General features: G+C 35.7%; 2 protein-coding genes, 1 long non-coding RNA gene and 1 pseudogene across 6 annotated transcripts; 2 read left to right on the top strand and 2 right to left on the bottom strand.

Moving 5' to 3' along the window:
• Positions 1-12,321: 12,321 nt before the first annotated feature.
• Positions 12,322-23,829, top strand: LOC120079390. 4 transcript variants are annotated; one of them, XR_005482232.1, is made up of 9 exons: positions 18,309-19,218; positions 19,296-19,386; positions 19,468-20,202; positions 20,287-20,382; positions 20,455-20,702; positions 20,777-20,992; positions 21,074-21,265; positions 21,352-21,704; positions 23,587-23,829. It is a non-coding gene; the product is annotated as an uncharacterized LOC120079390 (long non-coding RNA). The 4 variants fall into 4 exon arrangements; XR_005482233.1 differs by adding an exon at positions 12,322-12,452 and having other exon boundaries at positions 18,582-20,202; XR_005482231.1 differs by having other exon boundaries at positions 18,309-20,202.
• A 2,409-nt stretch (positions 23,830-26,238) lies between these two features.
• LOC120080511 (cucumisin-like) lies at positions 26,239-32,827 on the top strand. Its single transcript, XM_039035193.1, has 10 exons — positions 26,239-26,397; positions 26,489-26,577; positions 26,692-26,786; positions 27,633-27,879; positions 27,972-28,485; positions 28,989-29,086; positions 29,157-29,372; positions 30,236-30,347; positions 30,866-31,076; positions 32,093-32,827. The coding sequence occupies exons 1-10, from the start codon at positions 26,305-26,307 to the stop codon at positions 32,611-32,613; spliced, it is 2,196 nt and encodes a 731-aa protein (XP_038891121.1). The 5' UTR covers positions 26,239-26,304; the 3' UTR covers positions 32,614-32,827.
• A 24,662-nt stretch (positions 32,828-57,489) lies between these two features.
• Positions 57,490-58,041, bottom strand: LOC120079183. The gene has a single exon (XM_039033351.1). The coding sequence runs from the start codon at positions 58,039-58,041 to the stop codon at positions 57,490-57,492; it is 552 nt and encodes a 183-aa protein (XP_038889279.1).
• Positions 58,042-70,454: 12,413 nt separating this feature from the next.
• Positions 70,455-72,089, bottom strand: part of LOC120079182 — a 6,653-nt pseudogene continuing 5,018 nt past the window's right edge.

Raw genomic sequence — 72,089 nt, 5'->3', positions numbered from 1 at the left:
ATTTTCGTGAAACCCAGATAGCGAACGGGTGGGTTTGCAACTTTCCCACTATGTCGGGGTTTCCTCAACTCTTGAGGTGGAACCGACCTACTGGATGAACTCCCATCAACAACTCTTGTTGAAGTTTCAGTAGTTTCATTGGAAAGCTCACACAACACGACTTTGCTTCATGAACTATGCTCCCTTATATGATCCTCCTCAAGGAAAGTAGCGTTTGTTGAAACAAACGCCCTATTTTCCATTGGATTAGAAAAATAACCCCCTCGTGTACCTTTGGGGTAGCCTATAAAGAGGCATAACCTCGACCCTGGTTCCAACTTCTTGGGATTAGCCCCAAGCACATGTGCAGGGCAACCCCAAATGCGAAAATGACGTAAACTAGCTTTACGCCCGTTCCACAACTCCAGAGGTGTTCTTGCAACACTCTTGGAAGGAACACAGTTGAGTATATACACTACAATCTCCACTGCGAAACCCCAAAACGAGTTCGATAAGGAAACATAACTCATCATCGAGCGAACCATGTCTAACAAGTTTCTATTTCTCTTCTACGCTACACCATTTTGCTGAGGTTTACCCGACACTGACAGTTGAGAAACGATTCCATGTTCTATCAAATAGTCCTAGAATGCGGAGTCCAAAAACTCTCCACCTCAATCTGATCGAAGTGTTTTAATCCATCTATCTAATGCGTTTTCAATTCAGCGTTGAACTCTTTGAACTTTTCAAAGGATTCAGACTTCCGTTGCAAAAAAATAAACATACCCATACTTGGAGTAATCATCGGTAAAATTGATAAAATACACATAGCCACCTCAGGCTCGCACATTCATAAGACCACAAAGGTCAGAATGTACTAACTCAAGAGGCTCCTTGGCTCTAGAACCTTTTTAGTAAAATCTCATTTAGTCATATTACCCTCAAGGCAAGATTCGCATACTGGCAAAGAATTTTCCTCTAACTCACTTAGAAGTCCATTCTTCACCAATCTCTCAATCCTATTGAGATTGATGTGCCCTAAATATAAATGCCAAAGTTGGCATTTTCTTTTGGAGAAATTCGTCGACGTTTTGATTGAGTTACGACAGTTCTGAACATTTTAGTATTATGGAGGGAATTAATGGCTAACGGCCTGAGCACATAAGATAAAATAAAATGAAATAGAAAAATCAATTAGATTATCATACATCTTTGAGTTCACAATATTCTTGGGCTAGATCCTAATTTTGGATGGAATACCTATTTGAATTTCATAGACTACGATACCATATAAAATAAATAGGAAATTTTATTTAAAAAAAATAGTTGACAATGAAAGGAGAATAACCCATGTATGTTAATTATGAGGTCTATTTATTTTTTGGATTTGGGATTCACCTTTCAAAGTCCTTTAATCTAGGCTTGCTTTGGGGTTCGGAAACTACTTTTCCTTTTTTCTAAAAAGAAGATAATTTAAATAGAATCAGTTTTTGAATATACTAATTCAATGTGAAGTTGTTTTTTAAAATAGAATCATTTTTTGAATATACTAATTCAATCGTATCAATGTGTTTTTTAAAATAGAATCATTTTGATGATCTTCTTAGACGCTTTGGGCTTGTTGATCTTCTTGGACGATTGGCCTTTGGGCTTGATGATCTTCTTGGAGGATTAAGGCTTCCAGAGAAAATTTTTTTGTGGAGTTGAACTTAAGTTGGTGTTGATGTTGATGATGTTAATTTGATTCGTTGTGGTTCGATGTCTAGGCTTGATCCTCTGTTTCTCTCTCGATTGAATGCATACGTTTAGCTTTTATGCTTGATGTATAGATGCGGGGCGTCAGCTTTGAGTCTTGAAAGAATTCTTGTATCTTCAAAGGACTTCAGTCTTCAAGCATGTTCAGAATGCTTGTATCTTCAAGGGATTTCAATCTTCAAGCGCTTGTATCTTCAAATGACTTCAGTCTTCAAGCATAGTCAGCTTTAGGAGTCAAAAAGTCTTCTGATGGTAGAGAATTTTCTCTAAGCTCTCTAGAATACAAAATTGCTGACCTTTGGAATGAGAAAAGCTCTTCTATTTATAGAGCTCTTTGATGGGCCTCAAGGGTTTGGGCCTAGTTTGCCCATAGGTTTGGGCTTGGTTGGTCCATGGGCCTGACCTTTGGGCCAAATTAATTGGATTTGGGTTTGATTTGACATTCAGGTCAAATTCAACCTATTTCTGGGCTTAATTGAATTTTAACCCAAATAATAATATCAAATTGGGTCAAATTAATCTTATCTAATTCAACGGTCACGATGAAACCACGTGACGTCATTGGACTTTGTCTTCAACTTAAATTCGAGACACATGTCCACTCCTAATTGGTCCCAAATTTGATGATTTGGAATTTGGTCATTAATTTAGTAAATGACGTAACAATTTGTGATTGCTCCAAAATTTCTCCTTCAACACTTATCTTATAAAATCTTACAATTATTAAAACACAACCTCATGCATAATTTTAATATGGTATGATTTGTGTTGATATAGAAAAATTGAGACAATTTAGAATTATTTTACCAAACATTTTAACCTATTTGTTTACATTTAAATCTAAATTTCATCATGAATACTAACTTCATCCGACGAAAATGTGCCTTTTCTTGATCTTTTGTGCTCTCCATTTATGTTGGCTATACTCTTGTGAAGGGATGTCCATGTGATCGAGTTTTCTAACGTGAAATGGTTCTCCGTTTAGTTCCTTCCGAAAAAATCTATGATATGATTTTCTTTGAAGAAATATAGTTATTTCTCCGATATGAATCTTCATTTAAATGGTTAAACTTCATACTTAATCCATATTTAAACGATTACATTTTTATGAAAGTTGTTTCTTAAATCTATTATATGAAATAAAATAAAAATTCACATTAATTAAGTTAGCGTAATTATTTTAACTAGTAAAACTATTGAAAATATTTTCAAATATAACAAAATGTCATTATTTATCAATAATAGATCCTGATAGACTACTATAACCTATCACGGATAGATAATGACATTTTGCTATAATTGTAAATATTTTGATCCACTTTGCTATATTTGAAAACAATCTATTAAATTATTTAATTGTTCATCAATAATATATTTAAAATGATAAATAATGACATTGAGCGGAAACGGATAATGGTGATGGAGATATATGTATATATATTTTAATTTGTAATAGAAATAGTTGGATTTCAAATCTATTTAATAAAAGTAAAGAACAAAACAAATTTTCAATAAAAATAAATGACAAAATATTATAATGTTACACATTTTATTACGAAACAAGGTGAAAATTAACAAAATAACAATAAATTGCCATAGAAAAGGCACACGACAAACAACTAAAGAACAATGAATTGCCATAAAATAGCAGACAAAAATAAGTGTGAAAACAACATATAGTTAACATTCATTCTTATCTTCCTTGTCAACATTAAAGGCATCGGCGTCGATTAGCTCCTTCTTGTATTTTAATTTCCCAAAATTCAAATCTAAACCAAAAGGCCACTACAACTAATTGCGACAAAAGAAGAAAATGGACCCAAAGAATCAAATTGAGAAGATCACTATTTTTGTATATGGTTTGTTGTTTGTTTCTTCCCCCTCAATTTAAAGGGGCTAAACCATACAAAATTTCAATTGAATGTATTTCTTTATTATCCTTGTAAGAAAATTATTTGAAACCAAGTGTTGTTTTAAATACTAATTCTACTTAAACAATTTCTTTAGACTAAAATAGTTTGATTTTGCCGAATTTAACCCACAGGATATATTAATTTAACGTTTAGTCGTCAATCATGGTATAGCTCAATTGTCCTAAGTATATTTTTCCTCTAATCAAGAGGATCAAGAGGCAAGAGGTAGAAATCTCTCAACACCAAATTTTGTAATTAAACAAGATCATATTTTAAATTTTGAGGAAAAAAATCAATTTTGACTCCTGAACTTGTCAGATCATATCAATATGGATAACAAACTTTCAATTTCATTAATTTGGACTATAAACTTATATAAATGTTATAATTTTTACCATCGATATTTCAATTCCAACTAATTTTTTCACTTATAATTTCAAAAAAAAAAAGTAAAAAGAAAAAAACTTCATAAACTCATTAATTTAAATAAAATATAATTTTGTATGAAAATAAGTTTGAGTAATACACAAATTCATCATTGAGTAACTTTGTCAAAATTTATAAAATGGAACAAAAAATTTAGCTCTTCATTTTTATCTAAAAATTATATAAATTTCATTTCATGCATATGCTTCATAATTAATTTAATAATGCATAAGAGAAAACTTTTCTAAACAATATTCGATGCAAGAACTTATTAAAGTGCTTTTCTCCAAGTACAAATGAAGATGAGGGAGATTTAAACACAGACCTCTTAGTCCTTAGCACATATAGATGTCGTTAAGCTCTTGTTGGCAACTTATTAAAGAATTAAAATTATAGAAAACAATGTGAGCATGTTGAGAATTTCACATTAAAAATTCAAGGGACCTTGCAATGTTTGTAAGATATATGGGTTACTTCTTCCACTGTCAATTGGTCTTGAGATAGAACACCATGTTACCTAATAATTAATTGGTGTTAATGTTAAATTATATTTTTAATATTGATTTGATAAATTCTAAATATTACGATTTGTTGTAAAATTGAGGAGCACTACGAGAATATGGATATTGATAAAATATAATATAATAAAAAATAACTAAAATTATAAAATAATTAAAATTATAAAAATCGGATAATATGAAAATTCAAAGTGGGATTTTTTAATTGTATTTTCAAAATTCACTAAGTGCCACTATTTATAGGCAAAATGACAAGTAAGATGTGGTCTGACATGAACACCAAGCATGAATAGATACAAGACACATGGACAATATGAAGATTGACACATGACTTTTAAGACATTAAGCATTGGTCATCTATATTATAATATTTGTAATACTCCCCCTTAAATGCTCATATATATATAATATGCTTTGTTAAAACCTTATTAGGAAAAACCCAATAAGAAAAAAATTTAGTGAAAGAAAAAGAGTACATATTTCATATAATATATTTACTCCCCTCATGAAAACATCACTTAAGATCTCTGAGTCATCGCATTCCAATGTTGTGCACTAATTTTTCAAAAGTTGCGGTTGGTAATACCTTTGTAAATAAGTTTGCCAGGTTATCCTTCAAACAAATTTGTTGTACATTGGTGTCACCATTTTCTTCAAGATCATGAGTATAGAAAAGCTTCGGTGAAATATGCTTTGTTTTATCTCTTTTAATTTATCCTCATTTGATTTGGGCTATGCAAGCTGTATTGTCTTCATATAATATTGTTGGAAGATTTTTATTAGAACACAAGCCACATGTTTCCCAAATGTGCTACGTCATTAATCTTAGTCATACACATCTTGACTAGCTTTGTAAATTGCAAGAATTTCAGCATGATTTGAGTAAATAGTCATTATGGTCTGTTTCACTGGTCACCATGATATCCATGATATATAGCAGTTTCTTCGCATGTGAACAGATAACCTGTTTGAGATCTAGCTTTGTGTGGATCAGATAAATATCCAAAATCTGTAGAACCAACTAGATCAAAATTTACTTTATTTGAATAAAACAAACTCATAACGATTATTCCTCAGAGATAATGGAGTATATGCTTAATTCCATACCAATGTCTTTTTGTTGGAGAAGAATTATATCTAGCTAATAATTTTACTAGAAATGCAATATTTGATCTTGTATAATTAGAAAGATACATAAGTGCATCAATTGCACTAAGATATGATATTTCAAGACCAAGAAGTTCTTCATTATCGTCTCAAGGTCGAAATATATCTTTCTTTATATCCAATGAACGAACTTCCATTGAAATATTTAATAGACGTGCTTTGTCTATATAGAACATTTTCAAAACTTTTCCTGTATAAGTTGATTGATGAACAAATATCTCATCTGCTAAATGTCCAATTTGAAAACCAAGGCAGAATTTAGTTTATCCGAGATCTTTCATCTTAAATTCTTTCTTAAGATATTTTATTTCCTTTGAAAGCTCTTCAAGAGTTTCAATTATATTTAAGTCATCAACATATATACTTATAACTGTAATTCTTTATAAAAACACAGGGACATATTGGATTATTTTGATATCATTCTTTCAACAAATATCTACTCAGGCGTTTGTAGCACATTCATCCTGATTGTTTCAATCCATATAATGACCCTTTTAACTTTATTGAATAGAATTCTCGAGAATTTGATTTATATGTTTCAGGTAATTTAAATTCTTTTGGGATTTTCATATAAATATCATTATTAAGAGATCCATATAAATATGTTGTGACTACATCCACAAGAGGCATATCCATACTTTCATACACAGTCAGACCAATTAAATATCTTAGTGTAATTGCATCCACCATTAGAAAATATGTCTTCTCAAAATCAATACCAAGTCTTTGTGAAAAATCTTTTGCAACTAGTCTTGCTTTATATCTTGTGAGACCTCATTATTTTCATTTCTTTTCTCACAAATACCCATTTGTATCTCATAGGTTTGACACCTATGGTGTTTGAACTACTGGTCCAAAAACCTGATGTTTTGAAAGTGAATTTAATTCTGCCTTGATTGATTCTTTCCACTGAAACTCATCTTTTCTATGTCTACATTCTTTAACAGATTATGGTTCATGATCGTCATTTCCAGATAAAATATCAAGAACAATATTATACGCAAAAATATTATCAATAACTACATTAGTTTGATTCCATCTTTTTCCTGTCATGACATAGTTTATTGAAATATAAATCTTAGGTAATTCACTTTCCCCACTAGTCATTTCAAGGATTTTTTCATGGGTATTTACATCCTCAACCAAGTCTTTTTACTATTATTTATTTTTCTTTTTCAAGGATTTTTATCTTTGGAACCCACTAGTCTACTTGACGTGTTCCAGATTCATTAGTGACAACTTACTATATTGGGATATCAATTTTCAGTGTGACATTGGCAGCTGGTACATGTGACTTAGTTACTTTATTTGCATCTATAAATGCATCTGATAATTGATCTGTTATATTTTGCAAATGAATTATTTTTTGAACTTCAAGTTCACATTGATTTGTATGTGGATCTAAATGTTGGATCGGCACCAGCACGTAGCAGAAGAGTTGAGGATCCATAAGCACTCTAATTCATTAATTTTGACAGAGAAGAAACATGCTAAACGAGAGTTTAATGGATTTCAAGAACATACCTTGGCCGAACGGTTGAAATCTTTATTTCCAGCTGCAAATTCCTTCAAATCTTTGTGGTGACCACCATAAGATCTTTCCTACTATCCTCTGGGTGTTCTAGATTGAGTTGTAGGACTCAAAATAAGCTGGAATCAAAGGGAATATGGAGAAAGCTCACTGCAACACCCATTGAAGAACACCTTCTTCTTCAAGAATTTTTCAGAAAAATTCATTCGGTTGCATCAAATTCAACTTCACTCCAATCTCTTCATTATATTGCCGACTATCATGCAAAGAGATTTGTTGCATGGGATGCAACTCATGCATGGAATAAATGAAGGAAGAGACGGGTTTCATTGTGAGCTAGTTGAAGATGAACTTGAAAAACTCATTTTTCAATTTTGTGTAATTTTCAATTTCCAAAATCTATTTTGATTTTAAAATCATTTTTTATTTCTAAAATAAAAATTTATTAATTTTACAAATTAATTTTCTAATAAAATTAATAAATAATTATTTAAATAATTCTAATTAATTTAATATCCAATATTAAATTAATTTTTACACAAATTGATTTTCACTTCAATGTTGTTTGATTCTAATTTGAACGTTTCAAATTAACTTATCACGCTACTCTAAAACTAATCCATTTCCGAGCTAGTAGGGGGACCTTGTGGACCTACAGATCATGGGCTCCAATGATTCGAGATTAATCGACTAAACTCATTAGACCAATCTAACCCCCATTCGTTAACTAATGGGTCACTCCATTAAAGCCCATAGTTGAACTCCCCTCACTGTCGATATATTATGTCCACTCGATATAACCATGATTAGTAAGTTAATCATTCACAGGTTATTCGTAATAACGGCTGGGTCAAATATCTGTTTTACCCCCGAAATTACCTTTTGTTCCCTAAGTCCCCACTGATAGAACAATTGTTTTGTGATCCAATCAACAAAACCAAATCCCTCTCAGCCAATGAGAGGGCAAGATCCCTTGTTCAAGCCACAGAATCAACATTTAAGGGAACAACTTCTCTACTATCCCTAAAAGTGGGTAGGAGTGAATTTTCTCTTGCACCCTATGTCTCCAACTATCTATCCAGTCTTACCCCTGAAATAGGAGTCCTATTGAGCCGACGCTATTGAGCCAACCCTCACCTATGAAAATCTAAGGGTAATCTCGAATAAATAGGAGTTCATAATTAGCTCAGGATTAAGGTCAAGTTACCTAGGTCATTGCTTTGAAATAGTCAGTCTTAAACAGTAAACAACGTTATAAAGTAAGAGTGACTCATTTCGTGGTTCGATCTTGTACAAACTCTTTTGCACAAGAACACCCCCACTCCTCATGTCCAATATGAACGAATTAGGATCACTTTGTTTGTAGCACTTTACAACTCCTTGTAACAACTACAGAGTGGGTCGCATCCAATAGTGTTACCAGAATAAGGTACCCCACCTTATTCAGATACTATAGATCATTTTGACTATTTACTCGAACCTGATTCACCTTTACGTCTTCACATAAAGTTCAAGTACTCATCCAATAGTCAAGGGACTTTTAGGTTTATTAGATTTCTATTCAAGCAATAGATCTATTCAATAACACCTTTATTGAATTTTCAGAATAAGTTTCATTGTTTACATACCATGAGTTTTAGGACATAAAATCCAACACTAAATGAGACAATAACAATACATTCCATGTAATTTATTTTTCAAACTTCTTAATTCTTCCCCCTAATGTTGAAAATTTTGTCTCATTAAAATGACAATCAACAAATCTAGCAGTAAACACATCACCCATCAGGGGTTCAAGATATTTAATAATTGATGGGGAACCATATCCAACATATATATTCCTAACTGAAGGAACCAGTTAAGGTTCAGAGTCAAAACGAGTATTCGTCCCAAATCCCAATTTTTACATAACGTGAATTTTACAAAAACAAAATAGAAATATTATACATCAAAATAAAATTTTATAGCATGCTAATTATGAAAAAGAGAAAAGAGATAAAAAACTTACCCTTGAAGATCTAATCTTCTTGTATGATTCCTCCTCTCCAAAAGGTCACGAACTCGAGACCTTATTTTGGCCACCACCACGAAAGCTTCCCTATATTCTCTAGAATGAAAATCCAAGGAGTTTGAGCTCTTAGTATTTTGGAAGAGAGAGGGAAATTAAGAGAAAGAAAAAGAGAGGAAAACATGAGAACTTTTCTCATATGAATTTTCTTTTCTTTTTTTCCTTTTTTTCCTTTTTTTGGAGAGAGTGTTCTCTGTAAAACTCAAATGGGGAAGAAGTTAAAAAACTAACCACCTGCACCTCCCACTGACGTACGTTGTAGAGAGAAAAAGGGAGAGGAAATTACAACTCCCTGCCAGAATTATTTTTCAAAAATATTAATTAAAAGAAAATAATTTTAATAAAAATATTAATATATATTTATATGATGACCACTTTATCATATAATATATATTAAACTATATGTTATATCAAGTATAACATATAACCTATAGTTTAATATTGTATCAAATACAATATAACCTATAGTTTTTATTCCCTCATCAATGCATGATATTTAATATAAATCTCATTTAAACTAAATTTAATTATATGAATCCAATTCACATCATTAATATTTGAATCATATTCAACTATTTATTTCCTCTCAAATAAATTTTATATTATAATGTATCAAATACATTATAGTAATTATATCATATATAATTAAATTAAATTAATTATATCACATATAATTAATTTCTTCAATTAATTTGAATAATTCAAATCAATCCAAATTTGATTCTTATTTAAATCTTGTTGAGCTACAGAGGGGACCTCATGGACATGTAGCTTAAAGCTCCAACAGTACTTGAATAATTAATTAAACTCCTTTAATTGTATTATAATTATTCAATATTAATTAACTATCGGACACTGTACTAAAGACCGACAACTGCACTCTTCGCATTACAGATATATTTCTTTATCCATTGGATAGAACCGCGATGACCCTTCACAAATTGCTTGTAAGTACAACTAGGCCAAAATTACCGTTTTGCCCTATAGTTACATCTAAATTCTTAAGTACCATCGATCCCTCTAGTGAACAATAAATCATCGTCCAACTATGACCAAAATCTTATGGGGGAGAGAGTGTGGCGCCACATTATTCAAGCCTCGGAATCAACCCATCAGGAAGCAATTTATCTAATTTTTCCGACCTCGCAGAAGAAATGAATTTCGTGTTTCCAGCTCCCCAATCAAACGAGTCCCCAAAATGATAGGTCTGTTGAGTTGGTGATCTGGTCACTCTTACATAGAGATCAAGCATGAATAACTACAAGGCATATGAACAACATGAAGATTAACACATGATTTTTAGGATACTAAGTATTGGGCATCTATATTATAATATTTATAATAGATTTAATAATGTTTGCTATTTTGATTGTTGGAAAATTTTGCTCATTTCCTACTTAATATTCTTTCTTATTAGCTTACTTTACGGTTGAGTTAAAAGTAAAGGATATTTCAAGGGTATTTTGGCCCCAACACAATTTAAGTATTTTATATTTTTTAGGAAAAGATACTTCATTAAACAAAAAGATATGTACAAAGGGGAGCTACAGGAAAGCTCTCCAATTTGAGTCTTTTATTAAAAGTCAAGTTTAGCCATTTTTTCACTTTAATTCGTTTAGCCATCTTTTTTTTAGTTTGATCGTTCAAATTTAGACATTTTCTCTCGTTAGCCCAAACAAAATTCTGTCTTCAACCTGAATTTCTAAAATTCAAAGTTAATCCAAAACTTAAACTACAATCTCTAAGTCGTTGATAATCTACACATCCATCAGACAAAGTTTCATGAAAGATGCACATATTTTCATTTTATGATTCAAGTCAAAGATGATGGATAAAGATGAAAACAAAGTTCATGTAGATCTATAGAGAGAATGAGATATAAACGAAGATCATCAAAAAGATAAATTGAAAGAGACTTAAAGGCACACAAAAATGTGGAAGAAGACACTCAAAAACTACTTTTTACTGTGTATATCTTAGATATTGGAAGATTTTCAAAATCTTCATTTAATGGTTGCAGGTAATCATTTCTATTGATGTGCTATTTTTTTTCAATATACTCGATTCATTCATGTCCCCTCCTAAACTCGAGAGATTACATGCCCACGAGCTTCTACTTGGTTCCTCCTCAAACCACATGAGGTGTATATATGTAACATCAACAACACCATAAACTCATGATTCAAAATCTGGATTAGACTCCTTTTGGCTTGATAATTCCCTGACAATCTAGGTGGTGTATACTATGAAAACACATTCACATAGCATATGGACAACAACAGAAGGACGAGTTGGGAAACCCTATACTCAAGGAAAGATATTTGCCATGATTCAACAAGTAGACACCTGAAATGTCAACCGATGATGTAGGTCTTGTTGAGAATCTAGGTCTTGTTGAGAATCCCATATTGGACAAACCAAGGGGACTCACACTCTTTATAGGATAGATGGGTTACTCCTCTCATTGCCAATTAATTTTGAGATGGAGCCCTATACTCTCTAATAGGTCTATTATTGGCTTCCTATTTAAGAACACATTTATTTACCTGAGTTATTTCTTATTCATATAGATTGAATTCCAAGGAAAAAATTCTAAAATGGATAATAATGTGTAAGAACCCAATTATTTTTCTTTTGGTAAGAGAAAATTTTAATTTAAAGTAGTACGGATATGGGGTCATTTCACACCAATTTAATTAACTAAATAAAGTTAATTTAGGAATAAAGGGTAAAGAGAGAATTGAGCAAGGGTAAGAAGGGAAATCATTTAAATATAAAGGGTATAATTGTCATTTTGACCTATTAATATAGTGATTTAAAAAAAAAGAAAGAAAGAAAAGAAATCGTGTATCACGTGGTATTGGGTGGTGAAGGTGAAGTGTTACACGTGCGAGGAAAAAAAAAATAAGTTTTGTTTAAACCATAGTAATAGTGATAATAAATACTATAATAATAATCAACAATAAAAGAAGAAAGAAGAAATAGGGAAAAACTCAACGTAGTGAAAAAAAGGTTGTTACAAGGGGGAGGAAATTGAGGATTGAAGCTATAATCACAAATTGTTTTCTACAATCTTGGTGTAAAATGGTACTTTGGTAAGTATTTAATGAGAAAATTTTGGACTTATTGAAACCAAGTGAAGAATTTTAATTTCATTTTTCTTTCTTTTATTCAATAGGTTAGATGATATATAATTAAATCTACCTTCACGCATTAGTTTAAATTTTTTGGTCAATTGGTGATTTAAGATGATATTTGAGCAGATGTTCCATGAAGATCCTTAGTAAAAATTATTTTGAATAGGCCATTTTTTTAATTAGAAGAGAGAAAATTGGTTTAAATGAAAATACAAAATAGCAAGATTGGAAGCAAAGGAAATTAAGATTAAAATCAAATTATTTCAAGTATTAAATTGATTAAGGGTTGAATTTGATTATTATAAGGGCTCACATCAGAGATACAAAGCTAGCTAAAGGATTCCTAAATTGAATTAATATTTCAGGACAAAATAGGGATCAGAATGACATGATCCGAATTTTACCATCCATAAGTTGGATGAGTGGCTTATTTTATAAGATATTATGATTTTATTGATAGTACACGTGTCATAAAAAATTAATTTTATATATGATTTCAAGCTTTACTTTATAACTTTTATGTGATTCTCGTGATTCTGAATATAAGTTTTATTTCATATATGTTAGAAATGTTTTATGTTTATTATGAAATCTTCTATTGATTGGATATGTTTTAAGTTTTTAAAGTGGCATGTATGTTTAAAATGTGATTTTCAAATCAATAAAAAGTTGTACCGATAGTGATTATCTACTGCACGCGTTATTGAAATATCTTGAATCTGTTTGTTGGCGCTTCGATCAACCTAGTATGAGAGTCTCGCTATTCAGATTTTGTATTCAACATATTTATTTATTTGCAGTTATTTACGTTTTGTACCTTAGGGTTTAGAGCAGTGCGATATATAAACTCTCTAACCTAGAAGTGTCATTCTTGATATAATTCTAAAAACATTCTCTCGAAATAATATTGTTCTCTCTCTACCCGTGGACGTAGCTAACACACTATTAGTGAATCACGTATATATGTGTGTCAATTTTTTCCTACTCTACGTTCCTTTTTGTATTCTTTAATTGTTGATTTCGTAACACTCGTGAATATGTTTGATAGTGTAGTCATGATACATGAGGTCTTTGGGACCTACTTTGGTACATGTAAAGGCTTTAGGCTATGTGTCGACATGTTTTCTCTTTTGGGTGTTGCTCTATGTGCGTATGGCCACATCTGTTCTGCTATATGCCTAGAGATTACTCGGTATATAGTATGACCATGTTTTCTCTACTATATACGTCAAGTTCCTCTATATATAGTATGACCATGTTTGGGTACAAATTTTGGTGACAAATGTGATATTCATGTTTATGTTTTTAATAGCGATTGCTACATGTTTTATTTCTCTACATTTGATTTAGAAATTATGTTATTAAATTGTATGTATTTTAACCTCTACTATTTCATGGATTTTATACTTTTATTCAGGGCCTAAAATAATAAAAGATATAGCACAAGAATAAAAATATTACAGATATGGCAAAAAAATTAGTGCCAGATATCACCGATAGTAGCTATTAGTGATAGTCATATTGGTAAATGACTAAAAAACCCACACGTAATCCACCATTTTGCGCTTCTTCTTCCAATTTTCTTAAATTTAAAGCTATCAGTGATAGTCATTGATAGCCACTATAATTGCCATCATCGATAGCTGCTTTAACGATAACTTCAAATTGAGAAATATTAATACAACCTTGAAATAGTAACACTTGAAATATTAGCTTTCAATTTGCTATAGTTATCATTGGTATTATTGATACACTTTCATCAATTGGAATCAAACTTGAAATATAAACACTTAAGGCTACTAATGGTTATTAATGATAGACTTTTATAAATAGTTATCAACTTTGAAAGGAAACTATCAACTTTCAAAGAGATTGAACATTTAAAGTTATAAGTGATAGAAGTCAATCAATGAGAAGTCTACAAGTGACTATCACTGATATCTACCTAAGTCATATCATCAATATCATGAATATCATTCATTTAATTGATATATACCTAAGCCATATCACTAATAGTGATAGCTTCAATCAATGGCTATCACCGATAGTTTTTAGCAGTGGTTATCAATAATAGACTTTCATCAAATGAAATTGACATTTTATATCATTGATATCATCAATAAATGGATATAACCTAAGTTCTATTACTAGTATTACTGATATTACATACATCACAATTATCAATGATAGCTTCTATCACTGATAACATGTCATTAGAGATAACTTACGTTATTCCTTTGTACCATCAAATAACATGTTGTCGTTGTTGGCTTCTACCAAGGATAATATGCTATTATTAATAATTTCTAGCCATCCCACTTATACTTTGGTTCAAGATACAGCTTTATTAATTAATTAGTATCACTAAGTTGGCTATCAATGATAGACTTATAAGTGGCTATTAACTGTGAGAGAAAATCATGATAACATGCCATCCAAGATAACTTACGTCATTCCTTTTTACCATTAAATAATATGATTTCGTTGATGACTTCTATCACTGATAGTATGCTATTAATAATAATTTCTAGCCATCCTACTTACACATTAGTTCAAGATTCAACTTTATTAAAATGACTAAGTTGGTTATCAATGATAGACTTTTATAAGTAACTATTAACTATGAAAGAAAATCATCAAAGATTAAGCTATCAATGATAAAAAATATTAGTAGTTATCACTGATTAACGTTCATTAGTGACTATCAATTTTGAAAGATAAAGCTATGACTATCAATTTTCAAAGCTATGAATATCTACTATTGAGAAACTTTTATCATGATTATCATTAATAGGCTTTTATTACTTAAAAATTTGTATAACTGATATCTACCTAAGTTTGATATCACTAATACATGAATATGACTGATATATTTCTAGGTTTTATCACTAATATCACTAATAACCGATATTGCCAATATACAAATATTACGATACACAAATACACAAATACACAAATATTTCAATTTTTACCCTTCATTTTGGGCCATCTATGTCATTTTTCAAGTTTATTACTGGTAGACTCCATACTCTTAAAGTTAGGGATGACAATGAGGTCGAGGCAGGGTGGAGATGCATTTTAATCCCCGTAATTGTTTCATTCCCCATTTTGGAGATTCGGGGTCGGGGTCGGGGTCGGGAAATTCCCATTTGGGGATTGGGGTCCCGCATGAAATTTTTTTGTTTATTTGTTTTTTTATTATTAAAAATTAACTAAATGTAGTATTTAAATTGAAATGGTAAATTTTATGTAAAAGTGTTTTTATTACATATATTTGTTTAAATTAATAATTGAATTTTTTTTTTGTACTTTTTATTTTGAATTTAATAAAAATGAAATTTATAATATTTGAAAATTAAAATTAGAGAAAAAAAAAAAAAAGTAACTAAAACCTTAGCTGAATGCTACTGTTTTAGTAGTGTATATATATATATAAACACACACACACATTAACAATTAAAAAAACTAGGGGTGGGAGCGAGGGTCGGGGTCGGAGTTGTGGACGGGGTGAGGATCCCCTCCTTGTCCCTGACCGAAGATCCAATTAAATCTCTAATTTGACCCCTGTACACGACTAACTCAGGGATTCTCTGCCGCAATCGGGTCGGGTCCCTATTTGCCATCCCTACTTAAAGTCCTACAAAAAGAAAAAAAAAACTATCACTACAAAAAAACGGAGTTCTCCCGACGCCTAAATAGAGCCTCGGGAGTTAGGTCGTCGGGAGAGATGGTATCTCCCGACGACGTAAAGGACTATCCCGACGCCAGATGTTAACCGTAAAGGTTCGTCAGGAGTTCCCGGGGAACTCCCGACGCCGGGTGTTAACTGTCGGGAGTTCTCGGGGAACTCCCGACGGATCTTCCGATGCCCGTTGATCGGCATCGGGAGAGGGGCTGGTTTAAACCAGACCCCTTCTTCTTCCCCACTCCTCCTATTTTTTATTTCTCTCCCTCTAAAAAAACCCTAACCCCCCACCGCCCCTATTTTCTTCCTCTTCCTCTCAAATTTTTCCGTCTTTCTCCTATTTCCTCCTTTTTCTTCACATTCTAGGGACCTATTTCTTTATTTTGCCTTAAGAAATGAAAATTATGGAACTCAATGCTTAATAATTCTTTGTACTTTATCCTCTAATCCAGGTTATTGTTTTGGATTACAAGTTGGTCAGAAAATATTTATTTTTAAGGATGAATAAAGAATGGATTAAACTAAGGAATAAGTTATCAGTGGAATATAGAGAAGGAGTATTCTTAGATATGGCAAGGTTTCATGTTAAGGATTCCGGACGAATAAGATGTCCATGCAAAAATTGTATGAATTCAATTTGGGAAAAGATAGATATTGTGGAATGACATCTATTGACATATGGAATATCTCCCTCATATTGTGAATGGGTATATCATGGAAGCCAGTAAACTTATCTAGAAGTCATACAAGTCATTCAATACAGGATGTTGAAGTAGATAGTATAGAGAGTAATGTTGTCGAAGAAATGAGATGTTGAATCTTATAAACGATTTACAAGTTTCAATTGAAAATGAAAATGAAAATGAAGGAAGGATTGGGAATAATGAAATGTCCTTTAATGGTCAAGAAAGAGATGACCGAAGCATGTAATGAATTATACCCTGGGTGTTCGCAATTTTTGTCCTTAAACTTTTTAATGAAGTTGATGCATATCAAAGTTCTGAATGGCTGGAGTAACAAATCGTTTGACATGTTGTTGGATTTGTTAAAAGCAGCGTTTCTAGCTGACACCTCTATACCTACTTCCTTTTATGAAGCCAAGCGAAAATTGTGTGATTTAGGCCTAGGTTATGAGTCTATTCATGCGTGCAAATATGATTGTATATTGTATTGGAAAGAGTTTGCAGATTTGCAACAATGCCCTGTTTGTGGTGAGTCTCGGTACAAAATTAATGGTGGCAAGGGTAAAAAAATATCACATAAGGTATTGCGTCATTTTCCATTGATACCGAGATTAAAACGATTGTTTGCATCAAAAGAATGTGCTTCTAACATGAGATGGTATAAAGATAAGCGAGTTGAAACGGAGGATGTATTGCGACATCCAACTGATGCAGAAGGGTGGAAACATTTTGATCGTGAAGTCCCTCATTTCGCTTTAGATCCTCGAAATGTTCATTTGGGATTAGCTTCAGATGGCTTCAATCCATTTGAAAATATAAACACTTCTTATAGTATGTGGCCTATGGTGATAATTCCTTATAATTTACCCCCTTGGAAATGCATGAAGGAAACAAACTTATTCATATCTTTTCTTATATTTGGTCCAAAATCTCTTGGAAAGGAAATTGATGTTTACTTGCCACCGTTGATTGAAGAGTTGAAGAGTTGTGGATAATTGGTGTGCGAACCTATGATTCTATTGCTGGTGATTTTTTTCAACTATATGCTACCTTATTATAGACGATTAATGACTTTCCTGCGTACGGTGACTTATCTGGGTGGAGTACAAAAGGTTATCAAGCATATCCAATATGCAAAGAAGATAACTCGCCCTTTGCGATAAGAGGAAAAATATCATTTATGGGACATCGACGTTATCTTCCAGAGAATCATAGTTGGCGTCGAAGTAGACAACATGATGGAAAAGTTGAACGTAGACCTCCACCAGTCGTAATGAATGGAGAAGAGATATTATAACAAATAAATACGCTAAACTTTTTTGTGCTTAGCAAACATCCATCGAAGCAAGATAAAAAAAGAAAGCGAATTCTAAACTGGACTAAAAAAAATATTTTTTTCCAACTTCCATATTGGTTCAGACTATTGTTACGACGTAAATTGGATGTAATGCATATTGAAAAAAATATATGCGGAAATTTGGTGGGCACATTGTTAAATATTGAAGGAAAGACAAAGGATACAACGAACGCTCGATTAGACTTACAAGCTTTGAAGATAAGAAAGGACCTACACTTGATATAGGTCGATAACAGATTTGTAAAACCACATGCAGCATACACATTAAAAAATAGTGAATGGATATCGTTTTGTAAGTATTTGACATTAGTGAAATTCCCTGATGGATTTATATCTAACACATCACGATGTATCAATGACAGATGGAAAAATATCGGGGCTGAAAACACACGACTGTCATATGTTGCTTCACAGACTACTCCCTATTGGTATTCGAGCATACTTACCGAAGAACGTATCCACTGCTATTGTTGAGTTGTGTACATTCTTTCGCGACTTATGTGCAAAGACAATATGTGTAAGTGATTTGAACAGACTACAGGCAGACATCATAGTCATACTTTGTAAATTGGAGAGAATATTCCCACTTACCTTTTTTGATGTAATGGTACACCTTACAGTTCATCTACCATATGAAACCAAAGTGATGGGTCCAGTTAGTTACAGTTGAATGTATCCTATTAAAATAAGTTTACGAATATTAAAACAATTTGTACGGAACAAAACACGTCCTAAGGGGTCTATAGCGGAAGCATATGCAATGAATGAATCATGGAACTTCTGCTCGCGATATCTAAGTGAGATTGAAACGAGATTCAATAGAGATGAACGAAATGATGATAACATTTTCGATCACGAGATATTTGGTGAATTTGAATTATTTAGGCAGAGGGTACGACCATTAGGGGCGTCAACCTTACGAACACTATCAGTGGAGGAAAAGAATATTGCACATTGGTATATTCTCAACAATTGTAAAGAAATAACAGACTATCGCAAGTACGTTTCAAACTTTTTCCTTTTCTAAATCCTAGGGTATCTCCTTTGATATAACATTTAAATGATCAATTTTGTAGGCATTTGAGGTTAATTCGTCGTGAAGCTCAAAGCGCCTCTGACTTATATATAAAACATCAATGCAAATTTCCCGATTGGTTCAAATCTCAGGTATACATAGTCATTTTGTAGGCAACAGTTGAGGGATGATTCATTTTTCGTATTCATTTTTAATGTAAAAGTAATTATCAGGTTCTACAACGACGCGAGAGAAAAGATATCTCCGATGATTTCTTTTCACTTGCAATGGAACCTTCGTCTGAGGTGCGCTCTTTTAATGGATGCATTGTTAATGGGGTACGGTTTCACACTATAGAGCATGATAATCATCGAGCTACACAAAATAGTGGAGTCCTAGTGGCCAGGGAGATCAGTGAGAACACAAGTGTGGATAAAATTTCTACGGTGTTGTAGACGAAGTATTAGATTTCCAATATGCGAATAGAAGACGCGTTTTCTTGTTGAAGTGTAGATGGTTTGACACAGATAACAACAAAAGTAATAGGACACATGTGGATTTAGGATACAAATCGATCAATACATCATACTTTTGGTATGTCGACGAACCTTTCATCTTTACTATCCAAGCACAACAAGTCTTTGACATTGATGATATCAAACATGGTAGCAATTGGAAAGTTGTTCAAGTAGTCCAAAATAAACGAATATGGGATGTACCAGAAGTAGATGATGTTGAAAACGCACAACTAGATTTACTAGAAATTATCGGTGGCGTCCGAGTGGATGAAACCATTGAGGAGGTTACTTTATGCAGAGTTGACGTTGATCCTACAGTTGTGGAAAGACCAATTATTGTACATGGCGATCATGACTTCATAAACGATGATGATGAAGAATAATTATCTCCCAATAACAGTTCAAGTGCTGATGAATAATTTGAATTAGATTACGATGATGAGTAATGATGTATGTACTCAATTCTCTTTTTCTGTAGCTTACACATATTTATTGTTAATTTAATATTGTTTTCTCTTTTTTATGTTTGTATAGATACGATATCAACCCCTAATAGACAACGGGAGGCTGATGAAGAATTCCAGGAGTTATATCTAGGCAATACGGTATCTTCTGTGGGTGATACTTTAGGTTAGTATATTTTGAAATATATTCTGTTAACTGAAATATATCATAAACTGTTTTAAATTTTTTATTCTTCAGATAGTAGCTCAGCATCCAATCGGAAGAAATGAGAGCATTCGCGGAACATCAAGTTGGAAAGATACGTCCAAAAACATGGGAGAATTACAACCATGATAAATAAGGGGGAGACGAAATCGATATCTCAACATTCGGTACGATTTAGTAATGCGATCGGCATCGCCGTGAGATATACATTTCCAGTACTTTATCGTACTTTTGCTGAGGTTTCAAACGAGTTCATAGAATTGGCTAAAAGTCAATTATTGGTAAGTAATTATAAGTTTATTCTTTTACAGTCATGAACACCATCTATGCTAATTCTTCCCTCCCTCTTTTGTAGGCTCATTTCGAACTTGATCTGTCCAGTCAACCACTTAACCGTTTTATAGAACATCAAATGCAAAACTCCTTCAAAAAATTTAGAGCAGATTTGTACAGACATTACAGAAAATGTGGAGATCCTCAGCAAGTACATGCTAGTTTGCCTAGTTGGCTTAAAAATAGGCCAGAAGATTGGTACTTTTTGTGTGACCGCTTCGAGAGTGAAGTGTTTCAGGTACAATATTTATGACATGTATCATTTGCTGTATTTACTAATACATCACACTATTGACATATTTTTTTTCTTCAAATGTAGGAAATGTTTGTGACGAATAGGAAGAATAGAGAGAAATTACCATTCAACCACGTAGGTGGATCGAAGTCATTCCTGCAAATTTAGGTAGAGTTGCAAGCAAAGGAGGGTCGAGAAATAGGATGTGTTGACCTATTTAGGGAAACACATTCTAAAGGTGGCAAGTTTGTAAACGAGGCAACTGAAAGTGCACATGTAACATTTTTTGCTTTACTGTCGTGTTTTTTTTTTCACTTTTAACTTTAGTCGCTCATTCTTATCCATTTAATTATTATGTCTAGCATCAAATGTTGGAATTACAATCCAGCCCCACTGTAGAAGGTTCTCAACCACTAACAGGGTATGAAATCTGTGAGACGATTTTGGGTAGACGACCCGGATATTCAAAAGGTTTAGGTTGGGGCCCTAAGCCTAAGTCAAGAAGAAGTAGCATCTCATCAAGCTCGTCATCTACTCAAAGAACGAAGGCGAGAATAGATGAATTGAGAGTCAATTTCCAACAGTCTCAGTTGAGGATTAAGGAACTTGAAGACGTTCAAAAAAGAATGCAAGAGGATCATGCAAAACAAATGGGAGAAATGAAAAAGATGATTGAACACATGGTACGATCACATAGAGGAGACCACCAAATTAGGTATGATTACTACATTATTTAGTTGTCTAATATGTTGCTATCCTACAGTTATGGTAGTAAAGTTTAGTTATGTCAAAGTAGCTTTATGATAATTAAAGAATTGTTGGCTATCCTGCAGTTATAGTAGCCAAACAACTGGATTTTGATGTGATTTTTGTTGGCTCTCTCCTTGCCTCTTTTTTGACTTTTTATTCAACTGTATCTCGCTGTCTCCTTGTCTCTCGCTCTCTCCCTGTATCTCGCTCTCTCCTTGCCTCTCGCTCTCTCCCTGTATGAAAGAGCTGGTTGGTCAAGAGAGAGCTTTGAGTCTTNGCTCTCTCCCTGTATCTCGCTCTCTCCTTGCCTCTCGCTCTCTCCCTGTATGAAAGAGCTGGTTGGTCAAGAGAGAGCTTTGAGTCTTTTCATTATTGTTTTGAGTCTATCTTTGCTTCTCTTCCTCCATGATTCCCTAATGGAAGACTGATCTACTCTTGACACACTGCATATTCACCTTCCCTGGGATCAGAGCTTTTTTTTTTTTTTTGACTTTTTATTCAACTGTATCTCACTCGCTCCTTGCCTTTTGCTCTCTCCCTTAAATCTCGCTCTCTCCCTGAATCTCCTCTCTCCCTGCCTCTCTCTCTCCCTGTATCTCGCTCTCTTTCTGCCTCTTGCTCTCTCCCTGTACTATTCTTTAAAGTTTAGACTTTCATCTGCCCCTTATTTTAGCCACATTCATTTTCTCTCTCTCTCAAATATTCGAAAAACTTTTAACAAATTGACAAAATGGTTTGATCAATGATGATGATAATGATGCCACATACCACACACATATACAACTAAAATTAAAATTACATATTGTTTTATGAGATTTTTGTAAGGATGATCAAAAGTTGATTTATAAAATTTTTGTATGGATAACCATTTTTATTTTTTGCCAATGCAATTTGATTAGCTTTTTAAATTTTTGTTGGCGTCACATATTGTTTTAATTATTTTTTTCTCACTTTTTTTAATTTCTTTTTTCTCACATATTTTTTTTGCACACTTTCTTACTCTTATTTACTCTTATTCTCTCCATTTGGTTTATTTGGTATCTAAAAATCTATGTTTGTTGTCAAAGAAAGAAGAAATAACTTTTTCATTTATTGTCTCCGTTGTTGTGATTAGAAGCAAAATATGGAGAAAGTAGTGTTGTCATTGGTAGAGATGAAATACAAATTAAAGAAGGAAAGGGACGTAGAGAAAAAAGAGGGGGTGGGAAGATGTGTTTTATCTCGCTCTCTCCCTGAATCTCGCTCACTCCCTAAATCTCGCTCTCTCCCTGCCTCTCGATCTCTTCCTGTATCTCGCTCTCTCCCTGCCTCTTGCTCTCTCCCTATACTATTCTTTAAAGTTTAGACTTTCATCTGCCCCTTATTTCAGCCACATTCATTTTCTCTCTCTCTCTCTCTCATTGCCTCTTGCTCTCTCATTGCCCTGTCTCTTATACACATCTAGATGTGTATAAGAGACAGAGGTAGGAAGATGTGTTTTATTGGGATGATCCACTCTATTTTCCTTTTTAACGTAAATTATTAATGCAAAGAGCAATAGTTAGCTGCAGTCTAAGCTACATCCAGTTTCATATATTCATTCCTCAAACCATTGGAGTTTGAATGTGTTGTGGATGTTTATCGATATAACATTCAATGTTTTTGTTTTATTGTAGAATGCTGTTTGGAGATGAGCTGTGACAAATAATGAAGATTTTGTGTTACAAGTCCTGTCTCTTATACACATCTAGATGTGTATAAGAGACAGGCTACATCCAGTTTCATATATTCATTCCTCAAACCATTGGAGTTTGAATGTGTTGTGGATGTTTATCGATATAACATTCAATGTTTTTGTTTTATTGTAGAATGCTGTTTGGAGATGAGCTGTGACAAATAAATAGCGGAATCATGGATAGGGAACTAAGGCAAGTCGGAAAAAAGACAGTCGAATCAAAATGAAGATGTTGTATTCGAGAATTGTTCTAGATGTTGTTTTGATTTTACTTCTTTTATGTATTTGTGATATGAATGTTTATCGACTTCGTTTAGATATTGTAATTTCTAGTATCGACTTCGTTTCGATATTGTAATTTTCTACTTGTTATAAAATGGACTTCATTTTCGTTTATGTGTATCTTTATTTGGTATAATATGTTTTACAGGTTTTCAGATCAAATTTTAAAAAATTACAAGCGATATATTAAATTTTAATACTCCTCACGCATATAGGATCCCCCGACGCACTTTAAAACGACATCGGGAGTTATGGTAGAACTCCGGATGCCTACGTGGCGTCGGGAGTCATGGGGGAACTCCCAACGCATTGTAGTGCGTCAGGAGTTCCTGGAACTGCCGACGCCTAATATACGACGTCGGCAGTTCCAGGAATTCCTGACGCATTACAATGCGTCGAGAGTTCCTCTATAACTCCTGACACCGTTTAAAAGTGCATCGGGAGATCCTCTCCCAACGGGTTTCTCCCAACCAAACTCCTGATGACCGTTTATGTGTCGGGAGATCCTCTCCCGACGAATTTTCCTCACTTTCTCGATGAAATGTGACGTCGAGAGAAGTCAGGTTTCCTGTAGTGTATTGGCCTATTTGATAACGTTCTCTATTTCATTTTTTTGAGTGATAAACTTATTTAATAACTATTATCGTTTGTTATTTCAAACTTTTAAGAAATGTTTCTACAAATGGTGCAAATTTGAGGACTAAAAATAGTAGTTTCTTTCAAATTCGTTTTCATTTACTATTTATATTTAACATTTTCATTATAATAATCAAACTTGATGATTGACTTGTTGATGTTCAGTTACTGATGAATTAGACACTTTCAGGTCCTGAATTTGAAACTCAGTCTCATAATTCTTTTTTTTATTTATTATTTTTAGTGGGAAATGGAAAGATGAGGGAGAGAGGAAAATGTTTGGAGAGATGAGAAGATTGGGGTGATGGAAGCAAAAACAGGATAAATGAAAGAAAAAACTGGAGAAAGGAAAGAAAAATTAAGAAAATTAAGAAAATCAGAGAAATGAAAAAAAAAAAAAAAAAAAAAAAAAAAAAAAAAAAGAGAAAGGAAAGAAAGGAAAGAAAAAAATTGAGAAAAAGAAAGAAAATAAAACAATAAAAGGAAAGGAGAAAAGGATAGAGAAGGCATTCCAAAAGACAAGGGGGGCAAAATTGGAAATTAAAAAAATTCAAAAGTTGACTGGTCAATACTTTTATATTTGCAAATATTTTAAAGATGTGCTATATTTTTAAATTTTTTCACTTATTTTGCTATCTATCACAAATATCCTTTATTCAAATATGTTTTAAATAAAAACACAATTCATTGGACTTGTTAGCTCAACCTTTCTTCCCTTATTTTTCCTACTAGGTAGCACATTTTAAGTTTCAGTTGATTACGTGATGTCTTTTGCCGTCTCATATAGTACTGCATGATTTTTCTTGTGTGTACTAATGTTCATGTTAGAAGTAAAAGCATTAAAAATAAGTGGAGTTTTGATGTGTTGTTTATATTTGTTAATAGTTTAATGTGCATTATAAGTATTAATTAAGTCATGTTATTTTAGTACAAATTAGGGCCCATTATATGTTATGTTTCAAGCCATGTAGTTTGATAATAGATTCTGTGCTTAGAGTCTATTGTTGTCACATCTCATCTTACGCTTATTAGGGTAAGTTTGGGGTGGGGTTTGACAATATGTGTACATACATATACTGCATCGTTCCTATATAAAAAAATCGAATGCATTGGATTTCTTAAGTATTGTTTACTTTCTCTTTCATTTCATTATCTTCTATACCTCTTAAATTCAGATGAAACGACTCAAATTTAAGATATTCAAAAGTTACCGTGGAATCCAACAAATTTTAAGATCCAAAAATCTCTAGGGAGGTGAGTCAAATTTGGTGATTTAAGATGATATAAGAGCATATTGATAGCAGATGGTAATCTTATCAATCTGGATTATGATTTTCATTTGGTCGTAGTGGAACAATAGGCTTCTTAAAAATATGGATAAATCAAATGATTATTTTGAGAAGATATCATAGGATAAAAAATCAAAGCTCTTTTGTAACTATGATTTTCCCTCTATATCTTTAAATTGGAAGACTTTTCTCTAGCTTCCTTTTGAGATTTATTTATATCAATGAAACTTTTCTATATTTCCTATACATAAAAATAAAAGATAAAAATAATTTTCCTATTTATTATATTAAAAGACGTTAACATTCCCCTCACTTAGTATTTAGGCGCTTGAAAATTTTGTAGAAAGCCCAGCAAATAGAAACCAATATAAATAGGAGAAAAATAACATTTCAAGAATTTGAATACAAGATCTCATATTCGGATACTATGTTAAATCACCAATTAATAATTAATCCTTCATCCTTTATCCTTTAGCATGAACTCAATATATATTTGATTGATTGAATGATTATTAGATCTTAAAAACAAATATTATTTTCAAAACTAATTTAAAAATTGGAAGTATGTGCTAGCTAGTTTGTATAAAAGGTCATTATTCTTCACTTTGTCAAATCACATCCTAAGGCACATAATAGGATTTCCAATGTCTTCTTCTCTGATCTTAAAACTCATCTTACTCAACCTTTTCTTCAGCCTACTCTCTTCTAACTCTGATTTTGATGATGATGGTAGAAAGGTACAAAACATTCAAGTTGGGCCACTCTGCTTTTGATTTTGATTTTTTTTTTTTAACTTTTTTTTTTGGTTATTTTTGTAAAACCTTGTAGATTTATATTGTGTATATGGGGAGCAAGTTGGAGGATCCTGATTCTGCCCATTTGCATCATAGGGCAATGTTGGAAGAAGTCGTTGGCAGGTTAATATTCATTATTAATTACAATATTAATTAAAGAAACATCAGTTGCCATTCAAATATTCACTCATTCGTTGTTTTGTTATATTACAAAAAGTACTTTTTATTCGTTTTCAGCCATTTTCCTCCAGAATCTTTGATATATATTTACAAGAGAAGTTTCAATGGATTTGCGGTGAAACTTACCGAAGAAGAAGCTCAAAAGATTGCTAGTACGTAATTATAGTTGAAAAATACTTGCATGCATTCTAGATTATACCATTTTTTTATTTGTTCAATAATTAATCATACGTGCAATTTGCAATAAAGAAAACTCTTCTTTCTTTCTTGTTTTTTTTTAAAAAAAAAATTGACTTTTTTTCTTATGGATATGCAGTTGGAATAGGATGCAAAACAATTGGATATGTAGCATAGAATGCACCAAAATATATTTTTTATTCTTTTGTTTCACATATCATTGAACAAAAAGTGTGTTTGCTTTCTTGGCTCTTTTTTTTTTTAATTTTTAAATTGACCATCAAGGAAAGTGCGTCAAAGATGACACTTTTAAAACCTGTCATTATTAGTTTAAGTTTTCATTAGAACCAACTATAAGCAATTGTGTATGTTTATTACTATCTATAAAATTTCTTGTGACAATTTCTCATTATCAACAAATTACTCAAATTTGACTTTTTCTTTTCAATTAAACCTTTTTATTGACATTGAAAATCTATTATAAAAATATCAATAATGTCAAGAATACCTTAATCATGACATTTTTATACTTCACAATTACATACAATGACCTCTATTTCTCATCATTGAGGTTCAATTGATAACAATGTACCAATGTCAAATAAATACATCTCATGAGATTTGTTAAATGTCAAAAATTTATTTGTTTGATACATGTCATACATGTATCCTCCAATTTGGATGCAAAATACAAACAAGATGCATCCAATTATTATTAATTTAATCATATTTTCAGTTCATGATTTAAGCCTTCAAAGCTGTATATTGTTATTATTATTATTTTCAAACTGTGTACTAAATCACCTAATGAAATGTCTCAGCCAAAGAGGGTGTAGTGTCTGTGTTTCCAAGTGAAAAGAACCAACTTCACACGACGAGATCATGGGATTTTCTAGGTTTTCCATCAAATGTTGCTCGCATGAACAAGGTGGAAAGCAACATAATTGTTGGAGTTTTCGACACTGGAATTTGGTCGGACCATCCCAGTTTCAGTGACAAAGGCTATGGTCCTCCTCCAGCCAAATGGAAGGGCATTTGTCAAACTGCTGCCAACTTTACTTGCAACAAGTAAACATTTATATAACACTATCCTTATTTAATCTGTGATTTTCACCCGAAATTATCAATAATTTTATTAATTATATCCTGAAAATATTTAGAAAAATCATCGGAGCTCGAGTATATCGAAGCAACAAGACCCTTCCCCCAGGTGACATTAGAAGTCCAATTGATACAGACGGTCATGGAACACACACTGCGTCGACGGTGGCCGGTGGACTCATGACCAAGGCGAGTATGAATGGTCTCGGGCTCGGGACAGCAAGAGGAGGGGTCCCCTCTGCACGCATTGCTGTGTACAAAGTATGTTGGTCAGATGAGTGCGCCGACGCCGATGTGCTTGCAGCATTTGACGATGCCATTGCCGATGGGGTCGATATTATATCCCTTTCAGTTGGCGGAAAGTTACCGAAGCCTTATTTCCAGCATACCATTTCCATTGGAGCTTTCCATGCGTTAAAACGTGGAATATTGACCTCCAATTCTGCCGGAAATTCAGGTCCCGATCCATACACCACCGCAAGCTTGTCTCCATGGCTTCTTTCTGTCGCTGCAAGTACCATTGACAGAAAGTTTGTCACACAAGTGCAGCTTGGCAACAAAAATAACTTCCAGGTTACTTTATTTTTTGTTACGAAAACGAAAATTAAAGAATATAAAAGAACGTAAAAGAATTGACACAAAGATATATGTGATTCGGTGTATTAGCTACGTTTACGGGACAGAGGAAAAAACAGTATTATTAGAGTGTTTTTTTAATACACAATCGGCACCTCTTGAATTAGAGAGATTATATAGTGCACTACTCTAAACGCTAGAATCATAATTATAATTAAATATAAATAAATAAATATGCTAAATACAAATTGTGGATAGGTTTTGGGGGCAAGAGGCACGCTGTCCTTGAACCCCGGCTCGCTGATCGGACAGTGAGACCTCCATACTGGTTGTTCGAAAACCAACAAATTCAAAACATTTCAACAGTTTTCCTATGTCTCCCTTGGTTCAACATTAATTTTAAAATCATATAAATAATGGGTAATATTGAAGTTACATTTGTAGATACATCCATATTTATATATCACACTTTAATTTCATTTTTTCTTTTCCTTTTACAGGGGATTTCAGTTAATGCATTTGATGATCTGAAAAATCAATATCCCCTCATTTATGGTGGAGATGTACCAAACAAAGGATTCAATAGCTCCAGCTCTAGGTAATCATCTTAGTCTCTAATTTATACATTGAAGGATTAAATATAATTTGTAGGGTTAATTAAAATGCAGATTTTGCAAGGAGAACTCAGTAAATCCCAGCTTGGTGAAGGGAAAAATCCTTGTTTGTGATGCCCAATTGTCTTCCAAAAAATTTGCTTCCATGGGTAGCCCAGCCGGCGTCCTGATGCAAGCTTATAGAGATTATGCTGTGTCCTATCCCTTGCCAGCTTCTACTCTCAAGTTAGAAGATGGCAGCAAACTTAAAAGCTACATGTCTTCAACTAAGTAAATATATGTTCTCCTTTCAATCCCAAACTTTAAGGAAAGCTATCTTTCAATGCTTAGATCTTAGATCTAGTTTCATCTGGTCTGCTTGGTTTTAAAATATTATACTTTTAGTCTTTTTTTAACAAGATACTGAAGGAAAAAGAGGGATCACTACGTATACCCAACCATCTCATATAGGTTGACATGTCGATAGCACCATCATCATATCTTAGGTCCAAATATAGATTCATTACCATCCAAACAAAGTGTCAAGAGTACAAACGAAGAATAGATCAAAGCGAGAGCAAGAGAAAAGCTCTCCAGTTAAAAGCAATAGAGGAAACTTTATAATTATAACAAAATGTTACAATTTTTGTTTTTTGATATTTAATTTTATCTAGGTGCGTTTCAGGATTTATACTTTTAACTTCGATTTTTTCCACTAAATATATTCAATTTAATCTTTGGCATTGAAATGTTTATTAATTAATTAGAATTAATAATGAAGAGAAATTTTAAAATTAATTTTAATACTGGAACTTAATTGATTATATTTTTTAAATTAATCAATATACGTTAATATTAATTAAAGACTGAAATTAGTGAATATTTGGTGAAATTTTGAAGTTAAAAGGATAAATTTTGAAACATGAGGATCAAATTGAAACAAAATTTAAACTTCAAGGGCAAAATTATAACATCGAAACCTATGAACTAAATTAAAATCAAACCTAAAGCTTATTAAATGTATTACTTTTGAAACTTAGGGACCAAATGAAAGTTAGATAAAAAAATTAGGGACTAAGAAGATATTCTTTTTCCTTGAACTTTGAATTATGGTATTGACACAATTGATACTTTGATAATGTTTTGATCCATAGAACACCCACTGCTACCATTTTCAAGAGTACGACCATTCAAGATGCTTCTGCTCCATTTGTAGCTTCCTTCTCCTCTAGAGGACCCAATGCTATAACACATGATATTCTCAAGGTAAAGAGTTCGATGGTTTAAATTTCAATAAACTGTGTTTCTAATCACACACTTAAAATTTATAATTAAAATGTTGAACGAAGATTGAAACTTGAACCGATGTAGCGATGATCTAGAGAAGAGATTGGGGTATGAATACCACTACACTATTCTATCTATACATTATTGATGACATCCTTTCCATATTCAAATTTTCATCCAAAGAAGTTCTACTACAAATTATAGTTTTGAAACATTTTATTATAAAATATCAAAAGTAATATTGTGACTTTTGAAAAGATGAAGATATTTTTAAAAAATAGTCAAGTGCATATTTTTTAAGTGTTAATAAATCGAGTTTATCATAACCCATCGACTTAGATTTTTAGATTGATTGGTAATTTGATGAAGATCCTGTGTTGGAATACTTATAACCTTATTTCATTTCCTATTAACATTAACTTTTATTAGACGTTGAAAAGCACTCAAATATTATCGCTGTTAATCATTAGCTTTTCCATGAACTTGCATGTATGCAGCCAGATGTGAGTGCGCCAGGAGCTGAAATTCTGGCCGCATGGCCTCTAAATGCGCCAATCACTGTGGCTCAAGATTCAAGAAGACTGCTTTATAATATAATCTCGGGAACATCAATGGCTTGCCCACATGTCACTGCAATTGCTACATACATTAAAACCTTTAATCCTACTTGGTCACCTGCGGCAATAAAGTCGGCACTCATGACAACTGGTAACAACTCCTAACCACGGCTGCATCTATCTTTCTGAGTTAATTCCATCTACATAGGTTAAAAAAAAAAAAACTTTAAAAGAATTTAAAAAGAATAAATAGAATGCAACTCTAGAGCTATCCAACTATAAAAATTAAGATATTATTAGTAATCATTTGATTTTTTGAAATTTGTGTCGTTTTCTCGATTGAAATTTCTTATTCATGATTTATATATTTCGTATGTAAAAATTTGAATTTTTAGCAAATTTTTAAAAATTAACCAAAACAAGTTTTTGAAAACTACTTTTTGTAGTGTTTTAATTTTAGTTTTGATTTTGAAAACACTTCTTAAAATGCTGTTTGAACAAGATAGGAACACCCTCATCATACTCCATCCAAAAGTGTCATTAAATCAAAAAATAATTATAAGGATGAACTAGATGAGCTCAAAGTCAGTAAAACAGGATCAAATCAAACGGAGAGGCTAGAGAAAAATTTCTAATTTAACGAGATATAGGAGATCATAATTACAAAATAAGGGAGATTTAATACATCAAGAAGCAGCCATTTAAAACACTTCTTAAATGTAGACAATAAAATTTAAAAACTATTGATGAAAGTAGTGTTTAAAAGCTAAATTTTCAAAAACAAAACAAAATTTAAAGATACGACCTAGTTTGGTAATAATGTCAATTTTTCATTTTTTTTTTAAAAAAAAAATTGATGTGTATTTTAGTTCTCTCTTGCTTTTCAACTAGAGTTTTCATTTTTATTAAAGGAACACTCAAATTCCTAGACAAATTTTAAAAACAAAAACAAGTATTTGAATGTTACTATTTTCTAATTCTAAAAAATTGACTTATTGTTAAAAATATTAGTAGAAAGTCAACAACAAGACATAAAACTTTATATACAAAAGTAGCGTCTTTATGTTTAATTTTTAAAACCTAAATGATTATCTAACGTCCCTATCCCGAGCATTCCCACAGTTTTATGGCTCTAAACTCCACTTGTTCCAATTCAATTTTATACAGCTTCTCCCATGAACCCAAGTATCAATGATGACGCAGAGTTTGCATATGGCTCAGGCCAAGTCAATCCACTGAAAGCAGTAAAGCCAGGGCTAGTCTACGATGCAAATGAAAGTGACTACATTGAATTCTTGTGTGGCCAAGGTTACACAACCGCCATGCTCCGGTATATCACCGGCGACAATAGTACTTGTACTTCTTCTGGATTAGTTTGGGATTTAAACTATCCTTCTTTCGCACTTTCCGTAACCCGTTCTCAAAGATTCATCAATCAACACTTCACAAGAACTCTCACGAATGTTGAAAAGGGAGGATCTACTTATAAAGCTACGGTTTCTTCCCCACAAGGCCTTCTTATCTCAGTGAATCCTTCTACTCTATCTTTCAAAGCCACTGGAGATAAGAAACCCTTTGCATTAACAGTTCAAGGAACAGTTAGACAACCCATAATCTCTGGTTCATTGACTTGGAGCGATGGTCGACACAGCGTGAGGAGCCCTATCATAGTCTATGTTCGGAGTTAGTTTTGTTTAGTTAAGTCTTACGTTTGAATAAAGTGTATAATAAGAGAGAATAAAATTGTGTGGAAGTATATATATAGAACTTTATATGCTTCCGCTAATGTTTCGTTTTGGCTTGTTTGTCACGATCTAGTGAAGTGGCTGCGGCCGGCTTGTTAATTAAGGTTGTCAACAATCCTAGTATTAATCGAAATAATATTATGCTTAAATTTGAACCTACCTCAATTCTATTAAGAAGTGAATTTGAACTTTACTCTTGCAGGTTTCTTTTTCATTGTATATTTTATTTTTCTAAATGCTTGGACAGAAATGGGTGTTAAAATAACACCACTTTAAAAACATGTAAGAAAATGTATCACATACATTTTTTTTTAACAATATACATGATAACACAAAAAATTGTGCTATTTGGCACTGCTTAATTTGGGACCGTTCTTGTATTTTATTTGTTTATTTCCAATTTTACGGGTATCGAGCATAATTTAGATAGAACCAACCTTTAGAGTCAATTCTGAGTCAAAATGTGCTAATATGGAGACTTAGAGCATTAGCTGGGCAAGAAAAACATAGAGAAGGCGAAGGAGGTTTGCGTCGCGGCACTTAAACCTGTATATGCTTATGAGGAAGCATTGGAATGCTACATTATGGCAACACAATGCTACGTAATTTGATGGAAGTGAGCACGTGTCCAGAGTACTGCAACGCTGCACGACGCTTCAACCTGAGGGCTATATTTTCTTGGACCAAACGCTGCAGCGCTCTTGCTTTTTATAAAGAAGCCCTAGCCACCAAGAGTTATCATCAATCATCACACAATTTTTCAGATTTTCCCTCTTCTAACTTCATCTCTCATTTGTATTTCAACATTCTTACCCAATTAGGACATATATCAATTATTTGTTGATGGTTTCAAGAATAATTCTAAGTTAAGGTAAGATTATCTAGCTCAGGTTTTAAGGTTTCTTCCCTTATTTATAAACTCTCGAGATTTGTTATTAACTTTTATCTTGTAATTTTCTAGTTTTTTAAAGATTTTTCATCTTGAGCTTATTCTTATAACTACATTTTTTTGAAATTATCTGACAAATTTAGTTGAGCATCTTTGGTTTGTTGCTATAGATTTATACTTAATACGTAATTGTTAGATCCCTAAATCGCTAAGTGGCAAGGTTAAGTTATGGTTGTAGATTGTTTTGGCATTTCCAAACAATTAACATTCATTTAACTAACCGAGATGAGAATCAAAGCGAACAATTAATTAGGCATTTTTGAATTATTTTGTTCAACTTAACAATGATCCTAGAACTTAATGCTAATTAGCTAAACTGAAATGTCATAGGCTAAGCTTAAACATGCAGGATTACAAATCACCTATTGTGAATAATGAATGATAGGAAAAACCTCAACACAACTCAGGTTGGATACTTCATCTCATTGATACTTCACTTTGTTTGATCTCCTTCAAACTTTAATTTTGCACACTTTTAATTTTCAAACACTTTTCTTTTACAATTAAAGCACTCAAAACCTATCAAACCTCCGATCAGCTCTCTATGGATCGATTTGTCAGTACACTAATGCTACGAAGTTAGAGTAGAAACTAAACATTATTTGATTGGATCGGATGTCTCAATAACCTTTGGTCCATCCATACATTTGGCCAAGAAGTCAGTTAGTACACTAGAATATCTCAACTACGTTGACACATCCATAGCATCTTCATCATACTTCAATAAAAAAATCCATTGATCATAAAATCGAGTACATTATATAAGGCAAAGCTAGAGAACAACTTGAATTACATACAACATAGAATATATATTAACTATAAGGTTTAGCTAATGTAAAACTAAACCTAAATTATGTGCACCAAATCAAAAACCATATTGTTAACATAATCTATATCATTACGAACACACAATATTAGTATTAAAAATAGCTATCAATTCATAAGCCACACCATCAACCCTCACAAGATTTAGTTTCTTTTCTTTATTAATCCAACTTCAAATAAAACACAAAACACATTTTTTTTTTAATTTTAACAAGAAACAGGTAACGAGTGATCAATAGGTGCACCTGAATATCTCAACTAGGTTTAGGATTATTAATCCTCGAAAAAACTACTAACATTATGCGCACCATTGCTCCACACCAAAAAAGCAGAGAACACCGGATTACTTGACAACAATAATCCTAGAGCAGTTAACCTAAATGATTTAAAATCTGTAATGCCATTGAAAGTGATTTAAGAAGGATTGACTGTGATAGCGATATTGAAGCCTGACGGGGCTTCAATTCTTGCTGTATATGTGGATGTTCTTGCTTCAATGTTTGTGAGAACTCTTGGAAGAATTCATTGAAGGATTTTGAAATATAAACTTGACTTTGGGTTAGAATGATGTAGTCCAAAATAAAAGCCCAATTTTTAGAAATATCAAGTATTAGAATATTCTTAAGATATTACTTCTAGGAGATGCTAAGAGTAGATTGAAGAATTATCTAGAATATATGAGAAAAAAGTGTAATTGTGGAGAATATTTTAGAGAGATATTTGTAAGCAATAGATCATATTATGTATGAATGATCAGGATCAGATCATTTGTAGCATTTCACAACAATTGTAATATCTACAAAGAGGACCATATTCATAGTGTCACCAGGATAAGGTGTCCAACCTTATCCATCTACTACAGACTATTTAACTTATCACTTAAACATGATCTACCTATATGTCTCTATATACATGTTTATGCTATAGAAGATAACTTTAAATGTTAGTTTATTAGTTTGTGGGATAATACTACTAAATGTCGAATAAAACATCTCATATTTTTAAATAAATAAAATGTTTGTATATTATAATTACAAATTACAGGACCCACAAAATTTACAACATCAACCCAACACAAAGACCTTTGGAACTCATACATATGGATGTGTGCAGATCGATAAAGTCGTTCACTTAATAAGAGTAACTATTTCCTCTCTTCATTGATGCTTTTTTTCGAGAAAAACATGGGTATATTTCTTGAAACATAAATTAGAAGTGTTCAAGAATTTTGATACCGCCACAAGTGTATGTATTGAAGTAATAAATTCTTAGTTAAATTTGAGTATTGTCTACAGAGACTAGTATGAGTAAATTTTTCTTAACTTAGCTATTGTAGTTCTTCACCAATTTTATTTAGGCGACCAAAATTGATTTGAGAAGAAAAGTTAAATTTAAACAATAAAAAAGGCAACAGGCAATTCAGAGGAGTTTGATTCCAGTGTGTTGTTTCACTAAGAGATTCCAAATAGTTGTTAACATGCAATTGATTAATAAAGATTGGATATGAGGCTATAAGTTCTAAATTCGGGAGTTCCTTTTCCAAGCTCAATCCATTTTAACCCCTAGTTTATCAAATTTGAATTCTTTTATATGGCTTAAACTAGCGTTCCATTAAGACCCTTCAATTGCACCCCTTATTATTCTTGAGTCATTATCATGCATCAATGAGTAATAATCTAAACAACCACTATGTCCAGCAAATTAATCCCTTTTCCAAGCAGAGAAATTAGCCTAAGATCAAATGATTAATTGTCAGTCAATCAAATGATTAAAAATAGATAATTTAGAATCCAATCAAGAATCGACCATTCATAATGTCAAGAATTCATTCAAGAAAACTAAAAAAATCTAACATCCTAGAATTAAGAGTATAGCTACATATGATTTCAACAATAGACAATCCTAAGTAGAAAGAAAATATCATTGCATGGCCCAACGCATAGTCTTCAACACACGCCCACACACCTCATCACATGGCCCAACACATAGTCTAATCTTTGCACCAATTGCACAATCTATTGATAGAGTAAACAAACATGTAGCAGAAAAAATCAGAATCAATAAACACTCTAATTACACTTAATTTGAGTTTGAAACATACATTGAAACATAATTTCAAAATAGGGTTTCAATGAATACAATACCTTTGTAGAAAACTCTTCAATTCCAACTGATTACCACGAATTGAGTCTTCAATCATTCAGTAGACCACCATAGAGACATTCTCTACTATTCTCTAACTTAAATTGTATGGTGGAAACACTGAATTTGAGCTTAATTTAAGTGTGATTGAAGAAGATTTGGATGGGTTTTTGTTTCAGCAGAGTTTCAACTATGAATCAAATTGCATGGCCAAAAAATTGAAGTTAATACTTCAATTTATACTGATGCATTAGAGATTAAAACAACTAATGCCACTTCAATTTCCATTGAAATTGAAGTTGCATGAGGTGTTATTTGAGTGGGTGGATTTTCCCACTTTCAAATAATTCTAATCAATTTAGTTCATTAATTTGATTAATTTAATTTTAATATTCAATTTCAATAAATTCAAAATTTAATTAATCAAATTACTAATTTTGAAAAATTTCAAAATTTTGAATAAAATTGGATAATTAATTAAACTAATTTAATTGATTAAATTTAATATCAAATATTAAATATTATATTATACCTCATCTAATATTTAAATCATTATTAAATATTTTTTAACACTCCAATCTCGTTCAATTCCGACAAAATTAAACATTTCAATTATATCAAAAACAATTAATAGAAACCTTAATTGAATTTGAACATTTCAAATTCAAAACCCTAACTTCGAATCTCAATATTTCAAATTCACACAATTCACTAATCCAAGATAATTCTACGAGCTAGTAGAGGGACCTTATGGACCTACAGTTTATAAGCTCCAACGATTTGAGATTAATTGGCTAAACTCATTAAACCAAATTAATCAATATTCGTTAATTATCGAGATACACCATTATAGCTTGATAGTTACACTCTCCTCACTATAGATATATTTCTGTCCATTTTAACCATAATCGGTAAGTCGATCCTTCACAGGTCGCTGGTATTTACAACTAGGTCAAAATTACCATTTTACCCCTATAAATACATCTTGCTCTTTAAGCTCCCATTGATTCTACATTGAACAATTGGTTTATAGTCCGACTCATAAACCATGACCCTTTTGACTAAGAAAGGGTGGAGCCCCTTTGTTCAAGACAAGGATTTAGCATTTAAGAGAACAACCTATCTGCTAACCCTAAGTTGGGTAGGAGTGAATTTCATCTTGCAGAACTATATCCCCAGCTATCTATCCAGTCATATCCCCAAAATGGGAGGCTTATCGAGCAGTCTGTTGAATTACTCTCACCTATGCTGATCAAAGTATAATCTCAAATAAACAGGACTTCATAGTTAGCGCAGGATTAAGATCGAGTTACCCTAGGTCATTGATTTTTTTTTTTTTTTTGAAATAGTCAATTTTAATAGTAAATGTCGTTATAAAGAAAAGTGACTATTTCGAGGTTTGGTCTTATGCAAACTCATTGCATAGGATGCTCCCACTCGCATGTCTCCACATGAATGATTTTGGGATCACATCATTAATATCAGTATACAAAATAGGCCATATCCAATAGTGTCACCAGGATGAGAGGCACCCAATCTCATCCATATACTTATAGACCATTTTGGCTATATACAAAAACTTGATCCATTTTTATGTCACCACATAAAGTTAAAGTATACATATTATACCCATGGATTCATTTATCAAATTTTTATAACAGAATGCAATATAAATAACAATTTATTGAATAAAATACTTAATAATACTTTTATTGATAATAGAATATGTTAACAATATTTACGAACTACAAGTTTTAGGATATTTCCAACACCTATGCGCCCAACTTGCTGCACATCAACGCATACTCCTTCCTTTGGTGTCTAAGTCACCTATGGTCATTTACACAGCTCCATGCTCAATCTCACATAGGTTGGTGTTCATCTAAGCCCATGCACACATGCTGACCATCGAGTTACGTGCTTATTCATCACAGGCAGTTGTCTGCTTGTTCAACATTTCCAGATTCAACTTATAATTTAAATAAGTTAATTTCCAAACTTTTCCTCAAGAAATTTCCTTCTACAAACTTGTTCAGAATTGTCTTAATAAGCTTATCTTAAAATGTGAGCTCAATATTTTTCGTGGTTTGTTCAGAAAATTCAAATCTTCAACACGATCCTAGACTTAATCGAGAGCTCGACCTTCCTGTAATTTCTTCAATCTCCAGCTCAATTCCTTTGGGTTTTCCTTCCGGAAGCTCTATTCATCAACTAGATTTACTCAAATTTTAGATGGCTTTGAAATCACTTCATTTGCACGAGTATAATGCTCAAAATATCCTTCTGATTTCACCCATTCCTATTTATACTTAAATTTGCATGCTCAACTTAGGTCTTAGGTTGTCACCTCCTCCTTCAAATGGTGTCATTAAACCTAAAAACAATAGTGGGCCACCTAAGCAGTGGTTTAAGCTGATCATCTCTCCTAGGCTACCACCACAAGCCCTTTCTTTCAAAAATCTTCAACGTAGGATAACCTTATCAACACATGCCATCTGATTGTCGCATGCCTCAAGACCGACGCTTGCACTATCGCCCACTCCTTGGCCGCATGTCCTAGTCCAACGCCTCAACATGCCTACTGTCAAAGGCTTGCCTTGCCATCACATCTCTTAGTTCCCTAACTTTGCAAGGCTTGATCATCGCATATCCTCTATCAATGCATGACAAGTTCTTGGCTATCGTCCAACAACCAGCTTAGCGCACATGCTAACGCCTTAAGCCACGCCTTGCCTAGCATCACATAGGTTGCAGCCGTGCGCCCCAGCATATACCCAGCGCCTTGCGCCCACAATCGTGCAACCCCTTTGGCCACATGCCTTCTGGGACAACACATGCCTTGACATGTCTTTTGCCTAAAACATCGCCTAGCCTTGCTCGCTCACACTTGCTATCGCTTAAGACACCCCTTTAACTCATAGGCCTTTGCCACCACTTGGCCATGCCTATTGCCTCAGGTCTTATCTTGCCGCAAGCACATTCCAGCCCAACTAACCTCTTATGGCCTTTAACTAGTGCATCATTCATGCTAACGTATGGTACCCTACTCGGCTAACACTTAGCCTAAAAAATCAACCTCTTCTTCCACGCTTACCAAGCAATCTACTAACCTCCATTGAGCATGGCTTCCGCCCACAAGGCTTTATGCACCTATACATTAACTTTTCAAACACAAGGCCCATTTTAGCTTACATACTTAGCCATTATTTTACTTCTTTTGCCTACCACAAAGCTATCCAAGAACAAGTCTTCTAACACTTAGAATTTTCTTCCCTCACTCTTAACCTTATCTTAACATAACCTTAATCTTAATTAACATACATATTATCTACTTAAATAAGAAAACTATGGCTTGGGGTTTACAAACATGCACAAGACTCGACATTCTCAATGTAGTTGGAATTATCAGTCGCTTCACGGAGAAACCAACAACCACACACTTGAAGGCAGCAAAAAGAATTCTTCGATACATCAAAGGTACGATGAACTAAGACTTGTTCTATTCTTTTTCTGATAGTTATAATCTTTTGCGATACAGTGATAGCAATTGAGGTGGAGATGTGGATGATCACAAGAGTACAACTAGCTTTGTGCTCTACATGGGTGATGGAAGATCTTTTTGATGTCGTTCCCAAAAGACCGCCAATCAAATAATACTTATAATTCACCGAACAAATAACTTATATTAACGGGTAGTACAAGTGGCAATTTCGGGGTCCAACCACAGGGAAGCATAAAAGATTAGTTCATTAAAGCTCCTTTTTAGTTAAAGTAGTAAATTGGAGGCGTTTGGTGTGGATTGGAATAGGAAATAAAAGAAAATAAAGTGCAATAAACTAAAATATAGAAGCAATCAATCAAGATGTTTCAGTTTAGAGGACGGATATCGGAATGACTCAATGTAATTTTATTCATCGAATTATTTGTTGGATTTTATGTCCTAAAACTCGTGGTTTGTAAACAATAAAACTTATTCTGGAAATTCAATAAGTTGTTATTGAATATATGAATTACTTATTTTGTTTTAGAAATAAATCCAATAAACTAAAAGATCCATGACTATTACATGAGTACTTGAACTTTATGTGGAGACATAAAAGTGGATCAGATTCGAGTAAATAGTCAAAATGATCGATAGTATATGAATAAGGTTGGATGCCTTATTCTGGTAACACTATTGGATGCGGCTCACTCTGTAGTTATTACAAGGAGTTATAAAGTGCAACAAACGATGTGATCCTAATTCATACATGTTATGACATGAGAAGTGGGGGCGTCCTGTATAATGGATTTGTACAAGATCGAATCACGAAATTAGTCACTCTTACTTTATAATGTTGTTTACTGTTTAAGAATGACTATTTCAAAGCGATGACCTAGGTAACTTGACCTTAATCTTGAGCTAATTATGAACATCTGTTTATTTGGGATTATCCTTAGATTTGCACAGATGAGGGTTGGCTCAACAGTACCGGCTCAATAAACCTCCATTTCAGGGGTAAGAATGGATAGATAGCTAGGGACATAGGGTGCAAGATTGAATTCACTCCTACCAGCTTTCAAGGATAGTAGAGAGGTTGTTCCATTAAATGTTGATTCCAAGTCTTGAACAAGGGGCCTCAACCTCTCATTAGCCCGAGAGGGACTCGGTTTGTTGATCGGATCACAAACCAAGTGTTCAATAGAGGATCAGTGGGACTTAAGAAACAAGAGGTAATCTCGAGAGTAAGACGAACATTTGACCCAGCCATTATTACGAACAACCTGTGAAGGGTTAACTTACTAATAATAGTTATATCAAGTGAACATAATATATCTACAGTGAGGGGAGTGCAACTATGGGCTTTAGTGGAGTGATAGTGTGAAACCCGGATTTCCATTTTCCCTACTTAAGCAGGTGTTAAAAGGAATTAACTAAGTGAAAGCTAAATCCTATGTTGAAGTGAAGGAAATTTCTAAGTGTTGAGTAGATTTTCCTTGAGTAGCTTTGAGTTAAGCTTTAATTGATGAAATTTGGCTAAGTGTAAGGTCAAAAGAACCCATGCGTTAAGAGTTAGGAGACATTAACGCATAAGTTGAAAAGGCAACCATGCGTTTTTAAGGTTGGACGCATGATTGGCCGAAGTATTGGCAAAAGGCATTGCCTCTAACCCATGCGTTGGATGCGTTGGATGCGTTGGATACATTGGATGATGGAGCGTCGGATGCGTTAGATGATGGATGTGGTGGATGCGGTGGATGCGTTGGACACGATGGTATTCGTCCATACGCTGAAGAAAGGCAGCCGAGGGTGATGTGTTGGTATGGCACGAGGGCGGGCCGTTCAAAGGGCAGACAAGGGCGCGAGGTCATGCGAGGGTCGTGTTGGCCCCAATGGACGCATTAGACCAGCTGAGTGACCTATGCGTTAATGCAGTCGATCAACCCATGCGTCGATGCCTTGCGGTCGAGCGACCCATGCGTCGATGCGGTCGAGTATCCCGTGCATCGATGCCTTGCGGCCGAGCGATCCATGCGTCGATGTGACCAAGCATCCCATGCGTCAATGCCTTGCAGATGAGGGTCCTATGCGTCGATGCTTCTGAGTGACCCATGCGTCGATGCTGCCGAGCGACCTATGCGTCGATGCTTCCAAGCGACCTATGCATCAATGGCGATCGACCTATGCATTGATGCTAAGTAACCGTCCTATACGTCGAGGTCGTGCGACCATGCTATGCATTGGAAGTTGACGATAGCATGCACGATGGATACGTTGGACATAGGCCATGCGATGGGCTAGGTTGGATGCATGGTGGTGGCTCTTGCGGTTGTTAAGGCTTGCAATGACTAAGTGAGTTGGGTTACGTAGTAGAAGGTGTGATGGTGCCTTGTTGAAAACCAAGGGGAACCAAGGGTTTCTATACGTTGATTGCATACTATGCGTTGATGACCCACTATGCGTTGATGATTACACTATGGGTTGATTATAGACTATGTGTTGATGGCCAACTATGCGCTGATGGCATATTATGCGTTGAACATCCAGGGGTTTGTGGATTCATATGAAGGATGAGCTCATATGGAGGACGTCATCAAACATGTGTCTTGCTAGGAAGGAGTCTTAAGCCTTAAGGATTTGAGGTGGGTGCACGAGGAGACATGCAAAATTAAGCCCCATGCATTGGCTATGTAGGAGAAGGACACCCAAAGTTGCGTTGATGGTGTAAGGAAGAGACACTTAGACATGCGGCCAAGTAGGAGGTGTTGGCCTTAGAGCAATCTTGGATGCCTATAAATAAGGCCAAGGAATTTAGATGAGAACTCAATTCTCTTCAAAGGACATAAAGAAGAGTGTATTGGGAGGAGGCTATGCGTTGATGGTAAGACCATGCATTGGTCAAGAGATTCCAAGAGGGGAGATGTTGTCGGACAGAAAGGTCAGAAAGTAGCATCAACTTGGGAAGAGGAGTTCTCCCAGAATACTCGTGCGTTTGATGTGATTCTAAAGCCATCTAAAAGCTAAAAGAGTCTAGTTTTCATGGTGGGGCTTTCGGAGAAGAAGCTCTAAGGAATTGGGTTGGAAAAGGAGGACAAGGCCAAGGGGTCGAGCTGTCGGGTAAGCTGGGTCAGTCTTGATGTTTTGATGTTTTCGGCCAAACCACAAGGAGTTATGAGCTAAGATTTTGAGGGTTCAAAAGAAGAGCCCAAGAAGATCAAGGAACTTCTAGAGAGAAAAGTTCCTAAACGACCAAAGTGAGTGGTACTTTCCGGTTCAAAAGAGGAGCTCGGGAAGATCAAGGAACTTCTAGAGAGAAAAGTTCCTAAACGATCAAGATGAATGGTACTTTCCTTTTAATCCTAAAGCATATCTTTTAGAGTAAATTGTATATGCTTAGGTTATGAATGAGTATATAGCATGAGAATGAGATTATGTGATCGGGATGGTCAGGGGGTCAATAGACTTAGTTCTTGAGCACGTAAGAAAAACTTCACGGGATGGTCAGGTGATACGAGTAGTCTTGTGCCTGAGCCTGTGAGATAGAGAATCCTTGAAATGGGATAGTCAGGGGGTCTAAGGACCTAGAACCTGAGCCCAAAGTGAATCCTTACAGGATGATCAAGGGACCGAGGAGTCTAGTGCCTGATTCTGTGGGATAGAGAATCTTTGAAATGGGATGGTCAGAGGGCTGACGGGCCTGGTTTCTGAGCCCATGATAGGAAGAGTTATGTGTACATAGGCTGATGTTGTGGTTATGATATTGTATGTTAAACATCTACCATGTGTGTAGATAGACAGCATACTCATTCTAGTTAGTTATCAGTTTAGCTATCTATCGTGCGTATAGATAGAAGTTGAGACCAGAATCGTTCAAGGCAGAGGTTTGAGTACTAACCTCGTGTATTTATGATATGCTTATTATTTATGAGTTGAAATAGACTCTAGAAGTTGCTTACCACTCACCGAGCTTTGTGAAACTCATTCTATTATTTCATGTTTTTCTTCCCAGGTAGCGAAAAGTGAGGAGTTCCAGGGTGCTATTAAGGTCAAAGCCTGCCACATGCCACAGTTACACTTTCGGGGTTCTATAGTTGTTGTTGTAAACTTTGTTAAGTCTTGGAGTTGTATAAACATTACATTGTTGTAATAAAATGGGCATACTTAATTTGTTGTTGTTTGCCTCCTTGACTTAATCAGTCGGTCGTTGAATTTGTTCATTGGTATCAGAGTTATTTCCGCAAGAGGTACTAGGAAGTAAGTGTCAACAAAAGGGTTGATAACTGCTACAGTCACATCCTTTCCTAGGCTCTGAGGGTAATCTGGGGCGGGGTGTGACAGATAGTAGAGTGACCCATTAGTTAACGAATGGGGATTAATTCAGTGTAAAGAGTTTAGCCAATTAATCTCGGATCGTTGGAGCCCATGATCTGTAGGTCCACGAGGTCCCCCTACTAGCTCGTAAATGGATTAGCCTTAGAGTAGCGTGATAAATTAATTTGAAACATGCAAATTAGAATTAAGGGCATTAGTAATTATATGTGATATAATTACGCGTTTAGTTTTGGAATTAAACAAATTTGGAGAATCAATTATGATTTAAATATTAAATTCATGAATAGGGATTAATGATGGTAGAAATTTAATATTTGATATTAAATTAATTAGAATTAATTAGATTGTTTAATTGATTATTTATTATTACTTTTATTAGAAAATTAATTTATGAAATTAATTTTTTAAAATTAATAAAATTTGTTTTCAATTGTGAAATCAAATTTGATTTTGGAAATCAATTTGAAATTGGAAAAAGATTGGAAAACACAAAATGGAAAAGTGGGAAATCTCCACTTTCTCAACCAAGAAGTTCATTCATTTCTCCTCCAACTTCTTGATTCAATCTTCCAAGCATGAGGTGCTCTTCATGCAGCTTTCTTCTTTGCATGATGGTCTTGCAATAAATAGGGAACACTGGACTGAGAATCGAGCATGCAAACTGTATGAACTTACTGAAGTTTTGTTGAAAACTTGTAAGGTTGAAGAAGGTGTTCTTCAAGTTGCATCAGTGAGCTTCTTCTCCAAATTCCCTTCATTCAAGCTTATTTTGAGTTCCACAACTCAATCTAAGGCTCCAAGAAAATAGTAGGGAAGGCCGTGAGGTGGTTTACTAGAAGATTTTCAGCAGAATTCGAGTTTCAAAAGGTTCTACAAAGGTATGTCTTGAAACCCTCTTATTACTATATGAGCATGCTTTATTTATAGCCAAAATTAATGAATTAGAATGTTTATTGATCCTTGTTACTTTCGCTGCATGTTGATATAATCCTACATTATTCGAATGAAATCTTGTGGTTCTTAATTATGCCTAGCCCAATTGATTGGACATCCAACCAATGGTCCTAATTACCTAATTAGTTAAACATGCTAGATGAAATCATAGTAAACACATTTACCTAACCACATTATGCTGTAGGGCTTGGATGAATATTTAGTTTCCATTGTCTAACCAAACATTCAATATAGTTTCCCTTAGGTCAATAGGAACAATAGTATTCGTTTTAGACAACAAATCGCAAGCCTATCTATCATTTTGCTTTCTAGAAACCAACTTATAATTTTTTGTCACATATTACAAGCCAATCTCTTAAGCATTCAATCGTAAAATCCCAAGTAGCTTGTCAGATAATCAAGAGAAAACATGATTACAAAGAAATTCAATCAGAAAGAAACTCATAATTAAGATATAAAGATTACATTCAAATAAAATTCCAAAGACTACTTAGAATTCAATCCAAAATCCTCTAAACTTCTCAAATTAGCTCCTAATTGCTCCAAATTAACCCCGAATAACTTTTAACACCTGATTCTACCTTCAAGATGCTCGATGCCTATAAAATCATTAAATACTAGTAATGACTTAGAATTAAGAAGAGGAAAATAGCACATTTTTTGTCCTACCAAACACCCCCAACTTAATTTTTGATCTTCTTCGAGTAAGGTAGAATCATACATTCATACAAAAAATCATGCTTGCTCAATCACAAAGGTCGTTACTCTAGTCTCAACAATCAATAATGATAAGATTTGCAATAAAAAAATGGAATTCGATCACAATCAATCAATGAAGCACATTTTACAAATGATTATAAACCTATTCATGCATGAGTGAGTCTAAAGCTCTAACTAGTTAAGCATGCAAAACCCAGAATGGTTTTATAAAGCTCTTAATTCATCCCCTACTCTGGCTCAAAGGTTCAAGAACTAATCTGCCTAGACTCAACAATGCAATGACACTTAAGAAAACCAAACTTTTATCCAATTTTTTTTTTCATTTCTCATTTTTTTACTCTACACAAAAGAGGAACCCTTATCTAGACACATCACCTTCATTTTGGCTTGTCCATATGGGTTACATGAAAGACATCCAACTACAAAAAATGTCTCCTAACAAGGTGTCGAATCTTACTTATTCCTCAGGGCACTTTAGCACAAAGGGAAACTACGGGTGTCATAGTCGCCCTAGGTTAATCATAACCCCAAGAAATAGGAGTAATCCCCTTCAAAAATAACATACAAACTTTCTTTTACTTTTTAATATGTTTTTCCTTTTACAAACTTCCTTTTTATTTACTCTACACTTGGCTTTTACAATAGAAAACAAAAGTTTGGCAAAAAACTTAGGCATGCATAGGTTGAGCTTTCAGTCACTTAACACCTATCACCTAGGCCTTTAGGGTGACAACAAAAATATAAGCCACATAATATAATTCTAAGCATACAAGACCTAATTTCGTTGTACAAAGGACTTAAAGATGCATGAGAGATAAAAAAAAAAATTAAAACGATCTAAGAATCATGATGATGCTCTTTAAACATAGTTTCATACAAACCTAATCACAAAGAGGGTGTGTCATCAACTTTCATCTTAACAAACCAAGCAAGAGAGTAAGCAAGCAATTCAAGCATACAAACATTGCAAGAGCACAGCGCTCAAGGACCCCAAGCTATCACAACATATCTCACCCCTAACTTAAAATGATACATTGTACCAATGTATCTCTAATCTAAGCACAATAAAATAAAGGAGTCAAGGGAACAGAAAGCTTCCTCTAATGACATTTTTGCACACAAGATGGTGGTAAGATGGATGCCTTAAATTGATCTTCTTCTTCTATTAGGGCAGAGGAAAAGAACCAAAAAAAAAAAAAAAAAAAAGAAGAAGAAGAAGAAGAAGCTAAGTTAGAAAAGTAGTAAAAAATTTTCACCTGGCTCCCTCTAGGAAGGGAAAATTTTTAACATTGATTGCTCAATGTGACCTGTCCCCTGTCAAGGTACAAAGAAATTTTTGTATTTCTCTAGCTTATTGGATGAGTCAATATAGCCCGGTAAGGCTATAAGGCTCTTCATCTTTTGAAGAGAACCAGACAGGTCGAATTTGGTGTTTTAGTATATGGCATAAAGGGAAAAAGAAAGAATCAAATTACTCAAATGACCCAAAAGAGTCGAAGCAAACAAAAGACTCAACAGACTCATGAGAGGTAGAGGAAGAGAATTCAAAAATATACAAAATACCAGGAGTTAGAATAGAGCGAGGTCTTTCGACCTATAACTCTATCACTTAGTTGTCGTCCGATTTAGGCTCGGGATCCTTCTTAGCCTTATAAATTGGGAAGCATGGCATGACGTCTTCATCATCACTAGAGTAGTAGCACTCCACAAGAAAGTCGACCTCTGAGGTACAGACGATGGGCTGCTCTGACACGCTCTTCAATCTCTTCACAACTTTTGTCAGTTGGGTAACATGGTCGGTCATGCTTTGTAGCTAAGTTTGAACGTCCTATTGAAACTAAAGAGAGCTATTAGCAAGTTCAGAAACTAAGAACTCCAAAGTCATATCTTAGCATAAATCACCAGAAAGTGGTTCTTTCTCCTCCACTGTGTTGACGTGGACTACCTCATGCTTTTGAGCCTCTGGAAAATCCAAGAAAGGTCTGGCAACGACTCGTTCGGCCTCCCAACTGATGTTGCAAGTTGAGCAACAAGGGCACTCAAACTTTGCATGTCAGTTTAACCTCTACCTCAGGGCAAAGACTCTCATACTGGAAGCACTCGAACTTTTGCTGCCTACAGAAGGTGTCCTGTTAAAGCTCAAAAGTACTGTCAGCAAGCTTCATAACCAAAGCCTCTAAATACTTACCTAACCCTGAAGACTGAGCATGAGTCAACTTGTGTGGTGCTGTCAAACCTTGGTTATCCAAGCTCTGTTGTCGTCTGAAGTATATATGGTCAAAAGACTCTTCCCACCAAGAATGCTGAGACTCATAGTCCAAATGACCATAATACCCCTCCTTGGAATGACCATATGGTACTGGACTGGACTACAACCTCAAGCCTGTTACCTCTGCTTGTTGTTAACTCCACTCTATCATGTGGCCAACCAAGGCAGTCAATCGTCAATGTGGCGATCAAGGTCACTTACCTCGTTGTTGTGAGGATAAAAATGGAATGTTGTGCTGTGTATGTTTTGTATCGCTTATATACACTACTGATGAATGAATGATACAAGCTCATGTTGCCATAAACTTGTAACGAATATTTAATATCTATCTTTATCTATTACGCTGTTTATGAAAGAAATTGATGATGTGCTATGCGCTTAAGTGCTTTGCAATAAAGATATTTTGGGATACTACGTTCTAAGTGTATGTGTTGATGATAATATGCTTCGTAGTATGCGATGATGTAGTGCATGTCACAAGTTTCCTTGCGTTGGAACCAAGTATAATTCCAATGAAAGTTTCTAAGAATGACCTGAGGTCGAACACGAGGATTGTTGTCGTTTATATGCGATACTAATGTGGTAAATGCGACCTTTTTATAAAGAATGAAGAATTTGGTTTTGACAAAAATGTAAATTGTGTTGAAAGTAAAATTGCGTTGTAAATAAAATGCGTTGATAAAATAAATGTCTAAACTACTATGATACAAGGTGAGGATTGGCTGTGAAGTTGTACAAAAGAATCTAATGAATGCGATGGAAAGTCTTGTGAATGAAGTAGAAAGAGAATGAGTAGAGGGAAAGGACATCGCAAGTTTGTCAATCTCGTTAAGGATGCAACTAAGGTTCCGCTTTCTCTTGGCGTACACTTTTCAGTGATCGGCTGCGTTCCCATACGTCTATGGTGAAACAGAGATGAACGTAATGAACGCAAGGTTGTTTCCATCTCTGGAAATACATCTCACTTTAGTTAACGCATTCTTCCAACCTTCTCTCGATCAGCGAAATAACATCTTCACTTCTGCTCCCATAGGTGAAAATGTCGTCGAGCATGCTTTAGCTAAACTTAGCCGATTACCTTAACGAAGATTAACTCACTTGCTTAATTCTTCCTCTTTACCTAGGGGATTAAGAACACATGATGGAAAAAATGGAGGATAAATGTATGGAAAGGAACAGAGAGATGATAATGATGACGATAATAGCATTTAAATCTAAAGATAAGCGTTTGATACATGATTTATGAATGAAAGATTAAAGAACATGAACACAGTAGATGAAATGAAAGAATAGAAACAAATACGAAAAGAGTATCAATGTCTTGACACAGATCCCGATCGGAGACTTGTGCTTACCGCCGTATGGATTAAGTGGAGAGGAAAACTTCCCTTTCAGGCTTACTTTCCCGGTAGAAGTGACCTCTTGCACATAATTTTAGCTTCGGGAATCGGAAGAATTCCTTGCTCGGAGACTCACTTTTCAGGCTTGTCTCGTTGTTCTCCCGGATTTTCTCTGTAAAGTCTCTTCAGACCAGCCTCTTTTGTAATGAATTCAAGGAAGCTATTTATAGACAAAACCTTGGCTCTTTATATTGGTGGTCCCACTGTGTAATTCTGATAATTCTTGCTATGGCGTAGTGGAAATGTCCGCTCTGCTCCACGATCAATCTGTCATAATCGTACAATAGAAAGTTGTACACTTGTCATAATCACTCGCGAATGCATTGCTTTTCACATCTTCGATCGATCGCCGCATGCGGTGTAGTTTTTTTTTATTACCGCATGTGGTTGAAATGCGTTGATCGCTAGAGTCCATGATCGATCGTCGCATACGCCGTCATTGCGTTGATATTTCCTCGTTCTTGATCGATTGGCGCATGCGGAGTAGATGCGTTGTTCATTTTGTCCTTGAGCAATTAACGCATGCGGTGACCTATTTCCTGAAAAGCAGAGACTGGAACATTCTATTTCGCCATCGCAATGGGATTAGTGGATGCATTCACGACATTTTATAATTTTCATATTTCTTAGCCAATTCTTATACTATCGACGCAACCTTCCCTTCTTTTTGTCGCATTATCTAAATAAAACAGCATAAATAACTTGTATTTCTACAAGTTATCACACCCCTAAATTTAGATATATACTTGTCCTCAAGCATATCTTCAACTAAGGCAATTCAACTCAATTCCCATCCTTACTTTGCATCGATCGACTACTCTGAATGCTCCACCTCTATAGAATTACTCAACAACGCAAATTCCTTCTATCCTTTAACAATTCATCAACATGCTATACTTTATTATTGTCTACAATAAACCTCTACCCAAAATTCCCATCTAGTTTTGAGAAGAATGTTTACCTCTTCTTGCAAAAACAACTAGGTACGTCTTTATGCGGTGTCCTGGTTTGCGTTTTTTATTAGAGACTGTTGATCATGGTTACACCCTTCGTTTTGGCTTTCTCCCATGGGTGTCATGTGAGCATCCAACTATGGTTGTGTACCAATCTCAACTTCAACTCTTGATTTTCAGCCAAGTTTTACTTTTGCTGGTCAGAGGAGTTGTCTCTTTTATCCTTATTTTCTTTTTTTTTTTTCTTTTCATATAGCGTCGATCCTGGAAACCTACCTTCGTTTTGACTTGCTCCAATGGGTGGCATGCGAACATCCAACTACGAGCAGTTTTCTTTCACGACTTAACTCTTATTAGGTTGGGATTTTCCCTTGCGCTGACATTGGAGTTTTTATGATTTCTTTTTTTTTATAATGATGAACGCATTTGCCTGATATTGCTGCATCTGCTTGACCGCATCTGCTCAGACCTTCCCCACTCCCAAATTTAGAGATGTGCAAGGTCTTCATTGCGTTGTTTTGGACAGAAAAGACAAAACCCTTAGTCAAAATTTCGAAAAGAAAGTTTGAGCAGAGTATTGAAATAGAGAAGGTAAAGCAGAGCTATTGCGATGAATTGTCTAAGTGTTACTCAGAAAGTGCAATGTATAAGAAATATTGCTAAGGGTATGCATACTACTCATCATGGCAGCACAATTAACAACGTAAAATACAAGACAAGAACTACCGCAATAATTGACAAAGGATGATAAGTAAAGAGGCTAACACATATGGAAAGAATCATTACTCAGTTGTATAAAATTTAACTAAGTATACAAAGAATTACAATCATCGCAACACAAAATTTTAGCATGTACAAAAGAAATCAAGGTATAGCTTCTATACATAAAAAAAAATAATGAATGAATGAATGAATGGCCATAAAAGAAAAATTGCAGAATTGCGGAGAAGGTTGCACACCCCTAAATTTAGAGTTACGGTGGGGGATTTGGAGGAGGATGTTATGGATGAACTCGAGGCGCTTCTTCAAAATGCAGAGGTTGTTGTAGATGGAGAGGCACCATGGGACCATGTAAGTATGCTGTCAAGAAGTTAAAGTATTCATGGTTGCACTTCACCATCTGTCTCTTGTTCAGGTGGATGGTGAAGATATTGAGTTGAATATTAATCATCGTCTGTCGCGTCATCGCATGACTGCGTTGCAACTTTGCATTGCTCTCTTGTAACTCCGTTATTTTCTGGCAGAAGAAGTTTTGTTGTTGGGAGAGAAGGGACCGCATCTCTGCTAGTTCAGCAGCAAGGGTTGCAATGGTGGAATGCGTCTGCGATGTTTCACCAGCAACGATTTGAGGTTGAGCGGAAGTGCCTTCTCTCAAACCATGTGGGTCGTCAAAATGCGACGGTGGAGGTGAAGAGTGAGGTGGAGATGGATGGGGGGAAGATGTTGCTGAGGATGCGGTGGTTGAATCGGGAGCAAGAAGGAGATTGGTGACGTGTTCAGGAAGTGGGGAAAGGGGTTCCATTTGAGGGCTTGGAGGGCGAATGATTAAAGGTAAAGGGTCCAAGGGTATTTGGTCTTGCGGTGATTCATCTTGAACTTTTTCCTTCCCCTTATCATTTTTGTGCTACTTCTTTGGCTTGGGCAGTTGCGGCGCATTCAGATCGATGAAGGGCCGTTTGGGTGGAAACTCGAGGCAGTGTGGAGAGTCCTTGAGAAGCATTATCAGGATCTTCGTATGAATGAGACCATGGACTTCTGGCATGGGTTCTTCGTCAATGCCTACACCCACAGAGAGGTATAAGCTCGAAATCGTCCATGGAAAGAAGAATTAGCCTCTCACACGGCCAAAAAAGCCTCAAATTTGTTTCGCAATCAGCTGGCCTACGTCAATCGAAATGTTGCGCGCTATACAATATGTGGCCATCACTCGATCCCTTGAAACTGTTTTATCATGCGATGTTGGGATGAGTTGCCGTTTCACGAAGTAAACCCAAAGACGTGCCTCTGGAAGCAGCTTGTTGGACATAAGGGTCTTAATGCCTTTCAAAGATACCAACCACTGAGTGCCCGATTGCATTAATACTTTTAGCACATCCTCCATGTGTGCTTTTTCGGGATCATCAATTATTTTGTTACCCGGTGCATCCGGGATGTCCTTCATCTCATATAGTTCGTTGATGTCCCTTATGCTGAATGGCACTGTCCACTCTTTCATGATCACCGCATCTTTGGTGTCATGGAGCCGGCCATGATAGAAGGACCTCACTACCATAGGAATTATGATGGATGGGCATTGGCAGAAAGTCTCCCACCCATGCTCCAGCACAACACTTGTTATCAAATCTGGTAGTGGCGTCGACGCAGGAAAGAAACCCATCTTCATCATCATATCATCGTTTTCCTTCTTTGTTGATGGGCATATCCTGGTTGACGCAAGCTCGCTACTTCCAACTTTGGCTTTGCCCTTATCTTGAGACAAAATAAGACGGGACTGTTGTCATTTTTTGTTCTTGTTCCTTGTGCTGATCTTCTTGTTCCTTTTTCCATTCCGCAACTTCCTTTCTTTTATTCTCTCTTATGCGCTGCATATTGGCCTTGCGTCGTTTTTCCTTCTCCTCATTTTTCTTCTTTTCTTCTTCTTCTTCTTCTTCTCTCATTTCTTTCTCGAACTGCTCCGAGGCAAGCAATATGTGTTGTTCATCCTCGAGCCTTCTTCTTTCTTCTTCTGTCGATATTGCATTGTTACGGTGCACCTCATCATGGAGTTTTCTTGCCAAATCGTCTGATGCGATGATTTGGTGCGCTCGTAACATTTTTTCTTGTTTTTCCTCTCCTTCTATTTTTCTCTTTTCCTTCTCTTCTGCTATGCGTTGTAAAAATAACAGGTCACTTGTTGACCCTTGCAGCGAATTCTCCTTGCGATGTCGCATTAGAAGGGTAATGCTCGAATCTTCTTTGTCTTCAGTCGCAACCGTCCTAATATGCGTTGATGACACTTGAGGTTGCACTGATTCTTTGTCTTACGGTGACACCCCCTCTTCCACCCTTGCGGTGGTGGATTCTCCATCGACATCTGGGCTTTCTGCCCTCTTCTTCTTCTCTTCCTTCTTCAGTCTCTTCTCCTCTCGCTTGCACTGTCTCTTCTCACTCGACTTCTTTTCTTTCTTCTCCTTCTTTGATCGAACATCTTCATCTTCTTCTACCCATTTCTTCTTGCTTTTTCTTTTCTTCTTCCCTTCAGCCGTCTCCGACTGCTTCTTTGTTCCCACCTCCTCCAAAACGAGCCTGATAAATCCTTCATAGGAGTCTGTTGGAACAGTCTCCTTAGGATCCGCAACGGACGGGGCAATTCTCCACGATGCTTCTACCATCTTCTCCTCCGAAGGCAGGGGCTGATTTACAACTCCAGCTTCGGCGTAGCCCCCCCCCCCCCCCTCTCTCCATGTTGTTTAAAATTCTCCCGAATACCTCTTTTGTCATCTCTTCTTTCTTCTCACTTTCTATGACGGTACTGGAGCGGCCACCTCAATCTGGTGGCAGGGGCACTCTCCGCACTCGGCCCCTCTCGGCTGAGTTGGTTTGGCTATATAGAGTTTTCCTCGCAATTTCTTTAGGTGATTCATTAGGACCAAGTTAGGCTAGACAGTTGAGGCGGTGGCTAGCGTAAGTATGAATTGCCTGCACGTCTCATGCCGTGACGGGCCTTGGGAGAGTGATGAAGGTGGGGATATGGAGTCGGAGGTATGCTCGGCCATGGTTCGGTTTGTAGTGGAAGAGTTGGTAAAATTTCTTTGGTTTGAGGAAGGAAATTTGCTAGTTACTGGTATGCCACAGAGAATTTCTTAGGGTATTTCTTGTTTCCTGTCATGGGATTCAAATAATCCTAGTTGAAGAAGGTGCAGTAATTTTTAGGTTGGCTCTGATGGGCCCAATTGCTACATCTACTATGGCATTGCTTCGAGAATTCTCAAAAAGCCTGCGCGTCGTCGCGTCCTTCGCAATTTATGGAATGTGCAGAACAGGACGTCCTTTCGTTGCTAATCATCATTTCCTTAGAAGCTAATAGCGATTCGACTACTCTCTCGCAAAAAGATTTTATCTTTTGTATTTTTAATTCAGACGGGCGCAATGTTAAGATTAATTGCAATGCATCCGTTACACAAATGCATATTTGCAGAGAGGACGGGCAACAACACATGCATCAGCGCAATACACCCCTCAACTCAGCGCATTTCTGGAGGATGGGTGCATGGTATTTCTTACCAACGCCAACACTACACTCGGACATAGTGCATTTTCGCTAACGCGGGCGCAGTGTCATACGCACGCAACACACCCCTCAACGTAATGACATTTGATGTAAGATGGATGCAAAGTGTGTTTATCAGCGCGAGATACACCCGTCATCGCAATGCATACCGGATATTTTATTTATTTTTTTATTTTTTATTTTTCATCATTTTTTTAATGTTTTTGTTTCATCAAACAATGCAGTCGATAAACTTTGCGGTGCTCATTTTCTTTTTAATAAATCATTCACAGCAATTTACAGAACAACGCAATTCAAAGACAGGAATGTAAATAAAAGCATGGAATTAACTAACGCAAGTAATAAACTAATTTGAATAACGCAATACTAAAGCAGTAACTAATTTATAAAAGCAGTAAAGAAAGCATTAAAGAAAGAGATAAGGAAAATAGTAAAGAAAGCGGTAAGAAAGCGATAAAGATAGATGTAGGGATGCTGATTGAAAGAGGTTCTTTAGAGTTACCATAATAGCATCCCTGCAAGCGGTCAATCCTGCTTGCCTAAGTCGATGGTCTCCGTCGTTCCACATTGCCCCCATAGTAGTGCTTCATTCTTTGACCATTGACTTTGAATGCGCTATTTTCTAATGAAACACGAGACAATGCGCTGCTTCCTAATGGAACACGAGACATACGCAGTGGAATTAGGATCTAATTACACTCTAATTGCTTCTAAACAAAAGAAAATAAGCATGCAAATTGAAGTGTAAAAACAGTAAATTAATAGGATAGGATACAACTTTTATAGCTCCCAAACACTGCTTTTCCTCACTGAATCTCGACTCAAACTTTTCCGAACCACCACTAGATTTGATGTACTATCCTCTGGACTCAAAACCGGATTGTGGGACCCAGTGGATGAAGAAAACGAGAGAGAGAAAAGAGATGGAAAATAAGATGGATCTTTGGGTCGGGTTATGAATTTTTCTCAAAGAGAATAGTTTTGTTTAAGCCCAAATTTGAAAACCAATTTTTGCAAAAATGGGCAAAAGTCTTTCAACTAAATTGAAAAGCCCAATTTATAGAAAAAAAGCCATGCAACAATTGTATGAACCAAATCCATAATCCACATGACTAACTATGCAATACCCAAGCAATCTCACTAAGTGTTGTAATGAAAGTAAAGATGCTAAGCAAGAAGATGGAGATGGAGCCAAAGGAATAGAAAAATGCATCGAAAACACATTGTATTAATTTCCTAATTCAAAATGTCATACAATACAATATAGAAAAAGAAAGGAAAAGAAATGACCGGCTGGAAGCAAAACTTTGCTTCCAGCGGATGTGCGTCAAGGCTGTTGGTGGTGCCATGGATGGGTGGAGGAGCTGATTCTCTCGAGATCTAGCTCTGATCGAAGGCTCGGGTCGTCATTCGGAATGGATGAAGGAGGTGAAGAACTCTCAGGCATCTTCCCACGTATTTTGTCTGGATCACAAGGATCCCCCATAGGCGAACCTCAGGTGAAAACCTTGGATTCAACCTTGGGCAAAAACCCTGGATAAAATGAATTTGAGCTCATCGGCTTCTATTTATAGAGCTTGGTTACCGATAGCATTAATTGGACTGCTTTGAGTCTGACGTTTGGCGCGTTCGTCCTTTCTGAACCTCTGCCACTAACGGCGTGGTAGGTGATATGTCAGCATCAGCTTTGGATTTTCTCGAGGTAGATGCGTTGATGCATTCATTCCACCAACTTTGCGTTGATCCCATTAGAATCCATTGTCGCGTAGCCGCAGTCATTCAATGGTCGCATTCACTTAACACAAACTATGCGATGGTCCGGTTTTCGCGTTTGCGTTCATTTCCTGCATTGGCTACAAAAATAGAACATTGAACGTATAATTAATGCAAAGTAATGGGTTAGCTGAGATTCGACATGCTGATCGACGCAAACTCTTTTTCTCATGAATTCCTAGCATGATCGACGCATATTATGCCCAACAACCTTCAACAACCTTCATCATGCTGATCGACGCATATTATGCCCATCACCTGTATCAAGCCACTTCACAATCTCTTTCTTTACAACCTCCTACATGGTAGGGTTCAAACGGCGCTGTCTCTCTATGGATCCTGTTTTTCCTTCTTCAAGACGAATCTTATGCATGCAATATGAGGGACTGATCCCTCGAATGTCCGCTAAGGTCCATCCCAAGGCTTTTGCATTGTTTTTAAGGATCTGAATAAGTGCTTCCTCCTTTTCTTTTCTCAGTGAGGCAGAGATTATAACTGGTAAAGTGTTATTGCCTCCTAAATAAATATATTTGAGGTGCACTGGTAGCGCCTTCAACTCCAACATGGGTAGTTCTTCCAAAGATGGCTTAGTTCACTGTGTTGCTCGTTCAGATAACTTTATTGTTTTAAAATCCAATTCAGTTTATATTGCGGTGCAATTCTCCTCCAACATTGTGCCAATCCTAAAGTCTTCTTCCTCCGATTCTTCTTGAGACTCGTGCCAATGTTCTTCCTGCAGTTCTTCAACATACTAACAGTTTTCCATATCACCTTGGTATTTCAACGCATTGAGAACGTTAAACTTAACTTGCTGATCGTCGACTCTTATGGTAAGTTCTCCTTTCTGTATGTCAATCAATGCTCGCCCTGTTGCGAGAAACAGGCGACCCAAGATGATCAGTACCTCAATGTCAGCTTCATAATCCAATATGATAAAGTCAGCAGGGAAGATGAATTTATCCACTTGCACAAGTACATATTCTATTTTGCCCTCTGGATGCGTTATTGATCTGTCAACCAACTGCAACGTGACTATGGTGGGTCTTGCATTGCCGATGTTTAACTTCTTGAAGATTGACAAGGGCATCAAGTTTATACTTGCCCCTAAGTTACACAGCACATTCCCGACTTCTTTTCCCTTTATTGAGCATGGAAATGTGAAACTCCATGGATCTTTCATTTTAGTGGGGATGTTATTCTGAAAGAGCGCACTACACTCATACGTTAATGTAACCGTTTCATTCTCCCCGATCTTCCTCTTGTTGGCGAGTATGTTCTTGAGGAATTTCACATAGCTCGGCATTTGTTCCAACGCTTCTACTAAGGGAATGTTGATATGTAACTGTCGGAGAACATCCAGGAACCTCTTGAATTGTTTGCTATCATCTTTCTTTTTCAGTCTAGACGGGAAAGGTGGAGGATCCCGTCGTACTTCCTGATCACTTGATGGTTCATTGAGGCCCCTTGCTTGCTATGTTTTAAGAGCTGGAGGTTATGGTGACTTCGATTCTGAGTCTTGTTGAGATTCATTCTTTATGGAGGTAGTTGCTTCTGAATTAGTAGTTCTGTTGTTTATGGTTGAGTGGTCATCATTGATGATTGAGTCTACTGGCCTTTTCACTGAATCCGATACTAGTGGCATGGGGACCATCTTCTTGCCACTTCTCAATGTCACTGCTTGACATTATTCTTTGTCGCGTGGTTCCGGTGCTTCCGAGCTACTGGGCAGCGTACCAGGTGCTCTATTCTTAGGTTCGATCGCAAGCTGTTCAATCTGCACCTCAAAATTTCTAAGGGAGGAAGCTTACGACTGCTTAATTTCCTTGTTCTTCTCAATATATTGTTTCAATAGTATTCCAAAGACGAGGTACAAGAAGAGGTGTTAGAAGAGGACGGTTGGTCGTGTGGTTGTATACTCTAAAAATTACCTTGGCTATTATTCTGATTAAAGAAAATCAGAGAATTACCTCGATTCCCGTGATGACTGTTCTAATGATTCCTTTGGCCCCCCTTGTTGTGATTCCCTCCCCAACTGAAAGTTGGGTGATTCTGCCAACCAGGGTTGTAGGTGTTGCTGAATGGGTCATTGTGAATCTGTCTCTTATACACATCTAGATGTGTATAAGAGACAGTGACTGTTCTAATGATTCCTTTGGCCCCCCTTGTTGTGATTCCCTCCCCAACTGAAAGTTGGGTGATTCTGCCAACCAGGGTTGTAGGTATTGCTGAACAATTCATTGTGAATATAGTATACGGATTGTGGATTTAACAGGCAGACTTCCATTGAGTGCCCTTCTCCGCATTATACACAACTTACTACTGCCACTTACGTCAACGCATTGGCTTGCACTGCATTTTGAGAAAGATGTCCTTGATTAATAGCCATAGTCTGGAGGAGCGAGGTTACTGTGGCTATCTGGGCGGCCAGGGTGGTCATTGTATCAGCTGGTATAATGGCACTTTCTACTCTTCTTCGTTCCGAGCCTCTTTCTTCATACCTGTTATCCATCATATCATCTGTATTCCGCGAAATGCGATCTAAGATGATCTTCGCTTCCATATACGTCTTTTCCATTAACCCTCCTACTGCGGAGGCATCAGCAACTGCTTGCGTTGATTGATCCAAGTTGTTATAAAAAGTCTCCATCAGAATGCAATCGGGAATCCCGATGTGCGGACAGTTCTTCACTAATTGTCTAAATAGCACCCAGGTGGTGCTCATAGTTTCATATCCCTTCTTTTCAAAATACGTCCCTCCGTCTTCTTGCATTGACGGCGGACGGGAAAATTTTCTTCATAAACCTTTCAACCAACTGGTCTCATGAGTTGATTACATTTGACTCTAGTGATTGAACCCACCTCTTTGCCTCATCCCGCAGTGTATACGGGAAGAGATACAACCTAATTCCTTCAGGAGTCACACCAGGTATGGAAAATGTGTTGTACATTTCTACAAAGCTGATCAAATGAGCATGCTGGTCTTCTCCTTGTAGACCTTCGAATTGTCCCGCATTTTGGATCATTTGTAGCATGACCGGCTTTATCTCAAACCTTTCATTTTCCTCAACCGTGGGTCTTGAAATTTCAGGCGAGAAGTTGTATAGATTGGGTGCTGCATAGTTCCTCATCGGGATATGGTGGTCAGCAGCAAGAAAAACAGGGTCTTGCGCTGGCCAATTTACCCCTTGGTTCCCATCGGGCCTTTCATTGTTATTTGCCATGTTCATTCTTCTCCTAATTCGGTTCTGGTGTGCTCTTGCGTGAAAAGTACACTTGATCTCTGGGTCAGCTTAGAATTCTGGATTAGTCCCAGTACTCATAGACTGTCAGCCTACTCTTTGCGATAAAAAGACAGTACTGCAGAGATCTGTCTGGCAAAATACCACAAAAGTATTCAACGCTAACCGTTACCAATCCCCAGCAACGGCGCCATAAACTTGTGAGGATAAAAATGGAATGTTTTGTTGTGTATGTTTTGTATCGCTTATGCACACTACTGATCAATGAATGATACAAGCTCATGTTGCCATAAACTTGTAACGAATATTTAATATCTATCTTTATCTATTGCGTTGTTTATGAATGAAATTGATGACTAAGCCTACCACCCCTTATCTTCACCTTATACAAGGCAGTCGAAGTCCCCGCCACCCTGCAGATCTCAATCTAGCGACGTGGAAGCACACAGCTGGCGACACAGACCGAAAAGAGGAACCTCACCGAAGCCTGCCGAGACCCCCCGGGCAGAAGCTTCACGACATTTTCTAAAAACGAATTCATATTCAAATACAAAATACGATCGAATAGCTATCGCTCGCTCAGCTGCTTCGCGTATTATGAAAGCCGTATTGCCCGAAACCTCTCTTGTTCGAAAGAATCGAAACACATCGAAATGGTACCAGCCGTACTTAATAATAGAAGGATTTGGCAGAAATATGTAAAATTGTAATGCGCTCAAGTGCTTTGCGATAAAGATATTTTGTGATACTACGTTCTAAGTGTATGCGTTGATGATAAAATGCTTCATAGTATGCGATGATGTAGTGCGTGTCATAAGTTTCTTTGCGCTGGAACCAAGTATAATTCCAACACATGTTTCTCAGAATGACCTGAGGTCGAACACGGGGATTGTTGTCATTTATATGCGATACTAATGTGGTAAATGCGACCGGTTTTCATAAAGAATAAAGAATTTGGTTTTGACATAAATGTCTAAATTACTATGATACAGGGTGAGGACTGGCTGTAAAGTTGTACAAAAGAATCTAATGAATGCGATGGAAATTCTTGTGAATGAAGCAGAAAGAGAATGAGTAGAAGGAAAGGACATCGCAAGTTTGTCAATCTCGTTAAGGACGCAACTAAGGTTCCGCTTTCTCTTGTTGTACACCTTTTAGTGATCGGCCACGTTTCCATACATCTATGGTGAAACAGAGATGAACGTAATGAATGCAATGTTGTAACCATTAGATCATGAATGCTTAAGCTATGCTTTAATTAACACATTCTTCCAACCTTTTCTCGATAGGCGGAATAACATCTTCACTTTTGCTCTCATAGGTGAAGATGTCGTTGAGCATGCTTTAGCTAAACTTAGCCGATTACCTTAACAAAGATTAACTCACTCGCTTAATTCTTCCTCTTTACCGAGAGGATTAAGAACACGTGATGGAGAAAATGGAGGATAAATGTATAGAAAGGAACAGAGAGATGATAATGTGACGATAATAGCATTTAAATCTAAAGATAAGTGTTTGATACATGATTTGTGAATGAAAGATTAAAGAAGATTAACACAGTAGATGAAATGAAAGAATAGAAACAAATATGGAAAAATTGTCAACGTCTTGACACAGATCCCAATCGGAGACTTATGCTTGTCGTCATATGGATGAAGTGGGGAGGAAATCTTCCCTTTCAGGCTTGCTTTCCCGGTAGAAGTGACCTCTTGCACAGAACTTCAGCTTCGGGAATCGGAAGAATTCCTTATTCAGAGACTCACTTTTCAGCCTTGTCTCGTCGTTCTCCCGGATTTTCTCTGTAAAGTCTCTTCAGACCAGACTCTTTTGCAATGAATTCAAGGATGCTATTTATAGACAAGACCTTGGCTCTTTGTATTGGTGGTCTCACTGTGTAATTCTGATAATTCCTGCTATGACATAGTGGAAATGTCCGCTCTGCTCCACGATCAATCTATCAGAATCGTACAATAGAAAGTTGTACTCTTTTCATAATCGCCCACGAATGCGTTGCTCTTCAGATCTTCGATCGATCACCGCGTGCAGTGTAGTTGTTTTGATTACCGCATGCAGTTGAAATGCGTTGATCACTAGAGTCCATGATCGATCGTCGGATGCGCCGTCATTGCGTTGATATTTCCACGTTCTTGATCGATTGGGGCATACGAAGTAGATGCGTTGTTCATTTTGTCCTTGAGCAATTAACGCATGCGGTGACCTATTTCCTGCAAAACAGAGACTGGAACATTCTATTTCGCCATCGCAATGGGGTTAATGGATGCGTTCACGACATTTTATAATTTTCGTATTTTTTAGCCAATTCTTATACTATCGATGCAACTTTCCCTTCTTTTTTCCACATTATCTAAATAAAACAGCATAAATAACTTGTATTTCTACAAGTTATCAGTCGCCAAGACCTGCAACTCGATTTTCGGATGTCCAAGATTGATTTGGAAATCCCTCAACTGACACAAGAAAGAAAACAAATCAAAGCAAAAGTAACTCTAACTAAAAACTAACTAATAAGAACTAACTGGTTTCCTCGGCAACGACACCAATTTGATGGAAGGTATCCTTTTGGTGTCGCTCCCAAAGATTGCCAATCAAATAATACTTATAATTCATCAAACAAACAATTTATACTAATTAGTAGTACAAGTGGAAAGTCATGTGTCGAACCATAGGGAAGCACGAAAGATTAGTTCATCGAAGCTCATTTTTAGTTAAAGTGGTAAAATGGAGGCGTTTGGTGTGGATTGAGATAGGAAATACATAAAAGAAAATAAAGTGCAATGAAATTAAAATATAGAAATTCAATCAATCGAGATCTTTCCGTTTAGAGGACAGATATCGGAATAACTCAATGTAATCTTGCTTATTGAATTATTTGAATGAAATCTTATGGTTCTTAATTATGCCTAGCCCAATCGATTGGACATCAAACCAATGGTCCTAATTACCTAATTAGTTAAACATGCTAGATGAATCCATAGTAAATACATTTACCTAACCACATTATGCTCTAAAGCTTACACTTGGATGAATATTTAGTTTCCAACATCTAACGAAACATTCAATATAGTTTCCCCTAGGTCAATAAGAACAATACTATTCGTTCTAGACAACAAATAGCAAGCCTATATTACCTTTTGCTTCCTAGAAACCAATTTATAATTTTATGTCACATATTATAAGCCAATCTCTTAAGCATTCAATCATAAAATCTCAAGTAGTTTGTCAGACAATCAAGAGAAAATATGATTACAAAGCAATTCAATTAGAAAGGAAACTCATAATCAAGATATAAAGATTACATTCAAATAAAACTCCAAAGACTACATAGAATCCAAAATCCTCTAAACTAAAAAAAATAATAGAACTTACCTTCCCATGGGATGAAGAAGACAAATCTGGGCTTCATCTCAACTAATTACATGAGAGGAAGGAAGAAATTAGAGAAAATTACAAGTGTGGGAGGTGAGAAGATGAAGAAATCGGTTGGAGAGTCGATTGGAGGTTGATTATTTCATGATAAACTTCCTTAAAACAAAGAAGAAAGATTTTATACAGCACAGCGTTGCAACGCTGCGAGGCCTCGTGCGTGCCTCTGTTAGTAATCGGAGTGTTGCAACGCTGCCCTGTTGTCCATCATCAAGTGTCTACTGCCTTGTAGCGTTGCAACGCTCCGTCCAGGAGCATTTTCATCCTTTCACATCCTTTTAAAGCCTTGTTGCTCAAATTAGCTCCTAATTGCTCCATATTAACCCCGAACAGCTCATAACGACTGATTTCACCTCCAAGATGCTCGACACCTATAAAATCATTAAATAAACATAATAAACATAGTAACGACCTAGATTTAAGAAGAGAAAAATCACATATTTTTGTGCTATCAATAGGAGACACTGCCTTCACATGGATGTCAAACAAGCAACCAATTGATACCCTCTCCATATGTGAAGCAGAATATATAGTTGCTACCTCATGAGTTTGCCTTGTAATGTGGTTGAGAAATCTATAGCAGGAGTTGAGACTAGAATAAGAGGAGCTAATCAAAATTTTGTAGACAACAAACCAGTAATTGCCTTGGCTAAGAACCCAGTCTTCCACAACTAAAGCAAGCACATCGATACGTGTTATCATTATATTAGAGAGTGCATAAGAAGAAAGGATGTGTAACTAGAGTATGTAAAGACTCATGATCAGGTAGTTGATATTTTCATTAAGCCTCTTAAGAAAGAAGACTTCACAAGATTGAAATATTTGCTCGGAGTAACAAAATCAAGTTTAAGAGGGCTTATTGGAATATAAACTTTATTTTGGGTTAGAATTGTTTGGGTCTAATCCAAAACAAAAACCCAATTTCTACAAGAATTAATTATTAGAATATTCTAGAAAAAAATACTTGTAGGAGATACTTATAATATAGTATGGAATTATCTAGAAAATATGAGAAAGAAGAGTAATTATAGAGAATATTCTCAAGAGACATTTGTAACCATTAGATCATGAATGTGTTGGCAAAATCCTAACCATAGATTTAAGTGCGTCAACTAGTATAAGTAGGAAGTATGTCCTACCATTTGTTTCAAGCCAAAAAATTAAAAGTGCTCAATAATACAAGTAGCCTCTTTCCCTAATTCCCTCTTTCAATTTCCAACCTCCAAAAGTTTCTTTCCAACATTGGTGTGGCTTCCAGAAGAAGTCGCCTTTTATTACCCACTAACTTTCTTTTCTTTCCTCCTTTTTGTTTCTTGAATGTGTGGCTGAAGGTTAATTTTTATACTTTTTTTAACTCCTCATTTTGTGCTATATTCAAAATCAATTAACATATATAACCATTCCTATGCTAGGAGACTTAGAGTTTATAGTTGACAACACAAAAATAAAAAATAAAAACAAAAAAAATCATAGTGAAAGTAGTGTGTCCTTATAAATAACTGAAAAAAAATAATATCAAGTAGGACTGTTAGAATAAAAGAAACCAACAAGGACCAATCAGAAAAAAGAAGGTAACCACCTAAGCAAAGCAGTGCCATGTCAGATGGATTGGATATATAAAAAGAAAGAAATAGGGAAACAACCAATCAATTCTATTTTTAAAACAATTGTACCAACCTGTATTATATGGACACCTGTCCACTATTAGTTAGGAAAATTTATTCTCAATCTTTTCCTTTTTGGTTGCCTAAAACCCTAAGGGTAAGGCGTGTATAAGAATGCCACAAGAGGCCATTGTACAATGGAGAAAATATATAGAAAAGGAAGCAAAACATTAAAAGCTGCAGCCTCCCCTATTTTCTCTTAATTCCAACTTGGTATCAGGGCGCCTAATAGCCAACGCCTCACACTCTGGAATAACGACAATAGTGTCTGAAACCACAAAGTTCAGCACTCCACCATTGAACCAACTTCTCAATCAAATCACCAACAAAAAACTCGAACAAGGGAATTTTATGTTGTGGAAAACTCTAGCGTTACCGAATCTCCGAAGGTATCGGCTAGAAGGACACCTCTCAGGTACAAAAGTCTACCCTCCCATGTTCATTTCCCTCCCCATTGAAGGTCTGTCTGTACATGAGGCAGGAACGACTATCTTCTATCTTTCCGGAGGTGTATTAAGCTCCATAAGTGAGCAAATGTTGAATCCTCTCTATGAGGCTTGGATCACAGCTGATCAACTACTGTCAGGATGGTTATATAACTCAATGGCACTAAAAGCTGCCGTGCAGCTCATGGGGTTTGAAAATACTAAAGCTCTATGGGATGACATCCATGCCCTCTTTAGTGTTCAATCACGAACTGAAAAGGATTATCTTCGTCAGGTGTTTCAACAAACACACAAAGGGAACTCAACCATGTTCGAATACGTGAAGCTCATGAAGCTACACTCAGAAAACTTGGCTCAAGCAGGAAGTCCAGTATTGCCTCAAGACTTAATTTCTCAAGTTTTACTTAGTCTAGATGAAGAATATAATCCAGTAATGGTTGTGATTCAAATCAAACCTAACATATCCTGGTTGGATATGCAATCCGAGCTCCTCTCTTTTGAGAAATGACTAGAGCATCAAAACTCGTCCAAGTCCTTTGTTGCTTCTGCAGGAAATTCATCAGTGAATGTTGCTTTTAACAAAGGTAATGGCAATGTCAAACCTATGACCCCCAACATTAATCAAGGGAATGTGAAGTTCCAGCACAACAACTCAAAACCTACTTACTCCAACAATGGAGGAGGCAATCGAGGCAGAGGCAATCGCCCAATGTGTCAAGTCTGCTCCAAATATGGTCATGCAGCTGATGTGTGTTATCAACGATACAATAGGGAGTATGTACCCAATGTAAATCAAGGCAGGGGATCTGGCCATTAGCAACCACCCAACAACACTCCATCAGCCTTCATGACATCCTACTCCAATAATCCATTCACTAGTTCAGCTGATGTCAACTGGTATGCTGATAGAGGTGCTACTCATCATGTCACAACATACCTAACTCACAATGCCAATCCAACCGAGTATTCAGGTATTAATCTTGTAATAGTTGGTAATGGTGATCAGTTATACATTTCTGCTGTAGGTAACTCAAGTTTAGAATCTAGACAGTGTTTACTTAGCTTGGAAGATGTTTTTTATGTTCCATCTATTGCAAAGAACCTAGTAAGCATCTATAAACTAACTCAAGATAATGATATATTTGTGGAATTTCATGGAACTTGCTGTATGATAAAGGACAAATATTCGGCCAACACTCTGGTGAAAGGAACACTTAAGGATGGCCTCTATCAGCTTGGAGAAACAACCTACGACCATAGGATGTCTCAAAGCATAGAAGATAAAAAACCCTCAGACTTATGGATAAAAACAATGGCTCAAAAGCACTTTTACTATCCAATGTCAGTGTAAATGTTATTGAGTCAACGGACATGTGGCATAGAAGATTAGGTCATCCCTCCCCTAAAGTTTTGAAGTCAATATTAGATCAGTATAAACAGTCCATCAAAGTTAATGAAAAATCTCTATTCTGTGACTCATGTCAGTTGGGCAAATCACACTCTCTCCCATTTTCACAATCTGAATCAAGGGCCAAAGCCAATTTTTACTTAATTCATTCTGATGTATGGGGATCAGCCCTAGTACAATCTATAGTAGGTTTTCGATACTACATTTCCTTCTTAGATGATCATAGTAGGTTTCTCGATACTACATTTCCTTCTTAGATGATCATAGTAGGTTTCTGTGGACATACCCTCTTAAACAAAAATCTAATACACTTGCAGCTTTTCAGCACTTTATTCAAGTGATTAAAAATCAGTTTGATGCAACTGTTAAAATGTTTCAATCTGACAATGGAAATGAGTTAAAAAAGATTCATCAGTTGTGCTTCTCATTAGGGATCCTAAGTTAGCATTCCTGTCCCTACTCTTCAGCTCAAAATGGAAGAGCAGAAAGAAAGCATCGGCACTTAGTTGAAATAGGACTCACACTTCTAGCATAAGCTTCCATGTCTTATCAGTACTGGTGGGATGCGTTTGTCAATGCCAACCTTCTAATCAATGGATTACCCACTCCTGTACTAAATGGACAATATCCAACTCAGATATTATTTAAAAAGGTGTTGGATATAACCAAACTAAGAACGTTTGGATGTGCTTGCTTCCCCTGTATTCGACCATATCAACATCACAAGTTTCAATATCACTCTGAAAAATGTGTGTACTTGAGACCAAGTGTACTCCACAAGGGACATTGATGCTTAGCAAAATCAGATAAAGTATACATATCTAGAAATGTTGTCTTTAATGAAACTAAATTTCCATTTTCTACTGGTTTTCAAGTAATCAGTGACTATTCACAAGCCCTCCCTCCATCACTGTCTGCCCAAATGCCTGCCCCTCTTGTCCAAGTCCTCTCTGAGCCATTACAAACAAATCCTATTATATCCAATATCAATACTCCTCAAAGTCCTTCACCAAGCTCTATTAATCATCCTACTATGACAGATCCATCACTCAACCCCTCAACTAATGCACCACAAACCATATCTCCCCTCAACTAATGCACCATAAACCATATCTCCTGTACAACAACCTTGCAGCTCTCCGACTCCCTCTCCTATCAATGTTCCCTCTCACATGTCCATCTCATCATCTCAGAACATTGTTGGCTCTCCACAAACAAACTATTCACCCTTTCTTGCACCCATTTAGCAGCCCACTGTTCCCACTGAGCAACAGCAGCACACAGTCTCACTCCAATCGACACATCCAATGATTACCAGAGCAAAGGCTAGTATTTTCAAGCCCAAAATCCTACTCACAGCTGCTAAAACTGATTGGACTGTCGAGGAACCCACCAGAGTCAAAAGAGGCGCTTAGTACATCTCAATGGAAAGCAACTATGGGCAATGAGTATCAAACTTTAGTTCAAAGAAACACATGGCATCTCGTACCACCCTCAGACTCATACAATGTTCTAGGTAACAAATGGATCTGCCAGTTAAAGAAAAACCCTAATGGCTCAATTGACAGATACAAAGCACGTTTGGTAGCAAAGGGGTTTTATCAACATCAAGGGATAGATTTCTTTGAAACGTTTAGTCCTATAGTTAAGGCCTCCACTATCAGAGTGGTGCTTAGCATTGTTGTTTCGAAAGGATGGGAGATCCGTCAACTGGATTTCAATAACGCCTTCCTCAATGAAAACCTACAAGAAGATGTATATATGAAGCAACCTACTGGTTATGTTAGCACTGAACATCCTGAGTATGTGTGCAAGTTAAACAAAGCAATCTATGGCTTAAAACAAGCCCCTCGGGCCTGGAGCAACACACTAGGCAATGCCTTAGTCAGCTGAGGATTCAAAGTATCAAAGGCTGACAATTCTTTGCTCATATTTCACACTCGTGCGGCTGTTATATTTCTGCTGGTTTATATAGATGATCTGATAATAAAAGGTAGTAATTCTCGACTAATATCCCAGCTCATCAACCTATTTGACAGCAGGTTTTCTTTGAAGGAACTAGGCCGCCTCACCTATTTCTTAGGCAGCCAAGTCCACTATCTCAAGTCAGGCTTCATCCTAAATCAAGCAAAGTATGTTGAAGAACTACTCCACAAACTTAGTCTCACTGATCTTAAACCGGCAGTCTCTCCTTACACAGTAGGTAAACATCTTTCAATAACTGATGGACAACCACTATCTGATCCCTACTTGTTTAGAAGCACCATCGGAGCCCTTCAATATCTAACACATACGAGACCGGATATAGCATACATAGTTAATCACTTGAGTCAATTCTTGAAGGCTCCTATGGATGTTCATTGGTAAGCAACTAAGCGGGTACTCCGATACATCAGTGCCAGCAGACATCATGGCCTTCTTTTTCAACCTAGCACTGATTTACAACTTACAGCATTTTTGGATGCTGATTGGGCTTCTAACATTGATGACAGAAAATCTATTGCAACATATTGTGTGTATGTCGGCAACAATCTAGTTTCTTGGTCCTCTAAGAAGCAAACTGCAGTTGCAAGATCCAGCACAGAATCTGAATATCGGGCCCTTGCTCATGCCACAGTGGAAATCATCTGGCTTAAACAACTGATGAGTGAACTACAAATTCAAACAACCTACAAACCTATTCTATGGTGTGATAACATAAATGTTGGAACTCTAGCTTCAAACCCAGTGTTTCATGCTCGAACAAAACACATTGAGCTTGATGTACACTTTTTTCGTGACCAAGTCATCAATGGAAAACTTGAAGTACAGTACATTCCATCGTCGGATCAGTTTGCTGATTGCCTGACAAAGTCATTGACACAATCTCAATTCCATCTCCTTTGAAACAAACTCGGTGTCATTGACCTCCCCACGAGTTTGAAGGGGGATGTTAGAATAAAAAAAACTAGCAAGGACCAATCAGAAAAAAGAAGCCAACCACCTAAGCAAAGCAGTACCAAGTCAGAAAATCCAATTGGATTAGATATATAAAAAGAAAGAAATAAGGAAACAACCAATCAATTCTGTTTTTAAAAAAATTGTACCAACCTGTATTATATGGACATCTGTCCACTATTAGTAAGGAAAATTTATTCCCAATCTTTTCCTTTTCCATTGCCTAAAACCCTAAGGGTAAGGCATGTATAAGAATGCCACAAGAGGCCATTGTACAATGGAGAAAATACATAGAAAAGGAAGGAAAACATTAAAAACTCCAGCCTCCCCTATTTTCTCTTAATTCCAACTAGGACCTATTACCTAAACAATTAATGATTGCGAGCAAAGAGAATATTTATTTATTTATTAATATTAGTGATAGTACACACAAACTTATTTCAAAATCCGCCGCCACCTTAACTAGATGACAACATACAAACAAAAATGAACGAGTGAAGGAAGCAAAAGGAATTACTTCTCTCCCACACTTTCATTTTTTTTTTTTTCCATTTTAACCCCTTTTTTAATTTCAAAGTCTAATCTAAACTAAGAGTCGTGATTGTTATGGGGCTTCTCACAGTATGTACACCATTGGTCCACACCAAAGAAGCAGAAACTACAGACTGGCTTACTGATCCTCGAATTGTCAATGTGAAAGATTTCTTATCTCCGATGCCATTAAATGATAGAACATTAGGATTCACTGTGATAGCAAGGCCTTGTGGTGCAGAAATCATAGCTCTATATGTCCATGCTTGAGATACCACACTTGTGAGAGTTCTTGTGAAGTATTGACTGAAGGTCTGCGAACGAGATACTGAAAGTCCAAAAGAAGGATAGTTTAAATCCCATACTCTACCAATATTTCTAGAAGTACAAGCACCGTAGTCTCCGGTGATACGTCGAACCATGTTGGTGCTGTAGCCTTGACCACATAAGAATTTCACATAATCGCTTTCATTTGCATCATAAACCAACCCAGGTCTTACTGCTTTTAGTGGGTTCACATGGCCTGAGCCATATGCAAACTCCCCTTGTGGATGGAACCTAGCATTCATGGGCGAAGCCGTACAAAGTGAATGGAAAATAGTTATAAAAATCGTTGTATAAATTAAATAATCTATTTATATTGCATTTTCTACCTAAGTGGATTTTAATAGAATATTCTTGAGCTACAAACTTAAATAACGTAGATTAAGAAGTTAATAGTTATTAGATAAAGTATCCATCATATCCTATCTATCTTATAAAAAGATGGTGGGATCTCCTCATCATGTTCTCTAAAGATAATGCATCTTTAAGCTACTTTCCTTAAGTCGAATATATATATATAGGATAGTTGCAAATATAACAATCAGACTCAAAGTATTAGTAGATATGACATGATATGAAAAAATTTAGATAGTCTATCAATGATAGACCATATTGTTGGTAGGAGTCTATCAGTGATAGACTATATCTCTGGTAAGAGTCTATCGCAGATAGACTTTACTACACATAACATTTTATCTAATTTAGTATCAAAACCATGAAGGCCAAACAAACATTCATTTGAAAGAAAATCAAGATTAGATTAAAGAATGGTGAATCTAATGAATGTGATGATTACCAGTTGTCATGAGTGCAGACTTGATGGCAGCAGGAGACCATGTAGGATTGAATGTTTTAACATAGACTGCAATTCCAGTGATATGTGGGCAGGCCATTGACGTCCCTGAGATTATATTAAAAAGTGTATTTCTAAGAATTCCACCCACTGGGGCAACTGGAGGCCATGCTGCTAGAATTTCAACTCCTGGACCACTCAAATCTGGCTGCAATTTGTTCGATTAAGTTCATGAAACTAGTTAATTAATCATCTTACTCACACCTTAAGAATATCGAAAAACAAAGTTTAAATAAATTTAACCTTAATAAGGTCTATAGTTGCGGCATTAGGTCCCCTAGATGAGAAGGAAACTACAACAGGAGCAGATGTATTGCGGATTGTGGTACTCTTGAAAATGGTTGCAGTAGGAGAGCTATTCATCAAAAGTTGATTTTTTTTAGAAAAAAGGATCAAACCCGATCAATATTGATAAATAATCCGATATATATGCTATTAGATAAAATGAGGTTCCATCTAATCAAAATTAATTGAGATGTTTTTTCACTTTTACAATAAAGGATTC

The sequence above is a fragment of the Benincasa hispida genome, chromosome 6, assembly GCF_009727055.1.
Source record: "Benincasa hispida cultivar B227 chromosome 6, ASM972705v1, whole genome shotgun sequence".
Classification (NCBI taxonomy): domain Eukaryota; kingdom Viridiplantae; phylum Streptophyta; class Magnoliopsida; order Cucurbitales; family Cucurbitaceae; genus Benincasa; species Benincasa hispida.
Note: the sequence above shows the minus strand (reverse complement) of the source record. Positions and strands in the feature narration are given on the sequence as shown.

Bases quoted from the DNA above. Each gene is read 5' to 3' on its own strand.
- LOC120080511 (XM_039035193.1), top strand. From the start codon at position 26,305: ATGTCTTCTTCTCTGATCTTAAAACTCATCTTACTCAACCTTTTCTTC. The intron at 26,398-26,488 runs GTACAAAACATT...AAAACCTTGTAG, and splicing joins TTGATGATGATGGTAGAAAG to ATTTATATTGTGTATATGGG. The intron at 31,077-32,092 runs GTAACAACTCCT...AATTTTATACAG, and splicing joins GTCGGCACTCATGACAACTG to CTTCTCCCATGAACCCAAGT.
- LOC120079183 (XM_039033351.1), bottom strand. From the start codon at position 58,041: ATGCCGAGCTATGTGAAATTCCTCAAGAACATACTCGCCAACAAGAGG.